Here is a 59,941-nt window from a genome sequence, read left to right as displayed (position 1 = left end):
TCCAGTCATCAAAAGGAGTAAATGTGAATATTGACCCACCTCTTCTTGGCCTGTGCATCTGGCCATCAAGAGGAGGGACATTGAAGGGACTCAAGGAGTGGGTTTTGGCATTCGGGGGATCTTGATGAGTAGTACAAGAGCCCGCCATGGGGTCTCATTCTCAGCCCCCATCTTGACTGCACTGCTCATTTGACGTCTTTGAGACTCAAGTCATGTATTTGGCGGGCTGGGACAAAAGGTTTCTGGGATCATTTTGACCATCAATCTATTGTCACATTCCCAACCGCTGTAAGACTCAAAAGTGGTAATGAAACCCTTTTGCTGAATTTCAAAGGGTATGATGGAGTTGCAAGCTCTGCCCTTCTGTTATCAGTCAACAATACCCACCAAGCTCAGCTTGGCAAGTTTTATTAAGTGATAGGTCTGGTCTGTTCCAGATGAAATCTGTTTGACTGGCAATGTGTAAGTGTTTTAATTACTTTGTTATAAGGGTTGAATTGTTCTTATAAGGGTTGATTTATTGCTATAAGGGTTTTAGGATTTGAGTGTGGATGAGTGTGGGTGAGGAACTGGGGAGCAGGCCACTGGGGATGGAGAGAGCTCCTTTTATAGACAAAAGTGGAGCCCCAGAGGGGCTTGTGGGTTAGGGTTTCAGCTAATCTAGACAACTGGGTGAGGGATTTTAGCTGGTGAGAGTAGATACAAATGATGTCATGACCCCCCAGGGGCGCATGAATGGTGTCAGAATATACAACAGAACATTCTAAACATGCCAGGGGTGCATACATGATATCAGAATATACAACAGAACATTCTAACACATGCATAATGTGACAGTAGACTGCATGAGCTGTTATACAGGGGTAATTGGAGTATACACAGGTTCTGAGGCTGCAGGAACAGTGTAGATGATGTCATACTATGTATATAAAGGAGTGTATTTAGCTAATATGTAATGAGTGTAGCCTGATGGGGAGATGTATGTTTGTATCCTATGATTTGTATATGTGTACTACTGTGAAACTTGGGTTGAAGCAGGTGACAGCTGGGTTGCTGGGGCTGGCCGTGTGATATGTTTTTGGTGGGGTCAACAGAGGTGTAACTTCTTATCCAGAGGGGTTGTAATGACCGTTCCAGTGGGGACTAGGGGTGAAATTGGCCGTAGAATCCATTTCTGGGGTCCAGTTGGTGGTATCTTGAGGCCTGTTATGAGTAATTGTGTGGCATAGAAAAAACATTTTTATTTTTCCACTTTTCCGTCTACCACACTGCTATTTGATGGGCTGGATCTGCAGGTCTGTAATATGAGTGTGCCAAAGCACACTCTGTAATACAGTGCATGTCACCACCTCTTGACTACCCTGTGCCTGCAAAAAAAAAGTTCAACTTTGAACCTTGAGTAAAACAAGCCAAGTGCCCCAGTTAACATGCAATACATAGTTTTGAGCTCTACAGCAACAGGGCTTCAAGATTCTATCATCAACAACTTGGGCGGGGCCTCAAAAAAAATTCTCATTTTTTGCATGTCAAACTTTGGAACACCATGCTCAGGCCCACCCAGGAGGGCATATTAGGGGCTGATAAAACCATAATATGTACTTAAGTGGTAGATTTATGCACTTATGATGCATCCACATGTATGTACAGTGGGCTATCTAATGTTTTTGGCTTCACATTTTTGAATGCAGAAGCTCAGGCCATAGCCTTCAAGTCATGAGATTGGCTACAGGGATGGAAAATAAGTTCCCAAGAATGATTATGAAATAAAAAAAAGTAAAAATGAAAAATGTGGAAATTTTCTAATTTCTTGCAAATTTTCAAGATGTTCATTACTGGTCAAACCAAGGAGGGAAAATTGGATAGACTTATGACTAATCAGGGATTCTCGCATGAGAGATATTTTCGTTTTGGTGATGTTTTCCTTTGAACCACCAGAACTCAACTCTGACCATCACAAACCTTCTAAGTTTTTGGTGGATGGTACACCTACATCTGCCCCTCCTTCTCATATAATAGGGGGTTTCAAAGTAGACCCGCTTGTGCATGCAGGTCACTTTGCATAACCCAGTTTTGCGGGGAGACTGCAAGTCAACATTCAACATTTGAGTTGAACACCGGCTTGCCTTGCCTTGCAAGTTGCATGCACGGGTCTACTTTGAAACCCCTTAATATCAGACTCCCTTTCCTCAATCTTCATCCCTTTTTTATTTTTTGAAAAGTCCCATTTTTGAAGAAATCAACCGGATCACACAGAAAAGGTCCAAGCGCGCTCAGCCAAAGCACTGCACTTTTATTGAATTACTAGAGGCTAAGGCGGCTGCGCCGCTGCGGGGTAAAGCCCTACTATTGTCTATCTTAGCCTCACATTCACATAATCCTTTGCACAATCCTACCCCCAGTATTAGGAGGTGGTCCATGGACATCCAAGTCTGATCATTTTCCTGGTAAGAATTGGCATAACATTATTCTTACTTTGAAATAAATCAAGGAAAAAGTTGACCAATATTATCCAAGAGTATAAAACATGATGATGAGGTAAGGAAAATGTGGAGAAGATGGCATTGGCATGTGTTAATCAATTAAACCCCATACAGCATCTCTGGTTTTTATAGGAATTCTTTTCCAAGGAGCAAAAAACAAAAACATCAAATAATACTGCAGCTCACAAATTTAAATCACCTATGTTGTGGCTAGAAACCCTTGATCCTCCATTGCTCCTCCCTGACCTCCTCTTGACTCCCGCATACTCCAAATGTGGAGTTTGCACACCTCACACTACAGCAACCAAGAACACACCCAAAGTACAAGAAACCTAAGTGCTTTCTGCCAGTTAATTTGTTAGATCTTGGAAAAGTTCAGAAAGTAGCAGGCCAATGCTGCCACTACTGCCTTTTGGCATTGCACAACATGCTTCAGTCACAATTGAGGCTGAGCAGCAGGCGGACATCAAGAGGCGCGCAGAAGAGATGTGTTGCTATGAGGCTAATCAAGAACGGCAAGAGCTCATCCACCAGGCTCACCAGGACACTATGCTTGCCTTCATCAGCTTGCTAGGGTCGCGCGGCGCCCCGTAGGTGACTCGGTTTGGACGGTTCATACTCCTTATGTATGCAGATGCGCACGCCGCGGTGATGATATCAACATACCATTATTTGTTAGTTTTCTTTAGTCTAGTTACAAGAGGTCTGTATTTGTTTGTTTTCTTTAGCCTAGTTCCAAGAGGACCGAACTCCTTGCAATAAGATTAGCATAACTCATCCCTGATCTGGTCCCTGCGTGTCCACATAGAGTTAATGTGGGGCAGGGGACCCTGATATTTGGCGGGCGCCGGGCACGGGTTCCCGCGGGAATATTGCGCCAAGGTCATTTTCCTTGGTGGTTTGGATGTCCCAGTCCTGAAGGCAGAGGGCGCCCCGGTGGTTGAGAATTGTGTAATATTGTACACGCAAAAACATTGTTGCGTGCACAAATAGGCCAAGCTGCCTGAGCCCTCAAGAGGATGCGGAACCAGTTTTTCAGCTTGCCAAAGGTTTGTTTGACTATTATTTGCGTGGAGGATTGTGTGTAGTTGAAGTCGCGGTTTTTTTGGGTTTGCAGCGACGGGTATGGCAAGAAAATTCTAACGTTCTCTGGATAGCCCGCGTCCCCGATCAGCATTGCGCCACGAGGTTGCTTGCAGAACTGTCGGGGCTGATGGAGGATGCGCTGGATGAGACTGGGGTGTTGAGCTTCTGGTTGGCTTGTGACGTACTGTGGCAGATGGTAGTTGTGTGGGGCGCAGACGCCAAAGAGAAGGGCTTCTTAAGGGGTGGTAGATACAGGCCAAGTGGGATATTGGATATATTCAATACAATACTTCCGGCCCAAACACCGGAAACTTTGTTTAAATTCCACCCCTGAAAAAAAAATTCATTGACAGGGTAAATTAAACTGCAAATTTGATTTTTTTCCGGGGTTTGTTTTTGTATTGGAAAAAATATACATGTAGGTTAATTTGTGTGGAAGAGTGTACAATGCATAATTTTAGATAGAATTATTTTTCATCACCATGTTGGGAAGATAATTTGTCACAACAAGAAGTCAAAAATCTGCCATTCTTTTCTGATTTTCTTCCTTCATCATTCTTCAACCCATTCCTTTTCCTCCTGTATCCCTTTTTTATCTCATTGAAATAAACTGCAACTTTGAATTTTTTCCATGGTTTGGTTTTGTGTTGTAAAAAAAAAATGTCTGCCCAATTTGATGTGAAACTTGCTCATGTGGTTTGTAGAGGGTATTTTATTGTTTACATGGTGCATGAATTTTTTCATAACTCTATGTTGTGTATTTGGGTTTTTCTCATGCTTTGTTGAAGTGTGTTGAGTGGGGCTCTTTCATTAGCTACAACTTCAATCATATACATGCATATCTGCGTTGAAAGGGGCTTGGAGAGCAGAGTCAGTATTGGGGAGAAAGATGACATTTGAAGCCCCCCGGAAACAAAAATGGAGAGGGGTGGGGGTTTTTTGCTGGCTACTGGCTTGCAATCGTCTAGCAACTTGACTTGGTTGGATAAGAATGATGGGGGGTTTTGTGGGGCAGGGCACAACCTGGGGCGCGGGGGGAGATGGCAAATGGGACGGGGCAGGCGACGGCGTTGGACGACGTTGATGACGACAAGGGAGGAAGAGGGAGGATCTCTGATGATACGTCGGCTAGGCAGGCAGTGTTAGGAAGGAGAGGGATGGCAGCGGCCATGGGCGCAAGGACTTCAGCGGCGAACTGTCTAGCTTGCGGATCGTCCGAAAATGGTCGCCTGCGGAGTCGGAGAGCAGGGTGTTATTGGACTTGAGGTTTTTGCACAGGGTCTGAAGCCGTTCTGAGTGTCTCGTCCCCCACAGTTGTTGATTATGGCGATGGTGGAGGACGACAGCGACGCCGAGGATCTGCTCGGGCGGGTCGATGAGCATCTAGGCCGTCAGCCAGGGGCTGGTTAACACCGAGTCTGCTAAAAGATCATAGAAGCGCGACAGCTGCTACAGCTACACCGGCAACAGCGTAGGCTCTGACTGGCCCTGAGTGTTGGGGGCACCAGTGCCCACGGAGACAAAATCAGTGGGGGGCGGGATGAGCAGCAAGCCGGCTGGCAACGGGCCGACGGAGTTGATGGTCGTCAATCGGGCAGCCGGGGGGTTATGTAGACCGAGCTGCTGCTCCAGATGGAGCGCCAGGGAACGGCCGAGTGCATCGTCAAGCGACTCGGAGCGTGCGGCGCTCAAGCCACTAGGAGCGTGCGGCGGTGGCTAGGCATCGTGTGAGGGGTCAGACAGTTGGCCAAACGCCTGCGCCACAGGCTCTGGGCCCGCGGCCATTGTTGTCGGGGCTGTTGTTGATGTGGATGTTGTTGGTGTGGTAGCAGGAGTGCTGCTCATCATCCGGTTCAGGACATGGGCCGCATGGGCACCATCGAAGTCCAGTGGCTCGCCCTGCTTCAAGTTCTGCGCCGCCGTTCTGAAGGGGTCTGTTGGTCGGTGGCTTGGCAGGTCTGCAAGCGTGGGCAAGCCGATTGAAACCCTCTCGCACGAATCCGTTCGAGGGTTGCAGGATTAGAGGAGGATAGCTGGCCAAACAGGGTTTGTGGAAGGCGGAACTACGTAACTGTTTAAAACAGAATTGTACATGCTAGTGTCAGCATGAGGAATATAAGAGCGTTGGTTGGAGGATGGAGTTGGGTTATGTACTCACTATTTATCGGCCATCCATGAACGATATGACGACGGCGAGCTTTAGCAAGGAAGATATGACGGGTCTGCTGTTGGTTTTTGGAATGGCGAGTCTGTGTCACTTCGATAAAGAAAGGGGGTTAGTTTCTGCGGGCAATGAAGGGAGATGAGAAAAAGTTTGGAGCGGGAAAAAATTCACTCCGTGACCATGGGCAAAGCGGGAGAGAACAGCTGTGCTTAAGTAGAGCTATAAGTTACATAAGCTGAACCCATGTGCTGCACACAGCAACTCGGTCAAGATAAAAGCATCGAGATTGCATTTGACATGTCCCTCAGCGCGAAGCAGCATGCATTTCTTCAACCTCAGCATTGAGAATGTCGCCGCTGTTTCCTGTATGCTGCCTTTTGCATTTACAGGTATCAGCAGTGCATCTGCACCGCCTTGGCATTTAAAGCGGCCGGGTCTGATATGTCTTGAACGGCGAGGTTGGGGGATTGCAAGATGCAGAAGCCAAGACGAAAGGCTTGTACAGGAAAGATTTGGGTATCTGAATCGTTTTCGGGGGCGTTGAGACGTGAGAACAGTAACTTGTGGGAAGCCTGGGCGTCTCAAGGGTCAATTGAAGGGCGGATCAAGTGAAATATTAGTTGACAACGCGGACTTTTGGGGAAAGGGGTTGGCAGACTTGAGTGATGTACTGATTCAGTTGGGATAGGCTCATGTATGTATTCGGCGTGGCTGAAGAGAGTTAGAAAGGCGAGGCGGGGTTGTCACGGGTTGCAATGGGAATATCCACTTGGCGGTGTTTGAGTGCGTGTCGAGTATATAAAGAGGTGAGTGGCCAGCGTGAGGGTTGATTCCCCAGCCAAGTGCTTCACTTGGCTCACACCCCTCCGCTGTCGCACTTGCGCAGTCCGAGGGGATATACATAACGGTGACCCCCCTTTTGCATAATGCCTTAACTGCGCGCGCTGGGGGTCATCCGTGTTTTGTCTTTTAAACCTGCTAGGCAGGAAGGGACAATTCACAAGTTTTTCTTATTTTTTGTGTTAAATTGTGGGTATTAAATATGTAACTATGTAATAATGTTGTGAAAAAACTTAGTGGCCCATTTTTTTTGTTTTATTGATTATTCAAAAATAGGGGGAACCCTTGATCCTGATTTCTATGTTTTGCTGTCTTTAATAAAATTGGATTATTTTCTCAATCAGATGTTTAAAAACTTTGAGTTAAGAAATAGAGAATCTGAAAAATGTGTAAAATATGAGAAAAAGCAGGCAGTGCATAAAAAGTTGGTCTTGTGAATGATGGTTGAGAATTACATGAGATACGGTGTGGTGTGCTGTGCCTGTTTCAATGCCAAAAGGAAATATGAAAAGGTCTTATGATAGTACAGTTACATACAGGTGGAACCCATTACAAGAGGAGGGGATAATCTTACACAACAGTTACAACATTTACATACATACACTCTTTGGTAGCCACAGCGGATTGGACGGAAGAATACACAACGTGGATACAAGGATGAGGGAGGAGGAAGGAAGGAGGACCAGAAAGAGGCTTTGACCCCCAAATCCTGGAAAGGAGGAGTATTTTAGTTGGGTGCAGAGTGCATGGAAGGTGGCTTGGTTACATAGCAACACATTCTGAAGGATATGGAAGGTGGCTTGGGTACATAGCAACGCATGACATCAGGCAGTGCAATATATGCAGGCAGATAAGGTGTACAAATAGTGTCACTGCAGCATAATTCCCTCATTGTTTGTGTGGCTGTGCAGTACAGGTGTACATATGCTGTGCAACTGAGATACCCTGCAGCTAAATTCCCTCAAACACATTCCCCTGGAGCTAAAATCCCTCACTCTTCAATATAAAAGGAGCTCTTCTCCCCCCATAATTTCTCTTTTTCACCATCAACCTATAGAGGTCTGGTCACATATGGTAGTTTAGCAGTAGTAGTCTTGAGTAGTGTAGAGTCAGTCAGTCAGTAGAGTGTTAGTGCAGTAGTAGAACCCACAATCAACAACCAACCAACCAACCAACAACCAACCAACAACCAACCAACCAACCAACCAACAACCCATTCTCCTTATTAGCATATCAGTAGTAGTAGTAGAAGTAGAAGTAGTAGTACAAATTATAACATCAACAACAGTAGAGGAACTTCACCATAACAAACCACGTTATCCTTAGTTATAACCGGTCTAAAAAAACACATTGAATTAGATATTTAGGTCTGATAGAGATTACTATATAAAAGTAAGAGCTATCTTGGAATCTGCCACATTTTCTTAAATATTGATTACAAGACTCTTGGTTATTTGCATAGTACTATTAGAGGGGCAGGTCTTTCAAACCACCCGTAGATTGTAATAGCCTTTCAACCTATCATACAATTTATTTCCCCCTCAAAGTAACTTTGATTACCCATCCATCCCTGTGAGTTCTACAACGGCGGATGTAACAAAATTAGGGCTGAAATATCCGGTTCTCTCACGCAAGAATTCCTGATAAGTCATAAGTCCCTCTGGCAAAGCCTCAGGCAAGAGAGGGACTTAGTTAAGTTTGCAGTAGGGCATGCAACAAGAATGATAAAAAATGAAATTTTTTGAAACCATTGCCAATGATTTTTTGGGTGGATGGGTTATCCAACAATTTCAAGTTGAACTCAGGGACTGCAGCCCAAATCACCACTAATTTGACTCAATTTATTTGATCCAATAAAAATCATTGGCAATTCAGTCCTCCCCGACCCAATGGTAAGTCTGAAGGGTACCCGCCATGACCTATGTAGCACACCGCAAGACATGGCACAGGTTTTTGGAGGAAAAAAACAAAAGGTACCCGCGAAAAGCACCACGGGTACCGTGTGAGACCCGGAGCCCGGCAGTGCTCTGAAGTTCTCCCAGTTTTCAGTATGGGAGTTTTGCTGGTGGAAAAGGCACCCCTCTCGCTTGGGGACAAGCCTCTCTGTGAGACAGAGACCCTGCGGGGCCCTCCTCCAGAGAGGCTTTGTTAAGCTCGAAATAAAAATCGGTGTGACTTGCTTGTCGGTATTCCGATTGCCCAGGGTCCCAAAGTCAACCCGCCGGCGGTTGGCCAGCAAATACATGTTGTCAGTTAGACTAAGCCTTGGCAATCGACCAGCATGCAGACCTTCGCCTTGCAGACTCGGCAACCTGATCATCAAATCTCCGAGGGTGAGGCTGCCTCTGGATAGGAAGCTCGCTGGGAGATCGGATGGAAAAGGCAGTCTGATCAAATTTTTGCCGGTGGGACCATCCGTGGTGCCTAGTTCTAGTACCTGACAAAAATGAGACTCTTTCTGGGGATAAATCATGTTGTTTTGAACATAGATTTAGTCACAAGTCTACAGCGAGTACATATAGTCTGTTATACAGTTCTGACAAAATAGGGGGCAAGACTCAAAGACGGATGAGATGGAGGAGAGTGAGGTTTGCTTGATAGTTTAGGCTTGTATTTTTTTTCTAATTTTTTTACGTGTAGATGAATGATACGCCGGTAGTTGCTTTCTGATTGTAACAGAGCTGAATGATCAAGATCTTCTGGATCAGGCCAAAGTGGCAGCAGCGCTGCCCAAGACGACCGTGTCTCTCTCCTTGCATTTGGTCACTAGCGAAAGTAGGGGCAATCAGTCACACGTGGAAAAGAGCATAGATTAACAAGCATACCAAAGATGACTTTGTTCCCCTCCTTCCACATGTGGGTTTCTATAGTCTCGCCCGGATAAACCGAGCCTACGAAGCGAACCTTGATGTCCTTGAAAGGCCCGAATTTTTCGTAGATGTGTTTGCCCGAAATACCAAAGAAACAGAGTCCGTGTAAGATCGGATTTTCGAATCCACCCACCGCAGAGAACGACGGGTCGATGTGCAGCGGATTGAAGTCGCCGCTCAAACGATACAAGGCAGCTTGCTTCGAGTCGGTCTTTTCAGCGATGACCGCGTCCGGTTTTCGGGTGGGTGGCTTGTTTGGGGCTGATGCTGCACCACGATCACTCGAGGTTTTCTTTCCTCCAAACCCACCAGATCCACGGATGAATACTGTGCTTTGATTTTCGAACAATAATTCGCCCGATTGCTTGTCATAGGTATGGGTGATAGTCACTACCGCCGCCGCTTTTCCTTTGTCAGTGGCCTCCATCAGCCGTGATTGATTCACAAATGTACCACAGGTTGGAATCGGAAACTTCTTAATCGCGAGATACTGCTCGCCATGTAGAAGCATCATTGGACTAAAGTTAGGAAGCCAGTCGACTGGGTAGGAAATAGAGCACCGATTAGCAACACGCTTCATGGTGAATTTCTACCAAAGACTCTAAGTGAGATACTAACCGGGCATTTGGCTTGAAGATGGGAATTGCGGGATCACCCCAAAGGTTGGAATAACTTGAAAGTCCTCATCGGCTTCGTAGACGTACTTCAACTGTTTCTCGTTGGCGCCGATTCCCAGATTGTATAAGATACACTCCTTTTCGGTAAAAGTATACTCCATGGTTTCCGGTACAGCTTTCTTGGCGGTTGCGACCAGTTCGGAATCTTCTGGATCAGAGTAATCTGCAGCAGAGCCACCGGATGAAGATTCCTCCGATTCTTCTTCCGCACCAAAGTTGGCCACAATCTGCTGCAAAGCTTCGGTAGTACTCGTCGGATGTGTAGCTCTCTCGTCAAATTTAACGACTTGGCTCCATTTCCCCTTAAGCTTTTCTGGGCTTACTTTACCAGCGGGGAACTGGAAAATTAGATATTAGTATGCAATATTTTTCCGCGATGCCTAGTAACCTTACTTACTGAGTATCCAAAAGATCGCTGCCATCTCACAGCTGCGCACCAGCCACCGCTGACTTCGTACAACTTCCCGGTGGTGTCTTGATTGGCTTCACTGGTCAAAAATCCTACCAACGGTGCTACGTAATCGGGTTTAAAAGCTTGAACCATCTCGTCGGGCCAGATGGTGGCTGTCATGGAAGTTCCGGCATTAGGCGCGATCGTGTTGCACAAAATATTATGCTTCCGTCCCTCAAGAGCTAAGGTCTGAGTCAACCCCAGGATTCCTGCCTTGGCCGTGCTGTAATTGGCCTGTTGAGTGAAAGTTATTACCAACTTGAGTAAGTGGCCCTTGAAACGAAGCCACTGAGAAAAGGTATATAAAATATGACAACTCACTTGTCCAAAATTACCATAGATACCTACAGCACTCGTGGTGTTGAGAATTCTACCATACTTTTGTTTCAAAAAAATCGGCCAAGCGGCATGGGAAACACTGTATGTTCCTCGCAAATGTACACGCAGAACGATATCCCACTCGGCATCGGACATACTGTGAAAGCTTTTATCGCGCAAGATACCGGCATTATTGATGACGACGTGAAGTTCTCCAAAGCTTTCCATCGCGGCATTAACGACCTTCTGGCCGTCTTCCACAGATGAGACATTGGCGACAGCCCGAGCTCCCAGTTGTTTGACTTCACTGACTACCTTCTCGCAAGCATCTTTACTCATATCATTGACGACAACGTTCGCTCCAAGTTTACCGAACATCAGCGCGTATGCACGGCCAAGCTGGAAATTTGGACCCAGGATTTCATCAATTCATACCCGGATAAGTATGCACGATGTGGTGAATTAACCTCGACTTACTCCATTTCCAGCTCCAGTGACCAAGACGGTTTTGCCACGGAATTCTACCGGCGAAGGAGACTGTTTGTTGGAAGAAAGGCTCTTGGCTTTTTCTAAGAACTCCAAGTAATTGGCATCTGTGATGTTCTCAGGGTAAGTCGGCTTGTCGAAGTCATTGATCTCATCAAATCTTGCCATAACCTGCGGAATGTATGTGGAAGGAGAATGAGTAGAAAGAGCTAAATCAGCCGCTGAACAGACTCTGGAAGTTGGGGGAAGGTGCGTACAGCAGATGGGGTAAAGCTCTCATCAGTTTTGAAGACCGCCCCACGGCATCTTTCCCTTCGAAGTTTTCCATACCATCCAGCCCCAGCTTCAAACACTTGACCGCTTTCTTGTGTATTTTCCTCAGATACCAAATATGCAACCAGAGGGACTATTGCTTCGGGTGTGAGCTCCTTCAACATTTCTGGCGGCATGATCGTAGCAGTCATTTGAGATGCTGCCACAGGTGCGATCGCATTAACGAGAATGTTATACTTCGCTCCTTCACGAGCCAGGGTTTTAGAAAAGGTGACCTGAGAGAGTTTAGCGGCCGAGTAGTTCGCTTGCCTGATTGTCCCAGATTACATGTGATTGTGTTGGTTTATCGATCAGCACTAAAGGGAACAAACAAATACGCGATGCAACTCAGGTGACTGACCCGAAATTTCCGTAGAGGCCTGCAGCCGATGCGGTCTGTGGCAGATCAGATGTTGAACTCAGTATACCCCGGTGTCTTGATAGAGATGAATCGCACATACATTGATGATTCGCCCATATTTTTGCTTTCTCATGATGGGCCAAGCGGCCTTGGTACAAGCATAGGGCCCTTGGACATGAACGGCTTGGACGAGATCCCATTCTTGATCTGACATCGACTTGAATGACTTGTCTCTCAAAATACCAGCATTGTTGATAAGAATCTGTGAAGAATGTGAGCAGCTATTAGATCGAAATAACACAGAGCAGAGGATAAAGAATGGTGCAACAGAAATAATCTGTTCGACGACTCACATGAACGGTACCAAAGTTATCAACTGCTTGTTTAACAATTTTGTGACCCTCGACCACATTGTCGTAATTCGCTAGAGCATTTCCTCTGCCTGATTTCTTGATTTCATTGACAACCTTATCGGCAGCGTCTTTGCTCATGTCATTGACCACCACATTGGCCCCACGGGAGGCAAAGAATATGGCGTAACATTTCCCTAAGCCCCCACCAGCCCCTGTGACAATTACGGTCTGATATGGCCAAAGGTCAAAATATTCATCAGCTGGGTTTCAGAGTTCCGACTTTAACCCAGGATAAGATGACAAACCTTTTGGTTGAAATCGATCGGACTCGACATGATTTCTTTTCTTTGAATACAGATGCGAAATGGAGCTTTTGATCGGAACTACGCAAGGGATGGAAGCGGGGAATAACGATAGCAAATGTTGGGCAAGCGCAGCAGGAGTTAGCTGAAGAGTTGTTGACCGACCAACTGATTATATAAAAATCAAAGCTGCTTACGTTCCACTGATGAAAGTGAGATGACTGCTATCGTTGTTTAGCGGAGATGGGGTGGGTGATCGATAGGAGTGAGGATAGATTTGAAGTTCAGGAGATGATGGTGTTGGGTGGGTGCACGGTCGGGATGGTCAGGACAGGAGGAATGTCGGGAATGCTCTCAAAACGACTGAACCGAGATCACATGCGGCTATGACGTCATGTCAGGGTTTTGTGTATGTGAAATGCGGTCTTGAAGTGTCCGCATCGCCAACATTGAGCCTGGATGGCCCTAGGTTCGATTCTCCTAAAGGTTATTCGGAGCCGCGTTGAGCGCTCTGAGCTGAGCAGTGCGCAGTTCGAGAGGGGTCTAATGACGTCATCGCAGTTCTTCTTGAGTCCTGACCACTGGGCACTGCTGGCCATCCCAGCCACCAACCATCACGAACTGGCTGGACTCCGATGGCCATCGACCACCATCCATCGATCATCGCACTCGCAACACCCACCATCCTGCTCGTCCCCATCCAGCCCATCAGCCCAGAAACATTCACCCACATCGTACAGCTCTTCAAGCAGTTCTCCACCTTCCCCCTCTCCGAACTCAGCTCAGCAACCAACCCAACCCAGTCCCCCCCGCACTCCCCCTCACTCAACCCATCCAGCCATCCTCAGCCTCAGCTGCTGCTCAACTTCAACTCCACCTACTTCTTCTCCCCCTCCTCGATCTACCACAAGTTCCTCCACACCTTTCAGCCACACCGGAAGCCATTCGGAATCATCGGAATCGTCGACTGTTCCCATTGGGGCCCATCCTCTGACCACCACCACCACCACCACCACCACCCATCATCAAACCCGCTGCCATCCACTCGTTCCAATCCGAGCTGTGGTACCCTCAACGATGCACTCAGATCCTTCGAGCTCTTGCTGGCCACTCATCATCCCAGAACGCCAGTCGGGAGATGCTTTGGTTTCTATCCAACCGACAACCAGCGCGATAACGTCGAAGGATTGGTCCTCATACCTCATGTTGGCGATCAAAAGTTTTATCTCCAACGCCTGATTACCGAATTCGCCTCCGATCTCATCCGATCTTTTGAACATCTCGTCAGTCTTACCTTCAATTTCTTACACAAAAAAAAAGAATAAATATGCTCTTTCACATATATCCATGTATATGCTCCATCAACCTGATCTTCCTTACAGCCAGACCCTTTACTTCCTGTCTACTAGTCAGCTGTTCTCCAATCGACCTCAAGTTTAGAAACTCCAAGACAATCCTATAATTCAGCTCTGTTTGATTCGATCCCAATCTTACCACCTCTGCATTTGATCCCAAATCCAGCACTACCCACTCCACCCGATCAAGCCCCAGCTGGCATGTCTCAATCCCAAGCATCATCCTCAAAATTGGCTGCCCCCAAGGCTCGTCAACCGATGGCGTACATGCTGAGCGACTTGAAGCTTTCATCTGAACCAGTTCCTGCTCGTGGTACGCGCCCAGAGGAGCCCACTCAATCTACCTCGGTCCCCCCTGCAGTCAACAATCGACTATTAAATAGCGAGAACCGGAGTCCTGCCTCATTCTCTCCTCCTCCAATCGACTCACGAGTCCGTAAAAAGCATATCGGTCGGATCAGAAAGGTAGAAGCTGATCTAGAACTTCTGGCTGCAAAACCAATCAATGCGCTCAAGATCTATAACGAAGCCATCGGTCATCTCAAATCAGCCAGCGACTATGTATGGTGGGCTGCAGCACTCGAAGGACTGGCAGTCGCCAAGATGCTTTCATTACTTGCTGGTCTGGTGATCGAAAATGGCGTACAAGAAATTCTAGACGACTTGGAACTAGCCATTGAAACGTATTCCAAAGCCCTCTCAAGATCATTTGATGGGACGTTGATCCATGGAAATCCAGAATCTGTCGAGCCTTTGGTATTCGTGGAATCAGTCATACGACTCTTGGATTTCAAACTTGAGCTGATTGAGCTACGAGAATCGCCAGTTGAACGTACAGATGGGGAGCTATTGCGAATGCTTTTGGGGAACCATCTCGCCCCGCGTCGCAAAGCCGACCATCTCAAGCCGTCCTCTCTGGAAGTCCGTTTAGACATCAACCGAATCGGATCCCTGGTGGAATTGGCCGTTGATGGATTACGCTATGCAGAGGACCGAATTCGCGCGCTAAGCAAATTAGTAGGCGTGTTTGAGACGATCGGCTTTATGAGGAAGGCAACCTGGTTCAAACGGGAATTGGTCGGTGTAGTTGTGGAACAGATCGGCAAATTTCGTGGATCAATCCCACTACCGGGTCGCCAGGAGCTGGTCAAGCTGGTTGAGGAAGTGTGCAGGTCGTTTCGGGTTCCTATCGACAAGCTGGGTCATCAACCTGTCGTGATTGATCATCGCATCGGCGGGATTGATCAAGCTCAAGCAGGATGGAAAGAGCTTCAGCTTGGAATCTTGATGGACGCAGTGATAGCTTGCAGTCAATTGGATGAAAACTTCAGCGAATTGAAGTTTCGACTGAAGCTGAACGAGTTCCTTGATCATCAGGGATTACATGACCTTGAGATCAAAGATGATGATAGAAGGATAAATTGGTTGTTCAAGTCTCTCTCCCATCCATCGCTAGACTATTGGGGGCCAAGGGAGATCATCCTGACGCTGGAGCTTGTTCCGTAAGTGGAGAACCTCATCACTGGACAAAATCATCGATATCTGCCGTGCAGCCGAATACTAAACTGTCACCAGGGTCCGAATTGCCCGCTTAGATTGTCCAATCGGCACGCACTCACGCCGTATCACAAACGCCCGCTCGTACAGACAGATTCTCACGCCGGGACAGCCCAGATACCATTGCCAACGTTTTATTACAACCACAATCGCACACCCACCGGCATGGGGAAAGACAAGGCGCTTCCTTTAAAGATGGTTCAAGATGAACCGATCAATGTCTTGGTCACTTTACAGAACCCCATGTCAATCGACCTGGAAATATTGATGATTAGTTTAAGGTATTGACCCTGAAACACTTCACGCCTCTTACCGCAGCGAAGATGCTAACAAGATTTGGTCTTGTTCAGTACGATTGGAATACCGTTTGAAGCAGTGAAAACGCAGACTGTGGTCAAGTCCCGCACGGTAAAGACGGTGGCATTGTCCGGGGTTCCGTTGTCGAGTGGGACTTTAAAGATCAAAGGATGCCATGTGCAGTTGATCGGGTGCGACGAGCCTCAAGAGTTCATACTACCGGTTGGAAAGCCGAAATGGAACAGAAAAGACGAAGACGAATTACTGAGCTGTGAAGTGGTTGACGGCTTGCCGTTTTTGAGGATCGTCAGTGGCTGCGAGGAACTGGCTGGGGGTGGTGGGGTGATGGTCTATGATGGCGAGGTGTGAGTGGTCTGTTTTGAGCTCAAAGGAGAATTCAATTAAAAGAAATTATCGTCTCAAACGGTTTACTTCAATTAGGGTAACGATCGAAATCAAGGTCATGAATAGCTCTAAAGTGAGGGCGGATTGGGTCGATGTGGCCGTGCAAGATAGTTTGAGTGACCAGATGAAGAAGTTACTAGACGACCCACAAAGTAATCACCACACAATCTATGAGCGATACCAACTGGAATATGAACTCGTGCACCGGCCAGTGCTGAGTGTCACATGGACCGAGTCGATCGATCCTCTTGAGACGGGCTGGGTCAGATTGAAGTGTTTGGGTAAGGCTGGCTGCCGGTCAGTGGGCGTGAGGATCGAGTACGATGTGGATGGTGGATTAAATCTGAAAAGACATCTCGAATGGAGTATTGGCTTGTCTGTTCAGAAATCTCTCAACATTGTTGGATTCGAAAGCTTGCCTGGTGGTATGCTTGTCATCAAAGTCCAAAATTCGGCTCAAGGCGGACAGGTGTTCGAGGTGGAAGCTAAAGGTAGTTACCGCTTCATCTTTGTTTGAAAGAAGAGGGGGCTAAGTCAAAAAAAAAAAACCATTGTAGGTGGCAAAGACGACTCCCAATCATTTATCAAAAATAGCCAGAAACAAGTTATCCAACCCGGCTCAACTCACGCGTTAGTATGGATCCACACTTTGCTGCCGCAAGGAAACCATCATGCTTAGATTTATGAAACTAACATGATGCTATGATTGTTTAGGTTTTTGATCGAGATCGAACCGGTCCAAGTCACTCAACTCGATTCTGAAAAATCGATCCCTTGCTTGATTGATCGTCAATTTGTTGTCGCCCATCACAAATACAACAAAAACGTCAATGACACTGTCGATGATGGTGGTGTGAATGGACCAGCTCATAAGGATCGCAATCATAGGCGCTTATCAAAGGAGAAGGTGGCGCATGCGGAGCTGTTAAAGTTTTGGATCAAGGATCGACTTCTGAATACTATCAAGATGGAGTGGCGCGAAGTAAGTCTTCTATAGATCTTTTCATGACCTTCGGAGTTGATAATTTTTAACATGTCATTGATGTTGTTGTTTTTTTCAATTACAAGGTTGGAACAAACAAGACGGGCGAAATCAGTTTAAGAGGAGTCCAAGTCGATCAACAGATGGTCGCCAATTTGAGGGCTCATGAGGTTTCCGTTCAATTGAGTGTTCTCAGTGAAGATCTTGGTCACAGCAATGAGGATCAGCTCGATCACCCTGCTCGATCTTCCCTGAGACCTGAAGCTTCACTCGAAACCGATCGGTTTTATTCGGTCTTTATCAAGATCAAAAACCAATCAGGTGCCCATTTCTCCCTCTCCCCTCTTCATTATCACCCCCCATCCTTTTCTACCAACTCGAATAGAGAAATTGAAGAAAAGGTGAATTTGTTTGGCTTACAGGGATGAAGAGGAAAGTCGATTGTTTGGTGAAAGTGATGCGATTAGACGGGACGATCATCGAGTCTACAAGCCATACAACAGGTGATGAAAGCGAGTCGCCGATCTATCTGATTGAGGGTGTCGCTCAGGACCAGGACCGCCACGACGATCCTCTTCCTGCTCCCCCTCCTCATCATCAGGACAACTATGGAGGGTCGAGGACAGTGATGTTGGGCGAAAATGACGCGAATGATGATGGACACCTTCTGGTCGAGATGAAGATGTGCTTCTTGACGCGCGGCGCGTTCTTGCTTCAGGCCGTGGCACTTGACGCGTTCTCTCCTGGTCATCATCGCGACTATCCTCTTGGGACCTCTGATACCATCCATTTAGTTATCTCTTAAAAGTAGATCTTTTTTCTCTTCCTTCTCCTTTTGTCTTCTTTTATCTGAGTATTCATTTCCTCTCTTGCTACATGTATTATTCACCGCACAAGCCACTTTTCTAACTGTTGGTGGTGCTACTCGAAATTGATATTCCTTACTTTGTGAATCAGAGAAAGGTAAAGCTGACACGTGGACATATTAGACCGACTTGGACAAAACTGCTTGGCTAGCTAGTTACATGTTTGTAAGCGAGAAAGCATATCAATATGAGCTTGTGGTTCAACTCGATGATCGGGTGATTTCCACGCCGGCGCCGGATGCACAACTGACCGCTTCAGGCTTCTCAACAGTGACGGTAACTTTGGAAATGAATTTCGAGGATGGATTGTTTTGGAAAGCCAAGACATGCTTTGCAATACAGTCGGCCAATGCTTCGACAGTTTGAAAGCTGCTCTCAGTGACCGCCTACGATATTATGATCCAGGAGAAAAGTTGGGTTAGTGAGGAGTTTTCAATTTCAGAGAAAGAGGTGGAGAATGCTCGCCTCATAAACCGATCGGGTTAGGCCTTGTATATCAAACGACGAGCCTGTACAGGTCGACAAGAGCAAGCTCACAAGCATGGTTTGTTTCTGGGTCCGTTCATGGGGCAGGATCCCGATGATAGAGTAAGTTTTGATCTCCTGGATGTGGATCCGGGTGAACTGAGGCGAGACGGTTGATCGAGAGACGGAGAGCCGGCTGGCGAGGCTGATGAGACTGGGGAACTCGATGGCGAGCTCAAAATCAAAGCCCGTCGGATGATTGTGGAGAGGTTGATGACCACCAGAGTCGTCTCTATTAAGCGCCAAGGGAGTATTGATGCTGTCGCAGATCAAGCTGCCGAGTTTGTAGAGCAGATGGATGGCCGACTGGTATGTCTCCTCACGCGCTGGACTAAGCGCATCGGTGATGGTTTGGGACAGCTCGAAGTAGGAAAGCGTGTCCGGGCCGAGCTGGTCGGAGGCGATCGAGCTCGAGAAGCCGGCCCGAGGAATGACCCTTAGATGGACCAAGGCAGGGTGCAGCTGGCTTGGCTGAGAAGCGACGGAAGCTTGGATCCTGGGTAAGACCGAAAGTGACCGGATGAGGATTGAGTCCCACTCGGTTGGGGCGAAGGGCTGTCCGGGACGGTCCATCAGGGGCTTCTTTGATAGCTCTGGTGATCTGCGTAGGAGTTCTGGATTGCCGATATTTCGCAGGGAAACAGTGGCAACTTCCTGTCCATTATGCCCAACCTCGGCACGCAAGTGTCGGCACCCGATGCGGCCCGGCGCCCGAGCCGGAACGTCTTTATTTACTTTGGAAAACCCGCGGACATTTCTCTAGCTTGTGACATCCAGAGCTTCACAGGCCGCAGCTCAGTATGTATCTATCTTGTGATCCCCAGAAACAGCATGAAAAAGCGAGCCCAACCTGCAATCTGCTTCAGACGTTTGATGCTCCAGGCTTGGAAGCATCAAGGATCTCTGAAAAATGGGTGGGGATGCTCATGCACGAAATATTTTTCAAATTCAACCTGAAGCCCGAGCCTCAGCTACGGTATGACACCTCTTCACGCAAGCTGTGTAGAACTGCGTGGCCAATGGGGTTTGTACGTTAACGTAGGCCGTATTCGCTGCTGTATTCCGCAGAGATGAACCCTCCCTGTCACGTGATCAAGTACCGCAGTCTCCCGACTCCTCCCCCGCAGTATTATCTATGAATACCACCCCAGACTATTTTCCAAAGCCTGATGCACAGTGCGACTGGACAAGCCGCGCATGTCAGGGTTCTACGTTGAACGTGGCTTTCCCGGAGACGAATAATTGCAAAAACATATTTAAGTACATGATAATGGAAATCTTAAATGAGTTGGACCGCGTCAAAGTTAAAGCCAGGTTTTTTTACCGATTGCTATGCAACTGCTTCAAGCGTTTGAGTGTGGAGCCTGTATTCTCCATGATCCAGGTCACATCAGCCTTGTGTTAGCGAAATAGATCTGCCAGTGTGGCCTAGGAAACAGAACAACTTGAGGGCCTGTTATTGGCGATAAAGGATTCATTCAGACTGCGGCTATCCCATTTTTCATTCACGAGAGGAACTGTGCTTGGTTTTGTGCAAGCTAACCGAAAATGAACCTTTCGTGGTTAGCAAGGTTTTGTTCCCTTGCGCAATATGCGCTGTGGGCAGACTGTCAAGGAATAGACCGAACGGGCCTGGGAGAAGGAAACACTCATGCATTCCTACCGTTGGCCAATTCTAGTGAACAGGGCTTGCCAGTTCCAGGTCCCTTTGCTGAGGATGTTGCGGGCACTAGCTCTGAAGGACAATACAGTCGCAAGCGACCGTTTGAGGCATGTCTTCCACTCTCTTCACAGCCGGAAACCAATTCAAACGACCTATCATCGATAATTGAGGATGTCGACCATTGGCGAAGTGAGTTCCTCGAAATAATCATCATCTGAGCCTGAAACTCCTTTCATTTTTGGCTGAGTTGACAGTCGAGCTGATTTTCAATGTTGCCCCTACAGCAGAATTAAGTTTGGGTGCGCACAAGAGACCCAAGATATACGGCCTGGGTTTTCATCCTGATAAAGAAGGTGCCGAATCTACTCGATATGACTTAGAATCTACAGCTTATTTCGATGTGGCGTCAAGGATGGCCCATGATGAAAGGTATTCTCAACTGAAATCTTCAAAACTGGATAGGTTTGGGTTGCCAATTCAGGTTGAACTCTTGAGTCAGGATGAAATATGGAACTCTCTTGAACAAGCAGTGACACCTAGCCGAGATGGTGCTCCATTTTTGGGTAAGTGAAACGTTCCCTCCTATTGATTTCAACATATGACCAAGTTGGTTGGTTCTGGATGACAGCAGGATTTAGCAACAACCAGCTGCCTCATCATGAGACCCAGGATGACCAGAATGTACAAGACGTTTTGAATAAGAAGCAAACTTTGGATGACTCCTTGGGTGCCAATAACCTTGAAGCGGAAGAAAAAAAATCAAAGTCAATTGCTCATCCGGAGGACCCAAAGTTGGCATTTGATTCTCTTCCTGAATCGTGCATGAATCATACTTTTCTGTCAGTTGTTTTAGAAGATTTCAGAATTCACTTAGACAAGATCTATAGAACCAATCGACTTCACAAAAATAAGAAAATTGCCAGAGTGTACAAAAATGATGGATTTCCATCAATTGAGTTGAAAGCCCCAAAAAATTGGTTTGGTGACTATTGGATATGGATTTTAGATCAAAAAACTGGCCATCCTCAAAGAGGTGGTTTTCTAAAAGAAAGATTTGTAAGCTTGATAAAATGGCTCATCTTCATTAATACAGCAGTTTTGAGGAAATACAATCACATTGAAACAAACCAATCTGAGTTGTTTTCTCACAAGAAAATGATAGATTGGCTATTCAAAGAGGCATTTGAACCAGAAAATAACTTTCCTGTTTTAGGAAGGATTCCAAATACCTTGGAATTTAAGGAAGGCCAAGAATTTGGGGAGATACAAAAGATTTTGCTTGAATACCTCTCATTGGTAGATGGCACAAGCATGCAGAAAGACTCTTTAGAAAGTGCAATTCAACTCATCAAAATTTGGTACAAATCTTTCCATCCTGATATTTGGAAAATAATTGCAACTCATGATGATGAACAAATGATAGAGAAAGAACTTTATTTGGACGTAGTAGATGCAATAAGTTCAGGCATGAAAGTATCTGAAGATACCGGTGATACTATGATTAGTCCTGAAAAACAGATTGGTTCCAAGCTTGATAAAATAGGAGAATTTGAAATCCCACAATTGGGTCAATTACCAAATATTTTGAAGCCAAAATATTTTCAAAAAAATTTAGCAAAGTTTGAGACATTAAAAATCTTGAACTGCATCTCAAAAGATGTAAGAATGAAACCAAAACACAAGATAATAATAAATGATCTTCCGGTGGCAATGGTACCACTTTCTGAGCCATCTACAGAACCAAAAAAATTGATTTACCAGATAGCTTATCTAAACAAAAATGGGGATATCATTGGTAAAAAACCATTTGCAAAGAAGTTGGATGGTTTACTTTTTCATATGAAAATATGCCACAAAGTACTGATTGAATTTTTGCAAATAAATAATCTACCACTGATAGAAAATGCACTAGATTCCTTTGATGAATGGTTTTCAAAACTTCTCACATCCAAAGAGGATGGAGGTTTGCCAATCATTGGACAAGTTGAAAAAAGCTCTGATGCAAAATTTGAAAAATCAGATTTCAAAGAAGTTCAAATTTACTTGATGAAGGATTACTTTGGTTTTGAAATGGCTCCAAGGAAACAGATACTAGTTTCTCTGGCGCTACTCCAATACTGGTATGGAACATATCATCCACATGTTTTGTCTAAGTTCATGGACTCATATTGGGAGAAGATGATTGAAGTGTTATGTCCAAAACTGAACAAGAATGGTAACTATTCTTTGAACAAATTTGACTCTGATGCAAATTTTACTGGAAAAATAATCCTCAAGTTCCTCAATTCACAGGAATGAAATAAGAGCAGTATATCACTTCTTCACAGACTCAAATTTACCTCATATGTTATCTAGATTCAGAAATCATGTATGTTTCAATCAACAAAGCAATTATTGCTTACTTCCTCCTTCTGAGTGTGAAAACTACATGTTTCAGGTTTCATGAGGTTAATATTCACAATTAAGTAAGCAGAAAAGGCTTGGTGACTCTGAATAAAAAATGTCATTTTTGGAAGAGTCACTGTGTATTGAAATTTGGCTTAAGGCTGGGGTTACACCACAAGCTTCCTCAGATTTTCTGCATGTCAACTGTGAGGAGCACCCCGCGCGGAGGCGAGGTCCCTTCGGGACCCCCGTTCGAGAGGTCAAGTTCGGGGTGGAGATTGTGTGACGTCTGCCGCATTTTTGAGCCCAAACGACCACGAACCAGCTACCATCCGACACTTCCCGATGACCCAACTCCAGCCAAACAGCACCCACGAACAGGCACAGACGGCCAGCAGCAGCCAGCCAGCCGACCTCAGCTCGATCTACCGCTCCCTCGGCGACCTGCTCAGCGGCAAGCGGGAGCAGTCCATTCCCAACCCACTCAGCCTCATCGCACTCATCACTCACTCCATCCTGATCTCCCACTCATTTGCTCCGAAAGCCACCCACTCGGACGACCACCTTCAAACCCTCCTTCTCGCCGATCACACTCACTCAACCCTCCTCGCCTACTCACACCCCCGAAGCAGCCTATCCTTCGAATTCACCCTCTCGAAAATCGGAAACCGGATCTCAATCGCTGGAATAGCAGTCGAAGTATTGCCCTCTGCCCTGCTCTCTCTTACCCATGGTAGTAACAATGGGACTTACTTTCCAACTTCTAGGATGACCGTTTGTCCACCCTGGATCTCTCGATCTCCGAGTATCTCGACCCGGCTGAATTCCCGCTCACCTTGACCAAGGAGCACCAGACCAACTCGATCGGACTCAGGTCGACGACCCATCTGCTCGATTTCCTCTCCCTCTTCGTCAACCGAATCCTCAGCCACTTGCTTCCTGATTTGATCCCACCCACCAGCCCCAACCACCGCTCACCGCCGGCCTCCTCATCAGCCACCACCACTACCCCCGCGTCTCGCCCAGTCCCGGAAAGCTTCGTGCGGCCTCAAGTAGATCGCCAAGCTCACCATCCATCCATTCTGGAAATCGGCCGCTCAGACCTCGATCCGATCGGCACGTCGAATCTGCACATCCCCTCGCTCTACAACGCCCCAACGGGGGGGCCAGACAGTCGATCAGGCATGCTTGTCGGCGGGAACCATCCGATCTTCAACCGCCAACCTCCCCTCCCGGGTCGGATCGGTGGGGGAGGCGGCCTCCCCGGCGAATTCTTGCCCCCCGGTGCTGTGCCCCCTGGTGCACGCTTCGACCCCTTCGGCCCCGGCTTTCCTGCCACCCATCCTGGCTTCGGCTCAGACCTCGATCCTATGGGCGGCCTCGGTCAAGGATTGCCCTTGCGAAACCCTCATCATGGATTCTCATCTAGTCGCCCAGACTTCAACGATTGTGTGTCTCCCATTAATCCTTCTTCTTCTCCTCCTTCATACTGACCCAAAGTCAATCCTTTTTTCCCGATCCGTTAGTTCGTCCTCCTGGTGGACATGGGTCCGGATACGATGACATGTTCATGTGATCCTTCCCTCCCACCAAGTATGTGTGTATGTAGCCCAACAATCCCCAAATATTCTTAACCCAAAAAAGGCCGGCCAAATCATCCTACCCAAAAACCAAAAGCGTGTACCATGAGCATTTTCATCCACATTCATGCACAGATTTATCTATGACTTATGCTAGCACCAAAAAATCACAATCAGTGACATCCTATTGACTTACCCAAGCTCTACTCCCCCTCCGCAAAGAAACAAAAGACATTGTGTTTTTGGTCAAGGGTACAGTGGGCCATCTAAAGTTTTTGGCACCACATTTTTCAATGCAGAAGCTCAGGCCACAGACTAAGTCATGAGATTGGCTACAGGGGTGGAAAATAAGTTCCCAAGAATGATTATGAAATCAAAAAATTAAAAATGTGAAAATGATCAAATATTCTTGCTAATTTCTCAGAATGTTCATTCCTGTTGCATGCCATACTATGCTCTCAAATTTTCCCTCCTTGGTTTGAAAAGTAATGAACATTCTGAGAATTTGGCAAGAAATTTGATGATTTTCACATTTTTCAGAATTATGCCATTGCCACCCTCCTCCCCCCCTCCCAGTAGTGCCAGTACCCATTGACAACAAAGTGCCTGTGGGGTGGCAAAATGCAAAATTCTGACAAGAATCTTTACTGAAGATTGTAGACCTTTGAAGATTTGGGCTCAACAAAAGACATGGGAAAAACTGATTCTTGGAGAGAGGATTTCTAGAAACCAAAAATTATTGTATTCCTAGCTCAGTAGAAGAATCATTATTTCTCTTAGTTGTGTTTTCCTTTAATGTGTTGATTTTGTGGCCCATTGTTTCAAATTTGAGAACCCTTAGGCCCTGTATGGAAGCATCATTTAGCGTTTACAAAGTTGGAAGTAACATTGTGATAAGAGTTGGCAGAATTCCGCTACACTACAGTTAGCATAGCTACCTTTGAATCAAGTATGATTTAAAGGTTAAAAGATAAAGATTATTGGTGGAATCAAGGATATTTCAACATGATTTAATTGAACTTGGGAATCCTGACCATATCCTAACCATCTATTCATCAATTGTGCTGTGTGCAAGGTGAATTCTTACATAAACACCAACAATTTATTGATGAGCCGTAGAAGATTTGCTCTTAGCTGGCGGTCCATGTGGCACCTGGACAGCAGACAAGCATTTTCAAATGTATTTTTCATGTAGCTTAGCACTGTCACCTCATGGACAGCGGACAAGCATTTTTAACTGTATTTTTCATGTAGCTTAGCACTGAGATATGGTAATACTTTTGTTGCTGATGGACCTTGGCTCTTGTTGGGACAATGTCTCTGGAACAGTCTGTGGGCTGTGCCGACGGGCCCTGGCTGGCTTTGTGGTGTTTTTTGTTGTGGAGAGGAGTCAGGGTTGAGGAGAAGGAAGGCATCCATTTCTGGACAAGACGGTCAAGGTTGTGTGAATAGTGCTTTTTGCGCACCCAATGTTTGGCTTGACATGTGAGAGCCAGATGTTAAAGCAGGTTGCAGGCGCAAGCCTTTTGAGTAAGAGATGTGTCTAGCTCTCAGCACCAATGGTGATCTGCAAGACAAAGGTGGGCTTCTTGCCCTGGACAATGAACTCCATGCAGCGGAGGAGCTGGGCAAGTGGGCTGCACCCAGGGGCTTTGGTGGGATGGTTGCTGAGGCCAACAAGGCCAATCCGGCGGGTCATTGAGCACACATAGATTGGTTGCAGGTGTCCCGGGAGACATATTGGGTTATTCTCAGTGGAAGGAATAGCAGGCAACAATCCACTGCTGGTGCAGAAAGTCCCAATCCGCTTGTTCACCACCTGGATCTGCTGATGGGGCAGATTGAAGCCCAGTAAGAGGAGCGCAGGCTGGTGTGATCATGAAAGGGGAGAATCAGGCTGTGGGTTTGGGTTAGACTGTCAACTGTAGGCTGCTCCAGGTTGGATTGATTCCACTCAATATAATTTATAACAGTTGTACCAATGCTCCTAGTCACAGATGGGTTTGATCCAAGGGAACTTACACCCAACAGATGATGAATGTGAGAAGTTCAAAGCCAATTTTCTGAAAAGTGATATGGTGTTTTGATGAGAACGGCAATCTTAGAAAGTGATGTGGTGATTCATCTTAGGATGAAGAGGTATGTAATTTTTGGTGAAATATTGTCTCTTCTTGAATTTATGAGGAGCATAAAAATTAAGAAGTACAGATTATAATTAGAATTTGATTAAATTAAGTAACTATACTAAAAGCATGAGATATGTTAATAATGAAAATGAATGTGAAATGTTTGTGAAAGATAGTTTTAATTAAAGATAACTATTGCAGTCTGTAGTAAATGCACAGCTAACTTGGTATGTGAATATACTAGCAGGCTGACAGAGACAGTGTGTCATGTTCAGGTGGCTGGAGAGCAGGGCCATGGCAATAGGGTGTCAGAGGCATGGTGGTGCCTAGGGGTGTAAATGGGTTGGGTCGACCCGCAACCCAATGGGTTTTGGGTGAAAATCACATGACCCAAACCCAACCCAACCCATCTAGTAAAATTGTTGGGTTGGGTTTGGGCAGCCTTTTCTCCAATTGGGTCAGCCTACAACCCAATTATGATGCCTCCAACAGGCAAGTTGGAGGTCCTTGGCACCTAATAGGCCGGGTTGACCCAAGACCCGTCGGGTCATCCCATGACCCAAAGAGGTGTGATGCTGGGTTGGGTTTGGGCAGCATATTGTCAAATCTTCCCCTACCCAACCCAACCAGGTGCTCATGTTGGGTTGAGTTTGGGCACCCTTTTCCAACCCAAACCTGACCTTTTTACATCCCTAGCGGTGCCAGTTGAGGACAACAAGCTGCTTGAATGAAAGTGGTGGGTGGCTGTGGCTAGTAGGACCTTGGAACAACAGTGTTTGGGGTTTTTGTTCCCATGCCTGTTGATGAGTATGCTTCAGCAAGAAAGGTGGGTTGCTTTCCATTCAAGAGGCTGAGGCAGTGGAGACAGTGTGTTAGAGCTAGTTTTGCCCATGGTGTTGAGTTGAGGCTTGAGCTGGTACCAACATACATAGCTGTGGAAAAAAGTGTGGCCGGATACCTACCCCATGGCAAGAGGTCAAGCAGGTATATAAGGAGGTCACCATGTCAAGCAGGAGTGCCCCCCAGGGGATCCGGTTTTGTATTCCCCCTCCCTGGAAGCCCCTTAGTTGCTTGATTAGGCCCAAGGGTGGGCATGTAAGAGTCCAACTAGGACTCTTCACTAAAGGGGTCAAAGGGGGGGGGGGGGGTGCAGGAGCTTGTCTGCGGAGTTTCAGGGCCCAAGTGTCTTGTGTTTCTGGGGACAAAAGCTAGCTTGGAGAGAATCATCTCTCTTAGTATCTACAACCTGGGGATCAAGAGAGGGTAGAAAAGAAAAGGAGAAGGAATGAGACTTACCTAGCGTGGAGAGAATGATCTCTGCCAGGCTTGGTAGGCGGTGGAGGAGTTGGGACTATATGGGTCCCGCTTTGTGTCTTGTGACATTTGTGTGACACCCTAGGAGGGGGGCTCACAGTCTCCCCTCTTATAAAAAAAAGAGAAGGAAAATGGAGAGGAAGAAGGAGACATTTTTTTTCTTCTAGGTTTAATGTGGGGAGAGAAAAAGGAGGTGTGAGAGGGAGAAGTGGAAAAAGAGGAAGACTGGAAGTATTTTGATGAGGGAAGATGGTAGGGGTGTTTGGAAGGAAGATGCCAATCACGTTGTGCTGGGATAATATATTTTGCCTGTTGGGTAGTCTTGGCAAGTGAGTGGGTGAAATCTGGGACATAACATGTGAGTGAGGTTGTTTGGTACTGAGGAGTGTAGCGGGATGGAGATCACTTGAATTGGAAAAGAGGGAAAGGAAGGAAGAGGGGCGGGGAAAAAATGGGGGAGACGATTGCTGTGAGTCAAAAAAGGTTCAATTGGCCTCTGTTTGAAGACTGCAAAAGGGTGGCGGCGTAAGCATCTGCCCTTGTGGAACTGATGGAGCTGGTGGTTGTCAAGGCAAGCATGGGGGACATACCCTCTCTGCCTGTAATTTTGCCAAGACTTGGCTCCACACCTGCGAGTACGGAATCTTTGCAGAACATTGGATTGGGTGTGACTTGGTTGTGTTCATTGATTTCTCTGTTGATTTCACGTCCTACATAGGCTGATGCCTCTACTGCCACGGTATGGGCAGCTTTGATTGTGTGCGGCTGAGAGGCTAGATGGGAGTCAATGTGCTCGTACATCTCAACAGAAGAGGCTTGCAGATCTGGGAACTGGTTTTCCTCCTCAACAGAGGCAACCCCTGCAGGGCGTGAAGTAGGGCGGCCGGCTTGAGGGGTGGTTTTTTTGTTGGAAGGGGAAGTCAATGCTCTCGGCAGAGAGTAGTTTGGCGGTTTTGATGGTGGGGTAAACAAAGGCCGGATTTCAACATGCGACTGACTTTGAAAAACCTGGCAAGCTCCGTTGATGTTGCCGCAATGTAGGTTACAGAAGTGGCACAGGCCCACTGAATCTAGATAGGCCTTGAGGCACCATAACCGGTCACCTCTGTAGTCAATATTGGATGATTGGCCAGGGGAGGCGGGGCGGAGGCTTTGAAAAAACGTAGCTAGGGATGTAAATGGGTCGGGTCAACCCGGAAAGACCCAAGACCCGAGACCCAATTAGATAATTGGGTTGGGTTTGGGCAGGGTTTTTCCCATTCAGGTTGGCCCATGAACCCAATTGCAACCCAAAATGAGGCTATCCACGCTTCAGTCTGACCAAAAATGTATGTACATCATGCTCAATCACTCGCCGAGAGGGATACGGCGAGATGAATTTGTACCAGCTCGCTGAGAGGAATACATACCTCCCAGCGAGCTGGACTTCAATCAGCTCTCCAAGAGGAATACATGCCTCTCGGCAAGACGGACTTTGTCAGCAGCTCAGCAAGAGGAATGCATACCTCCCGGAGCTAGAATTATGAGCAGCTTGCCAAGAGGGATAAATACCTCTCAGCAAGATGGATTTGTACCAGCTCGCTGAGAGGACTACATACCTCTCGGCGAGCTGGTCAAAGCTTAGCTTGCCGGGAAGAATACTCACGGCGAACTGGCCAAAGTCCAGCTTGCTGGGAGGTATGTATTTCTCTGAGCTGGACTTGGATCAATTGTCCAGGGTGTCTTGGTGTGCATGTCCCTGCACACCAAAAAAAGATGGTGTACACAGGTTTTTCAAGGATGGCGTAAAAATCTGGTGTGCATTTAGCACAACTTATGTTGTCTTGGGTCGGCCGGAGACCCAACCCGGACCCAACTCTTGATTAATGGGTTTGGGTTTGGGCAGTACATTTGCAGTTTTGTCCTGACCCAACCCGACCCGGTGCTCACGTTGGGTTGGGTTTGGGCACCATTTTCCGACCCAAACCCAACCTGTTTACATCCCTAAACGTAGCAGTGCGGCTCTCAAATTCCAAATACTTGAACTCGTTGGCTTCCATGAGTTGGAAGTTATTCACTAAGTTGACAAGGTCCTGGGGCATCCCAAAAGTAAGGTATCATGCAAGTTCTTGGTCGGATAGTGCAACAGATTCAAAGTTATAGAGGCGCTGGAGTGTTCTTGCGCGGGTGCTGAAAGAGATAAAATCCTCATTGCTTCTCATTTTGATGCAGTGGATTGAGTGAAGTATTTTGGTCCTCCATAGGCGGGGGAGTGCTGCTTTGAAGAAACAGTCTTCAAATGTTTTCCAGGGCTGGCCAACAAACGATTCTGCCTTGTTTGCATAGATTGAGAGCAGATTGGTCTTGTCAATGACCCTTCCTGTCAGGCGAATCATGTTGTCCGGGTGGGTTACCGCCTTAGAGCATCTCCAGCAGAGCGGGGATGAGACCCGCTACCTATAGCCGGCCGGGACCACCTTTCACACACCTGTCTCAGCTGTTCAACAGCAGCTCCACAGCAGACTGGCAATCACTCCGGGGGTGGATAGCTAGATTGCCATGCAGGACGACACAACTGCAATGGAATTCGATATCTCCAGCATGGATTTGGTTGATTTACTCAACTTCATTGTTATATTTTCATTTTTTCTCTCACTCACTCACAATCTATCAATTTTCAGATTTCACAGTTAAATTTTCAGAGCACAAAAAAGCGAGTGAAATGTGAGATAAATAAGCAAAAGCGAGTGAAATGTGAGATAAATAAGCTTCACAATAGACAAAAGATCACACAAGATTTTGATGAGCTTAAGAGTCGGAGGGAATCAAGCCAAGACGTTTGGCAACCTCTTCTTTTTTATTGGTGTAGAAAGAACAAGAAATAGGATCCAAATTTGAGAGATCAGCAGCAGTACGTAGCGGTAGCGTTAGCAGTTGTAGCGGTAGCAGTAGCAGTTGTAGCGGTAGCGGTAGCAGTCCCAGCAGTGGATTTTTTCGGCCTTGATGTTCTCTTTTTTGCAGGTCCGTTCCTTTCTTTGGTGAGTTGAAGCGGTTGAATTTCTGGAGAGGGTGTTCTCGGTGGCGGACTACGAGCAAGATCTTCAAGCATTAGGTCGATCATGTTTTTGGCGCGGTGCTGACGAGTGGCGAGTAGGTGATGGCGAAGTGGTGAGTAGGTGATGTGTGGTGCATAGCAGCCTCTGTCGCGGGTGGCAATGGGATGGGGAAAGTAGCCGGCCGGGGTCTGGGATGGGATGGACTTGGATCAATCAAAGGTTGTTTAGGGGGTCTGCTGGACCCCGGAAATGTTGAGCGACCTGCCAAACGAGTCCAAAACTCGCGCGGTCCAAGCTCTGCTGGAGATGCTCTTAGTCAAGAACCAAATCTTCAACCCATGGATCCATTTAAAAAACGGCTCAACTTCTTGAGCCAGGCCGCAGAAACGTGGTGCATCTGCTGTACTGATCTTCTGAAGGTTTGTGCGGCCAGGAACTGGGGTTTCTTGTTTGGCCTTCTTGAGGAATAGGAGTTCCATACGTTCCATCCGGGCCGCAGCGGCTTGATGCTGATTTTTTGACAGTTTGGCGCTGTATCATTTTTTTGAAAAATTTGTCCGTTGACGAGAAGCTTGATTTAGGGGAGTCCTCTTTCTTGGTTGAAGAACCCGCTGAGGGGTTTGGGGCAGTCGGGTCGGCCATGGGGTAAGGTTGAAGGAAGGTGGTTGGGTTTGGTTTGTTTGTCAACAAGAGTCCGGCCAGTGGCTTTGTGATGGTAGAATGGACATTGATTGGAGCCGGAAGAGGTTCTGTGGAGCCCAAGGGGATTGGGTCGGAGTTGTTGGTTGGGGAAGGAGGCAGTGGATGAAGGGAAGGGAGCCAGGTAATTGGGGTGGGGATGTGAATTGGATGCTTGGAGCGCAATAACTCCAGACGGTGTTGTCTGTGTGCAGGTTGGAGGCTCAAATAATCACCTCCGGACCACCAATAGGGATAAGATTTCCGGGGTTGGTTATCCATTGGGTGGACATGCACTTAGAAGGATAAAGGCACCGCTTTGTTCAAGGGAATGATTGTGTTGGATAAGAATAAGGCTGTGACAAAAGAATTTTGGGTTTGTTGTGTTTGGGCCAGAAAAAAAAAGTGTAAGAGTCCAACTGGGACTCTTCACTAAAGGGGTCAAAGGGGGGGCGCAGGAGCTTGTCTCCGGAGTTTCAGGGCCCAAGTGTCTTGAATTTCTGAGGACAAAAGCTAGTGTGGAGAGAATGATCTCTCTTAGTATCTACATCCTGGGGATCAAGAGAGGGGAGAAAAGAAAAGGAGAAGGAATGAGACTTACCTAGCGTGGAGAGAATGATCTCTGCCAGGCTAGGTAGGCGGTGGAGGAGTTGGGACTATATGGGTCCTGCTTTGTGTCTTGTGACATTTGTGTGACACCCTAGGAGAGGGGCTCACAGGGCATGTTATGGTACATTACAGAGGGCCAATTGGATACCACAAATTTTCTTAGTTATCCAAATTAGCCATTTGGATAACGTAACATTTTTTTGAGTAACATAACATAAAGCAACTTTTTTTATTTTTGAGTTTTGGAGGTTTTGGATAACATAAATTTTTTTGGGATGAAAACATTTGTTGAATAGATTCCAATTTTTTTTTTTTTGGATGATTAATTTAGCTTACACCACCCGCAAACAGGTGTGGTTTTCCCGCGGAACTCGTGCAGCCCCCTGAAAAGTTGTGCGGCTGTCAGCCACTGAGAGAATTGTCCATGTGCCTACAATGATAATTCCATCTCATGTAACCCAATGGCTAAAGGCTACCTTAAGGTTGATCTTGATCTTGTGTAAGATCCTGTGTTCAACCCCTCCTGTTGTCTTATAATAATACTTTTACTGCAATCATCACTTTATATGTACTAAACTGTATGATTTCACACTTATTATGTATTTACCTTGATTGAGAATAATAATGTACTAATGGAGTATATCTCTCTATGGATTTACCATACATAGAGAGATTACATAATTATTCATGTAATTCCTCCTCTGAATTCCGTGGACCTCTTTTCCCTCCTTGGAGTTAAGGATCCCTCTGGGGCCTTGACTCAAAGGAGGAACAGGTCCCTGTAATATAAAAGGGGGGGATCTTTCCTCTGGTGAGATCTTTCCCCCCAAGATTATTACCATACAAACCTGTGCACCTTACTAGAAATATAGTGAGTGGGGTTTTTACAATAATCAACAAACCTTTCTTCTTTTACAGCCTCAGTCCTCTTTGTGTATTTTCCTAGGTACAGGTGGGTGTTATAACACCTGTAACCTAGAAGATAAGAAGCTCATTCCTTATAAGCTACGGCGCCTGGCTCGAGTTATTGCCGCGTCCCCTTACATTTGTAAGGGAGCTAGCCCCGAGGTGTGGTTTCTTCCCATTGGCCTTTAAGGTTATAGTGTGGCCCATCCTTCCTCTGGCCGCTACTCAGCCACTACAGTGCGCATAAAAACCCATCAACTCCGTGTCACATAAGAGACCGGAGCTGACAGCGGCCCCTGGACCCCCTAGCTGCATGTCATTCGGGGTGCTTGTGGGGCCGACCGGTCATCAAGGCATACTATGTACCTCAATGACCAGCCAGCTGGCTGGTCATCGAGGTTTACACGGCAGTTGCAGTGCGCCGCCAAAGCGCCAAAAGTTTGGCCGTCAATTTGACGGTCCTCCCCCAGCCAGCGTTGACCGTTCGCATGCCGGCCTCCCGTCAACCGTCAAGCGGACTGCCGAACTTGGCGGCACCCCCGCCAATGCGCAAGCGGACAACCCGCTGGCAAAAGTAAGGGCACATTGACTCGTCCGGCAACACACCGTCCAACCCAATTCCCCCTACAAAAGCGGTCAGGGCCGCTTGCCTACCGTTTGACCACCATTCAACCACACACCACCGCACCACCGGCCATTTGCCAGCCAATCACATCACCCGCATCCCAAAACAATGCTTTTCCAATTGTTCTGGACACTCACTCTCAGGACAGCTCCCGGGAACTTTTGGTTTTGGTTTAATGGCCACCAGGGCACTTTTTTTGTGTTTTATTGCATTTTAATTTTAATTTTTTTTGTTTTTTTATTGTTGTTTTTGTTTTTTGATCTTTTATTGATTTTTTTTATCTTTTCTTCTTCTGAGTACATGCTAGGAAGGGAAAGAGAGAGAAATTGCGCGCAGAATACAATTGAGAGAGAGACTGGTAAAAAGAAAATGGCCGCACTACTGCTCATGGGTAAGGTCAACTTCTGTTTGGAGAAGAGCCGCCATGTCTGCGTCAGATGGATTGTCTCCATACAGCACATATGATAGATAAAGTGATCAGGCACTCAGTGGGAACTATGCATGAATATTTGAAAATCATTATTTCGAGGTGGATGGGAGGCTCTTCAATGAGGAAGACTGCACAATGACTAACCTCGGAAACAACGGTACTTGACCTGAAATCTTGATGCTGAACTCTTGACGACCTTGACAAATGGCATATAGAATGACAGGGCAAAGTTGGACAATTGTTTTGTGAGTTGAGAGGTTGAGTGAGGATGCCAAGGATGGCTTATGGTATAGGGTTGTGCTTACCTTGAGGGAGAAAAACGATGGACGTGATGGGGGAAGACTGACCTGGCGATGGAGGATTGGTGACAACGCCTGCCCATATCAATCCAACCGGTGGCCACTGCAAGCATCACCACGTTAGGGTTCTCCCACCCACGAGGTGGGTACCGGGTCTGGCGGCGGGGGCTCCTTTGATCCACCCCTCGCGGAACCCCTGCTGATCTCCGGAGTAAAGCTGTCCCCAACTGATGGAGTGCCATTGGGGGGTTGAGGAAGCAGCACCCAATAGAAAAACTTACGACTACTGGCCAGTAAGGAAATGTGCTTGTAAATGCTTCATTGGGGCAGATTCCCAAGTGGTGGGGAGGAGGAGGGTCTTGAAGCGGAAGCGATCAGAGATTCTCGGCCGGCTCCAATGGCTTGGTTGGCATAATGTGGGAGGGTTGTGTGGAGGATTGTGATTTGAGGTGGTGAGGCGAGATGAGGATGTGGGAGGGTCAGGTGGGTGGATGGTGAGTGGTGAGTCAATGAGGTGGTGAGGTGAGATGAGTTGAGGGGAAGATGATTTTGGTTGCCCGTCCTTGCCAATGTGCTGACCAATAGTGGTTCTTGACTGCATATTGCCGCTGTGCCCAACAGCGGATATGTAGTCATCTTTATTTGCCCGCTGTTCGACCCAGGTAAGATATGTTAACTTGCCTGAAGTCGTGTGAAGTGAATTGTCGGCGGGTGCGCTGTCAGTTTGCTGGCAATTTGACGGCGCACAGGTCAAATTGCCAATTGTTTGTCTTGCGCGGCAATTTGCCAAGCAAAACCTTAATCCGCGCAACTGCTGTGTATATATACCTTGATGACCGTTCAGATGGTCATTGAGGTACCTTTATAACCTCAATGATCAGCCAGCTTGCCGGTCATCAAGATGTATGCGGATGACCGGTCGGCCCCATAAGGACCTCGAATGATATGCAGCTAGGGGGTCCGGGGGCCGCTGTGGTGGCCCCTCTTGTGGCCAGCTAGTCAGGAGCATCTTCGCCGCCAGCAACATCAAGATCCTCAAGACTCTCAAGGCTCTCAGCTCTCCCCCATCTCTCCTCATCTTCCAACCTCCTTTAAGATCTTTCCCCCTTTTTCCTTCTTTCCACCTTTCCTTCTCCTCTTCCCTTCTCATTCCCCTTCTGTTTCTTGGTCCTAACACAGCACCTGCTGTGGGTTTACTCACTTGTTTGTTTCTGGTTTTTCTCCTTTTCTGTGTGTTTTGCCTATCTCTTCTTTTCTTTCTTCCTTTCCTCTCTGTGGCTCTTTTCTTTCTGTCTCCTCATGCTGTGTTTTCTTTTAGTTGCCTCTGTGTTGTTTCTCTTCTCTGCTTCTTTGTTTGTTTCTTTTCTGCTGTTTTGTGTGTGTGCGCGTGTAGCGCGCGGAGGATATGATGAAATGTATGTGACATGTGGCTCTCCCGGAGTCCAAGTTCGCCGAACTTGGATGATGGGGGAGGCATGGCATTCTGATCCCCAGAAGACGGTCCATCAAGGGTTTATAGATCCCATCTTCAGAGTTCCAACCTTCGAGCTCCGCTCGCCGATCCTCCTTCATCCAAAGTTCCGAGATCCCTTTCTTTCCCTTCCCTAAGATCACATATCCTTTCCCCTCAAAACAAAACAACCGCCGCCGAGGATCCAAAACCCCGGCGAACATCTCAAAACCACCCCACAACCACAAAAGCTATCACCGATCCCATCCGCACTCATCTTCACGGACCATCACCCCGAGGGCAGCCTAAACAGCACCCATCCCCTCACACGACTGCCGCCGCTTAGCACGGACAGGAGTCCCTCACCGCATGAGTTTTTGGGGGGCCGTGCGAGTTCCGCAGGAAAAACACTGGGTGTGGCTGCGGAGAAAACCACACCTGTTTGCGGGTGGTGTTAATGGTTAGTGCCTGCCTCATGTACATATGTTTTGCAACATGCAGGATGAGGGTTCAATCCACACTGCACACCTGTTTTGACCTGACACCATGGGCAGACACTGGCAACAGTGCTTTACATAAACTTGAGCCCAATATGTACTCATGTTGAACCAAACAGCCGCAAATAGTCATCCCCCTTGGGTAGCTACAGCTAAGTTACCCAAAATTGGGCAAATCTGTAACGTAAACCATTTTGTTGGAAACATCTGTGTAATTTAACTAGAAAAAAGAGCCCTTTTTCTGTGGCAGATATCATAACTAAAATTAAGATATCTGTAACTACCAGACATCGTAACTTTAAAAGTTACCTTACAGTTACATTCCCAATTACGGGTAACATAATGGCCCACCCTTGTTAGGCCCCTCCTTGAAAGCTCTTTCACAGAATCTTTCTCAAACAGCCATTTTTTGATTTTTGCTCTGGCACAGCTGGAGGGTCTATTGAACTACTCCAGCAACCTAGTAACTGCAAGATGAGGACAGTTTGAGTCAGATTATTGGTCACGTGAAAACCCTAAACCTAGATGTAGATTCTGTATACACCACTTCCGTTGTAAGACTCAAAAGTGATTGTGAAATCCTTTTGCTGAATGGAGAAGGGGATGATGGAGGTGCAAAACTCTGCCCTTCTATACTATCAGATAACAAGACCCACCAAGGTAAGCTTGGCAAGTTTTAATCAAGTGATAGGTCTGGTCTGTTACAGATGAAGCTTGTTTGATGACAGGGATGTGAAAGTAGAGAGTGAGGTGATGAGAGTTGACTGGTTGTCTCCGGTGAGGATTGAACCCAGGTCCTTGGGGTGGGGGTACAAAAGGTTGAGAAGAGCGACTAGGTTGAGCAGGGCAAATGTCCCAAGCAGGAGTTGAACCAGGAGCTAGGCAACTTGTGACAGGCACGTGAAATGTCAACCAAGTGATATGAGGGTATGAGAGTGAGTTCAGTTGTTATTGCAGATATGTAAGGGTTGTTATATGGGTTGTTATAATGGGTAAGGGTACTAATAATTGTGGTTGTTGTGTCTGTATAACTGGTGGGTACTGAACTGAGGGAAAAACAACTGGGGGAGAGAGCTCCTTATATAGAAAAATGTGAGGGATTTTAGCTCCAGGGCAGCCCCTGGGTGAGGGATTTTAGCTGGTGAGAACAGAAGATTGAGGGAATTTAGCTAGTGGGGCTGTGCACAAGTGGTGTCAGAAGATGCTAAATACAGGTAAAAGTGGGGTGAGAAATGAAGAATGAGGTGATACTAATGCAAGGAGTGCATAAATGAGGTGGAGAAATGTCAAATACAGGGGTCTTTCATGCAAGGGGTGCATGAGTGGTGTCAGAATAATGTAAAGAATGCAGGAATGGGGTCAGAAGAATGCATGCAGCTGCAAGGGGTACATAAATGAAGCGGGACCATGTCAAATACAGGGGAAATGGGGTGCAACCCCTGCATATGCAGTGGATATAAGTGGGTCTAAAAGAGAGTATGTGTTTGGATGGGCTGGGTTAATGTATACTTGGGAAAGGTGGCTTGAGGCTTGTGACAGGTTGATAACTGGGGCTGGCCGTGTGATAGGTGTCCATGAGGGTGTAACTTCCAATCCAGAGGGGTTCCAGTGATGCTTCCAGTGAGGGCTAGGGGTAAAATTGGCCGTAGAATCCATTCCTGGTGTCCATTTGGTGCTATCTTGAGGCCTAGTATGAGTAAATCTGTAGACAAGAAAAAACTTTTGATTTTTCACTTTTCCGTCTACCACACCGTTACTGTATCCACTTCTTCATTTCACTCATTGTTTTCATACACTCAATTCAATTCACCTCAACACCTTTGTCTCCAGGTATGCCTGAAGTATTTCATTGAATTTCAGTTCCACATCACTTATGTTTTCCTCAGGTGTGCTTGCTCTTAAGTCAACTAGACTTACTTGTCTGTGTGTGCTAATAAAGTCCTGTTATTATCAAATGTTTTACTTGGCTTCCTCACCCATTAGGGTCATCAATACACATCTAACATTTACAACAGATGGTTTTTTCAATCCTCCATATAAAGATGTTCAAGATGTATGCAAATTTGCCTTTCTTTTATTTGTTTCCACAGTTTCTGAAAATGGCCAATTGGCTACTACCTCTGATGATTATGATCTTTCCTATGGAACTTTCTTATTTCCAGATTAAAAATTTGGTATTAAATTTGATGGTCAACATGGCATAGCTAGAATGATCAGGCAAAAAAACAAGTACAAGCATTGCAGCATGCCATCTAATATTAGTTCTTGCTTTGACCCTCTTGGAATGTCTGTTCAAATCAATTTGAGCCTTTCTCATGAATGTGTTATATGTATAAAAATTGTGCATAAAAAAGTGCTGCTAATTATTTTGGAGATGATTTGTGGTATTTGGTTTGTAGCTTAGTTCATTTTACTATAATTCTTTACTCACTTTCATGTTGTTAGTTAGTTTGATTCAGATACTGATTAATTTCTAAATATTCTTTTTGGTAATCTAAATTTCAACTAGAGGCCAAGGCGGCTTCGCCGCTGCAAATCCCAGGTTTAAATCTCCAAGCCCCTTGTATGAACTGCTTCAAAGAGTCTAGGCCCAATTTTTCAGTAATGGATTGGGGGGGGGGGGGGGGGGGGATGAATCCAGCCTAAACAATTCTCCTTTGGGTACATCTCCATGGTTATCACATCAAAAAAAAGAAGATGTACGTACATACTTATAGATTACCTACGTATTATGTGCAGCTTCTGGCACCCGGCACCTGCTTGCCAAGATCCAGGAATCATTCCAGGAGGGCGAGCAGGTTACACCCACTTTCTGGGGAGGCTTTCCAAACGGGTGTGCCTTTGTACTCGGCGGAGATGAATGCTCTTCAGATCCTCCAACCTACAACCTGCTTGGAGACTAAGATTTCTTGGCAAGCAGGTGCAAGGTGTTTGCGCCGGAGGAATCCTCCGGACAAGTGCAGACCTTGGAGCTTCTTTGCTTGACGGGGTTGATTCCGGAATCCAAGCAAGAGTCAAAACTGAAATGCCTCCTTGTTGGCAGTCTCATTTTGCGTTCTTGCCAATGAGAATACTCAACCAAATGGTTCTTTCTATGTACCTGCCCGGTGGGATAGCATCTCTTTGGCTTGCCTGGAAATATTCCTCTGGGACAAGTATACCTGCTTGCTGAGGTCCTCAGCAAGCAGTCTTACCTTGTACCTGCTAGCTAAGAACCTCGGCAAGCAGGTACAACATCAAGGTACTTGCCAGGGAGGAATCATCTCCGGCGTGTGGGTGCATGTACCTATGTATTCATACTTGGAGCTTCTTCCGCTTGCCGGGCGGTGATTCTGGGCAAGACTCCTGCGAGAGGTTGAACTGTGTGCCCGCTTCCCGGGCAAGCCGGAGGCCATGCCTTGTCAGCATGCCTGTGATAAATCCCGGCGCATGCTTGCTTGGCTATGAAAGGGGATGTGGTTATGTAATTGCTCATCCATGGTTGTGTTTTTTTAGTTGTACATAATTCTTGACAACCATTTTCATTTATGATTGTTTAGGCTACATTCAGGTACACATGTATTGGGACCTGACTCATTGCACTGCAGTTGACATTTATTTGAAGAAAATTATGATATTATTTCTAAGTTAAAAAGTGCTACAATTGATTGACTCTATAGCAGAATTTGTGTGTCAAGTCAAGGGAGTACAATTCCCAAAAGACAGTGAATCCACAGGCATGGCTGACAATACTTCCACCTTTGTCAGATATGTAGAAAGCAACACCAAAAGTAACAACTTCCCTTTTCTATTAATCTCATCTATTTAAATCTCAATCTTGTCTCAATTCAATAGAGCAGCTACTCTTGCTCTTAGGCACATATATGATAAGTTTGTATCATTATTTTGCACTCTCATCAAATTATCTTTGTTTTAGTCAAATGTTGGTCTTCTCAAATTTCTCAGTTTTGAACAGGCCTGTCATTTGATCCATACATTTTCCATTTGTTTTCCTCTCAGGATTCCTGATGATTTTCTTTCCTTTTGAACTTTGTGTTTTCTTATCTGCAACTATATGCAGCTTTTTGGGAATGGCTGTACACTTGATCAGGTAGTCACATTTCTTACCCTTACAGAATTCCAATTGCCACAATCACAAGCATGGCATACTTCTGATGTATTTATGTAGATAAATATTTTTTTGTTTTAATACAATCACTTGTTAATGCTTATATTCAAAAGTTAAAGACCTACCACAAAAACAACTGGTAAACCAAACATTCATTCCTTTCATGACCTTGGAACTGTTGGTGTGGAAACGGATTTGTTTGCCAGTGATTTTGGTAGGGTGGACCAAACCCTCCAAAATCTTTTCATGAACTTCTTTCATAGTACCTGATCATGCGCACTGTTGCTTTTGACGGGTGCCTACCGCTGGTAGGCTTACGCATCATTTGGCCCTGGCCAATGATTAAGACAACATGGCGATCGGAGAATTTCGTTTCCAGTTCCCGGGTCAGTCTGCAAGCAAGAGGGCAACAAGTAAGCCTTGATTGATATATTTAGATCACTGGGGATGAAGATTAATTCATCAGCCTTGGCCTTTGTCCTTGCGTCCACTCTTGATCTCACCTCGCAAGCAGCGCTGATTTGGAGGGGACGAAGTTTGGTGGTGAGATCGGGGATGTTAGTCTCAAGATCGAGGATAGCTTGGGCTACCATAAGGTCGGTCTCATTGGGGGTTGTGGGGGGCTCAGATTGAAGAGAGCAAAGGGACAAAAACAGCAACCAATATCAGTAATGGTAAACTGGTGCAGTGTCAAGGAGATGTGGGCCCGGGCATTTGACTCACGTTAGCCATTTGGAAGATCTTTGTCTGAGCTGACATTCTAGCCGGTCGAGTTCTCGGCCCGAAAGACAGGGCCGATCTCGTAGACGCGCTCGAAGTCGGCGGCGATGGCCATCTGCTTGATCAGCTGGGGCGACTGGGCCAGGAAGGCGGTCTGCTCAAAGTAGCCCAGCTTGAAGACGCTCGCGCCGGACTCTGTCGCCACGCCCTGGATATTGGGCGTGTGGGTCTCGATGAACCCCTCGTCGTCTAGGAAGCGGCGGAACAGGTTACATACGCGCGATTGCACCCTGAAGATCGCTCGGTTGACCGGTGTCTGGGGCACCATTTTGGTCAGCTCAGTCGTGTTTTTTTTTTGGCTTATAACTTACTCGGAGGTCCAGGACTCTGTTATCCAAGCGGGTATTGGTGCCGACGGTAACGAACTGTTCGCCCTCCTTGGGGAGCAGGTCGACGGGCCGGCTGGCGTCTTCAAGCAGGAAGGGCAGCTTAGCGGGGGCCTCGGCGAGCAAGAAGATCTGCTCGAGCTTGATCTCGAGCTTGGACTGCGAGCAGGTCTTGACGTCCTCGACGGGCGCCTGGAGGTGGCCCTCAACGACGACGATTGACTCGAGCGGGATGCCGATGGTCCACTTGATCATCTGCTTGGACACGCTGGTCTCTGTCATGGCCAGGATTGCTTGGAGGGTCGCTGTCTGTTGGGTTGGAATTGGTCCACCTGGAGTCAAGGCCAGGGCGTAACATGGTGCAACGGTGGGTAGGGAGCTGGGTGTGTCGTACGGCGTGGCGGCATTGGCAAAGCAACAGTTCGAAGGTGAGTGGCGAGTCCGTTGTGATGGGTGGGATGGAGCTTCACCAGACGATTGCCTATAAATAGGGGGACTCTGGCATCCATGTTTCCCCAGGCGACTCTCAAGCTGTAATTCCAGCCCGGGGTCGCCTCACCCCCGTCCGCTGCTGCATTTGCGCAGTCCGGCGGGGGATACTTGTGGACCCCCCTGTGCTTACGGGCTGGGGGTCTTCCTCTCACCACTTTTTAAACCTGCTAGACAGGGATGGGTGGTGGGCCATGATACATCAGCTTGCTGATGTTAGGTGGCAGGGTGTGGGCTTGTTTCATCGTGTTGTATTCTAGTCTTTTTTTTTTATTTTGTAAAAGGGGAAACCTTTGATTTTTTTTTGTATTTTGGTCATTTGTAGGGGAAACCCTTGAATTTTTTTTCCACAAAACTGAGGCTTTAATATACTTGGATATTAAGATATAAATAAATAAAATCACAAGTGTGAAGTGGATGCTTTGGGTTGTTCTACATCTGTTGCACCCACCACAATCTGGTTTTCTTCTTTGCTTTATTTTCAATGCATTATCTTCATGTGAGTTGCAACTTTTCTCTTTGAAATGGAATTGGTGCCTATCCCTCAGTTTGGCTTGGTGCAGCACTTCTTACTGGTACCCAAAAAGTCACCTTAGATCAGAGCTTGACAGTGTTTTTTTGAAGAAGCTTCAATAGCTTTTGCGGTCTTGGTGCAACCTTTCTTGTTTTTTTAGTTTTGCCATGTAATTGATGAATCTTTCAATGTGCTCAGGGATGTGTATGCCATCAGTAAGTTTTTGGGGGTGGATCATCATCTAGCTCACTCTCTTCTTCATATGCTGGCAGGTCTTGCATAGATAATTGAGGGTCACCCCATGCATTGCTCTGTTCTTTCTTGAACCATTCAACTGCATTGGCACTGTCTAACTTGAAGGCTGGGTTGCAGTTGTATCTTTTGCAATCTTCATTCACTTTTTCTGGTGCCTGGAATTCAGGAGGGTGTTCTGTTTTCTTGGGAACCTTTGGGGTGCCTTGCTGATATGACTTGGGGGCATGCTCAAATCTAGAAAAAAGGTGGTCAAATTCAGGGCAGCCAATGTATTCCTTGGTAGTGCCAAGGATGGTTCATTTGGCCTTGTCCAAGAGGGCATGTGCAGCAAGTTTAAGGCCAGGTTTTTCAATCACTTTTAACTTTGAAATATCTCTTACACATCTTCAGTGGTTGTTGTTTGTAACTGGCAAGCAGAGAAAGCCTGCCAAATCTGCAGCTTTGTGCATGGTGTCTTCAGTCTGTGAAGCCAATGCTGAGGTACCATTGGACCAAGGATGAGACCAGTGTTTCATTTCTCAGTCTGACAGGAGGCTGTTTTCTCTGGTTAGTTCAAAATAACACAAACCCTGCAAGACTTGCAAAGCTCATTGAACAGATCTGTGGTGTTTTTGGCTGCCATCCAATTGGTTTGAATGGCAAAAGAGACAACATAGGAGGCTGTAGTCAAAAATTAGAGAGCTGGGGTTGTAAGGCTAGTGTATGAAAAGTAGCTGATAGCTCTGATTCAACAAGCACCAGTCTTGTTGTCTTTGACAGTGTAATGCACTTCAAGCTTTGAGACTCCTTGGTTTAGTCATTCAATCCGCTGTCTTCCCCCATGGTGCTGGATAACTTTATCACCTCATTGTGGGACTGATTGTTCTTCTCAAGCAGACTCTGTAATAGGAGTTTGCCAAAGCACACCCTGTCATAGGAGTGTGCCAATGCACACTCTGTCATGGGAGTGTGCCAATGCACATTCTGTCATGGCCTCCCGAATTTGTTTGATTGAGGGGAGGTTTTTAGAATAAACGGCTTCACAAATTACACACCCTGTCATAGGAGTGTGTCAAAGCACACCCCTTCATAGGAGTGTGCCAAAACACACTCCGTCATAAGAGTGTGCCAAAGCACACTCTGTCATAGGAGTGTCACACTCCGTCATAGGAGTGTGCCAAAGCACACTCTGTAATAGGAGTGTGCCAAAGCACACTCTGTAATAGCAAAGCAAACTCCATCATAGGATTGTGCCAAAGCACACTCTGTAATGGGAGTGTGCCAAAGTCCGTCATAGGAGTGTGCCAAAGTCCGTCATAGGAGTGTGCCAAAGCACACTCCGTCATAGGAGTGTGCCAAAGCACACTCCGTCATAGGAGTGTGCCAAAGCACACTCCGTCATAGGAGTGTGCCAAAGCACACTCCGTCATAGGAGTGTGCCAAAGCACACTCCGTCATAGGAGTGTGCCAAAGCACACTCCGTCATAGGAGTGTGCCAAAGCACACTCCGTCATAGGAGTGTGCCAAAGCACACTCCGTCATAGGAGTGTGCCAAAGCACACTCCACCATAGGAGTGTGCCAAAGCACACTCCATCATAGGAGTGTGCCAAAGCACACTCCATCATAGGAGTGTGCCAAAGCACACTCTGTAATAGGATTGTTCCAAAGCACACTCTGTAATAGGAGTGTGCCAAAGCACACTCTGTCATAGGAGTGTGCCAAAGCACACTCCATCATAGGAGTGTGCCAAAGCACACTCCATCATAGGAGTGTGCCAAAGCACACTCCATCATAGGAGTGTGCCAAAGCACACTCCATCATAGGAGTGTGCCAAAGCACACTCCATCATAGGAGTGTGCCAAAGCACACTCCGTCATAGGAGTGTGCCAAAGCACACTCCGTCATAGGAGTGTGCCAAAGCACACTCTGTAATAGCAAAGCACACTCCGTCATAGGATTGTGTCAAAGCACACTCTGTAATGGGAGTGTGCCAAAGTCCGTCATAGGAGTGTGCCAAAGCACACTCCGTCATAGGAGTGTGCCAAAGCACACTCCGTAATAAGAGTGTGCCAAAGCACACTCCGTAATAGGAGTGTGCCAAAGCACACTCCGTCATAGGAGTGTGCCAAAGCACACCCCGTCATAGGAGTGTGCCAAAGCACACCCCGTCATAGGAGTGTGCCAAAGCACACCCCGTCATAGGAGTGTGCCAAAGCACACTCCGTCATAGGAGTGTGCCACAGCACACTCCATCATAGGAGTGTGCCAAAGCACACTCCATCATAGGAGTGTGCCAAAGCACACTCCATCATAGGAGTGTGCCAAAGCACACTCCATCATAGGAGTGTGCCAAAGCACACTCCATCATAGGAGTGTGCCAAAGCACACTCCATCATACACCACCCCAAAAAGGGAGGCAACATGTGCATGTTGCCATGCTTGAAACATTGATATTATACAGAAATTACTCATATAATAGCCTTGAGTTACAATTGTATTACTCACTTTCAATCCTGGTGTTACATTTAGTGTAATTCAAACGTACCATCCACAGATGTGTTTTACTCAAATCCAGTAGTTTTATTTTATGCTTATTTAGTAGACAGTACTCATTTTTAAAGTCACCTTTTTTCCCTGTTGTTATTCTGTTGACTGTAGAATCATTAAATTTGTAAGGAAGGCTGACAGCTTAGGATGAAACACCCCATTAAGATGTGTTTGCAAATTGTATCTGAAATATAAGAAATATAAGAATACTAAAAGAAATAATTTTGCCATCCAAAGAGACAATATGTCAAGGTGACAAAGCATGATGCCTAGAATGCCGCCTGACATTTGATCTTCAAGAAATTTTTCACAGTATGTTGTATTTTGATCAAGATGAATTGCATGCCAGGATTGCTGAGCTGGTCCTGTTTTTCTGTGTGCTAACAAGTGCAGGCAGTTCTGTGTTCCAGTTCAAAGTTCTAAGATGGTGTAGCAAGCAACATATTATATATGTTACCTCTCAAAGAAGCAAAATGTATCACTTAAAAAGTTTATAACTTAATCCAAATTTCAAAGTTATTGGGAGATTGCAATGAGCGCCTAGATTGGGTGATCATTCCTTATGAGTGTGTACTGGTTTTGAAGCCATGTGTATTTATCACAACCACGACATTCATAGTCTTACAATTTGATTTTTGCTATGGGACGTTAGTTGCATGGTTGCCGAGTTTACTGTCAGCTTACACATTGGGTTTGATATCAACTTCAATCAACAAAATCTGAGCAGCAAATTTTGGGACCTATTGACAAGCTTTTGACCAAAAGTTTGTGTAGGCACTCAGTCAACCCCACACTTGACCAAAGCTTACCACATAGGTCACCCGCAATGACCGGGATCACTAGATATGTATTTCATCTGTTATTCCTCTCTCCTACTATCTATCTATCAACTATTATTGCTAAACTGCCTGTTTGATTTCTTCTAAATAAAAATGAACCCACCCCCAGAGAAAAGTACCCAAAGCGAAAACCGAAAGAACCTCGAATGCCTTGGAACAGTCTCCGCTAACTGTGTAATGGTTGCTGGCCTTCGAGGATCAATCAAATACCCAAGCCAAACGCGCGCGCTCCTTCAAAAAGGACCTGAGAGCATCAATGTCTTTACCTGGCCAGGGGCGCAAGCCGGGCATGTCTCCGAGCCCCTCTCTGGTGTTTTGCAAAAGTTGCTTGTGGGGCCCATTGGCACGGTGTCAACGGAGCTCGATACATTTTTGAATCGCAAGCCACATGATTGAAGCTCGCCCAAGACGTCATTCCCAACCGTTGTGGTAAGCCAATCCTGATCTACCCAGAAAACCAGCAACCATCAATCACAATGCTGTCACACCTCAAGAATAAATCCCATACCTCTGGCCCCCTTGTCAGCAAAGCCCAAGCCCCTCAACATCCCCACTCAATGGACATACCCTGGATAATAGTATTCCCTCTTCCCACACTCTCCCTCTCTTGGATAAACCCTCTTCCTAGTCTCAAACATCTACCCAGATCACATTTTACCCCCTTCTTCTAGTGTTTCCTTAGAACCATGTGCTCAAAGATGTATAAGCACCCTTGAAACCCTTCACCCTCCAAACCCAACATGATACACATTATGCTAGACATAGCCCCGAACCCCACCTAGATTATTACTTCCTGAAACACTTCATAAAACACCTGACTCCTCCTATCTTAGATCCTTGGATTACTTCTTCCTGAAACACTTCCTGAAACTCATAACTCCTCCTATCTTAGATCATAGAATATTCTACCCCTATTATGTCTCACATATCCCCTCCTCCAACTAGGAAGATTGCACCATAGCCCCCAGAAGATGGCATCATCCCCACCCACTATTACACCATCATGTGACTCCTTGAACCACTACTCTGACCACATGGCTGTTTCATCCTATAGAAGTAGAATGTTCTATGCTTCCCTGCAGGTTATCCTTGTTTCCTCATGGCTCCTCTTTCTTGTGTATATAAACTGGGTTGTTTTCCTCTTCATTTATTCCCCATCAGATCCTGTCAAAGTAATTCAGATCACTGGTCACCATTCACTAGCCTAGCTTATGCCATTAAATCAGAGTGGACAAGCTTGATAAGTCTATGCCAAATATATCAGGTTGGACAGACTTTACATTACCTTTAACTTGCTATTAGATTAGTAGAAAGTAAACCCTTAGACAAACCTCAAGAATCCTCTATAGCCACACCTTTCCATCAGAGTCCACACTCTTATATTCTTTTTCTTGTTCCCAGAGAGGCAGCCCATTAAAGCACCATTCCCTCTCCAGCTCTATTCATCCCAAGAGTAGTTCCACACCGTTATTATGGATGCCACCCTTGTCGCTTCCCCCACACCAACACCTACTCTCACGGTAGTCTTAATGCTGTTTGTCGCTTCTTCACACTCTGCCAAGGTAATTCAAATATTTCGCGAAAGCGGTCTGCAAGTTGAGAGGATCAAACGCTACCATCCGGAAAACTGCTGGGGGATTCCCCATTCGTTGCATCTCAAGGTCGGGCAATGGTTGCCAGCTGCAAGACCAATTCATGGCTGCAAAACGAAGATCTTGACGCACCAGCAACAAGCCTTGGACTTCATTTTGAACTTAGAATCCCCAGAATCAAGCACACTTTCCGCCTTTTGGAATTCATCGAGCTGCGCGTGGCTGAAGCAATTCTTTGAACACTCAGCAAGTACTGGCAGAACCAAGGAGCATATTAATCATAATAATCAAGGGTCAATCTTGGCCGACAATATGGGTCTTGGAAAGACTTTAACGTCCCTAGCGCTAATTGTCAGTCCAAAGGATGCGGCTGAATTGTTTGCCAACACAAACAAGCAAAACACGAAGGCAACATTAGTGATATGCCCATTATCGAAGTTGGCCAATTGGGAGGCGGAAATCCATAAGCACCTCAACCAGAGCCTTACCAAGTACGCTGTGTATCACGGAGAAGAACGCAAACAGTGGACAGCACAAATGCTTTGGGACAATGATATCGTTCTTGTCACTTATGATACGGTAGCGAATCTATATGAGTCCAGATGTGATGCTTTATTTGAAGCAACCTGGTTTCGTACCATATTGGATGAAGGCCAGTGAGTTCATTCTGGCCTGTATAATGTGCTTAAAGGATGCACTGCTGACTGTTATTTTTTTCACTAGCCTGATTAGTGACTCAGCGAAAAAGCGAAGCCGGGCAATTCTAGCGTTGGAGACCCAACGGAAACTATGCTTGACAGGAACCCCGTTGCAGAATAACTTAAGCGACCTTTACACGTTGATCAGATTTATAAAGGTGGACCCGTGGATGAGAGAAGAGGTTTGGCAGACGTTCATCAAACCAAACATACGACGAAAATCCAAGAAAGCAATTGAATTGCTTCAACAACTTCTGGCAACTGTTTTGATAAGGAGACTGAAAACAGATGTGCTCCGTTTACCACCGAAAGTAGAACAAAAAGTAGGCTTACAGATGCCAGAACCTTGGGCGGAAGACTACCGCCAGCGATATCACATTTTTGCCGACAAGTATGGACTCGACCAAGAAAATGAAAGCTGGGATTCAGCAGAATTTTTTCAACAATTGACTATGCTCCGACTTTATTGCGATCACCCACGATTGGCTGGTGGGAGCCACTATGATCTACCACGGCAGGAAACTACATGGCACGATAGTCCAAAAATTGCGCATTTGGTAGAAGATCTGAAGACGCACTTAACTTCGGAGCAAGGTGGTAATATTCCCAAGGCGGTGGTTTTTTCTCAGTGGACCTCCTTCCTGGAAATGTGAGCTCCGACTTAGATTTTTTTACCTGGAATCTATAATCCGCTGATGAAATTGTGATCCAGTGTGGGTGTAGCACTTCTCAAAAATCAGATAGCCTTTGAAACACTAGACGGCTCCTGCTCACTACAGCAGAGGGAAAAAAGTTTGGCTAGGATTAGACAGGAACCTAATGTCCAAGTCCTTTTGGCAACGATTGGAGCAGGTGGCGTGGGGATTGACCTGACCTGTACACAAAAGGTCTACTTGATGGTGAGTTCAGTGTGTATTAACACTGTTGCGCCTTGGACTGACAAAAAATGCTTCAAGGAACCTTGTTGGAATCCAAGTGTAGAAAGCCAGGCAACAGATCGCGCCTATCGGCTGGGCCAGAGCTGCACCACTCGCATCATTCGTTACTTCATAGAAGGGAGCATTGAGGTGAATATGATAGAGGTAAGCTCTACCTGATAATGTAGCTCTAAAAGAGGCTAATGAAAATCCGTATATAATAAATTTTAGATACAAAACAGGAAGAAGGAATTGGCACAGTAAGCAATTTTTATTTACATATTTCAAAGAAGAATTCACGCCAAACAATAGTGATTGCACAGTTTAGCATTGGATCAGCCGGGCGATAACATGAAGGAAGTGGTACGGATGATGATCGAATCAATTAATCTCAAACGCCAGCAAGAGGATCAGATGGAAGGAAATTCGAAGGGTTCATCCTGAATATCCAAGACTTCCTGGGCTACTTTTGGTCTGGATTGGAGAAATGCGGGATCGTAGCAGCTGCGAGGCAATCCGATGGGGACCGCCGAATCTGGAGATGTGTTGATAGGGTTGCGACGTCGTAATTCAAGTAATTTAGTTCTCTGTACAACCCTAGGAACTTTTTCTTTGCGCAAGCGTTCAACCGTGGCTTTGTCCAATTTGTGAGCAAACTCAGTGAGTTCATGGGAGCGCCAAGGTAAGTGAATTCGAGAGAGGTCCCCTGCTCCGTCTTCTTCTGTGTCAGAGGTGCAAGCGGGATCCATGAAAATGTGAATTACACTTGTAGGGAGAGACAAGGCCACACAGGTATCCACACGACGATTGCTCAACTGCAGATATGCATGATTCAAAGCAAATCAGAGGGTGAAAGTCAGAGACATTTTAGCTTCTGTGAGCAACAAGAAAACACACCTGTTTTCGCCTTTTGCTTCGAGTTTCACGGGCAGACTTTGACTGACGCCAAGTGGGGTTGCGAGAAGATTGTTGGAGATCGGCATGGCGCCCATGTACCCAACAAAATAGGACCTTTTGACCGTTAGAAAATGTATCGTCGGTGGGTGAGATGGCGAATTTGTGCAAAAGACCGTTATTTTTGGCAAAAGTCCAATGCTTCCAGATCATACTTGCAAACCACTCGTTGTAAGGAGATCCTGGGGATTCATACCATGCAAAACTAATATGCTGGATATTCACGGCGGCAAGATCTTCAATGAAAAATTGTCGGCAGATGATCGGAATACATTTGATTCTCCCCGCAACCTCAAGGTCTGAAAGATTGTGTTCGGTGAGGTACAAGCGGAAGCAGGCAAGAATTGCATCGTTAGTGTATGCCTCGTTTGCCTTCTGCTTGAACGTGGAAAGCTGTGATTGGGGTGGCGAAGGCGGGAGGTCGCTCTTGGCAGCGTCGATTCCAAGCAAAACCCTCGTGAAGTCGTAGAGGGATTGTGCGAATGCAGAGTTAGCAGATGGAATACCACTCGCAACAAGCTGTGAGTGGAGGTTAGTGACAGTGGTTTGCATAAGTCCGTTCTTGAGGCTGGGATGATGGGTCTTCATCTTGGTGATCGGAAGAGGTTGATCTGATAGTGTGACGATCAAAGGAGTGAGGGAGAAAGTGGAAATGGTGGTGTGGTTGGCAAAAAAATCAACACCCGGTGGCCAAGCACCCAGACATTGGGGATCTGTTGTACATGGTTGATTTGGCCGCAGAAAATCCCCTTTCATTGATGTAGCCGCCCAAGATGAACCGGTCCCTTGTGGCGGAGGGATGAAGGGCTCATGGGTGGAAATTTCAAGCCCATGGTGTCCAATGAACGATTGGACATTTGGACGATTGTCCAAGTTGTCCTGAGGGGGTGAAATTTTGAGAGGCAAAGATGGTCATGAGTTTTTGCAAAAAAAATGCATTGCAGAGTATGTATTTAGATTCTGAAGCGAGGTGGTTTATGTTTTGGAAATGACTTGGACGATGTGGTAAGCCAATCCTGATCTACCCAGAAAACCAGCAACTATCAAAGCCCAAGGCCCTCAACATCCCCACTCAATGGTCATACCCTGGATAATAGTATTCCCTCTTCCCACACTCCCCCTCTCTTGGATAAACCTTCTCCCTAGTCTCAAACATCTACCCAGATCACATGTTACCCCCTTCTTCTAGTGTTTTCCTTAGAACCATGTGCTCAAAGATGTATAAGCACCCTTGAAACCCTTCACCCTCCAAACCCAACATGATACACATTATACTAGACACAGACCCAAACCTCACCTAGATTATTACTTCCTGAAACACTTCCTGAAACACCTGACTCCTCCTATCTTAGATCCCTAGATTATTACTTCCTGAAACACTTCCTGAAACACCTAAATCCTCCTATCTTAGATCCCTAGATTATTACTTCCTGAAACGCTTCCTGAAACACCTAACTCCTCCTATCTTCAATCCCTAGATGACTTCTTCCTGAAACACTTCCTGAAACGCCTAACTACTCCAATCTTAGATCATAGAATATTCTACCCCTGTTATGTCTCACATATCCCCTCCTCTAACTAGGAAGATTGAACCATAGCCCCCAGAAGATGGCATCATCCCCACCCACTATTACACCATCATGTGACTCCTTGACCCACTACTCTGACCACATGGCTGTTTCATCCTATAGAAGTAGAATGTTCTATGCTTCCCTTCAGGTTATCCTTGTTTCCTCATGGCTCCTCTTTCTTGTGTATATAAACTGGGTTGTTTTCCTCTTCATTTGTTCCCCATCAGATCCTGTCAAAGTAATTCAGATCACTGGTCACCTATCATTAGCCTTGCTTATGCCAATAAATCAGATTGGACAAGCTTGTTATCTGTGTACAAAATATTAGATTAGTAGAAAAGTAACCCTCAAGACATACCTCAAGAATCCTCTATAGCCACACCTTTCCATAAGAGTCCACACTCTTATATCTTTTTCTTGTTCCCAGAGAGGCAGCCCATGCTAGCACCATTCCCTCTCCAGCTCTATTCATCCCAAAGAGTAGTTCCACAACGATCGTCCAAGTTGTTAAAGACCTTGGACCATCGTTCAAGTCAAACTCTGGCAATAAAATTGACTGCCATGGCTATCATTCTCTTAGACAATGTGCCTAAGAAGAAGGCGGTGCGGTAATTTGAAAAAGGAACAACTTGGACGATCGTCCAAAGCGTCCGGAAATGCTAGCAATGATAATCGCTTGGTTGGATGTTTAACCCCCAGCATATGTAGTACATGGCGAGTGGATCATGGCCCGTTGAGCTCCTTGAATTCACAGGGATTCAAGGATATCAGCCGGACGCTTGTGCCACTGCGCCAGCGGGATGGCAAACATGTACAAACATGTGTGTGTGTACATATGTAAATTTTGGGCGCCCAGGAGCTGTTGCACATACGTAGAAAATGCACCCAAACCTTGCATTCATGCCAGTGCTGGTGTTTGCCGACAACCAGGAATTCATTCAACCTTCCAAACATCCCTCTTGTCGGTCAGCATAATCACCCTCAACCACATACTCCAACACCATCTGTGAGTACCTCCTTGTCCTTTCCTCGCCTCAACAGCATGTAGCAATGATGGTAACGGTATGCATCTCAGGTTATGCGCGTTTGTAGCTGCGAGGAATTTAGTTGTGGGCAAAAGGTTTACCGTGACAGCAATGGAATTGAGCGGATGGGTGTTCCGTTGTCAGATGTGAGTTTTCGAAGACACGAAAGGTTGGCTAATTTGACCGGTATACTGGGAAGTAGACGGCTCAATAATCAAGAAACTACCCCCCATCCGCGGCCCCTCTCCACGGCCTCCAGAATACAAGCCGCTGAATCTCAAATCCCAATCCCGGACGCCGTCAACCAGGACAACCGCCCAGAAGGCCCAAGCAGCAACTCGGCCGTATTCGTTGCAAGATCCCAATCAGACACTGAAAATCCCAGGCGCGATCCCAACGACACACATAGCGTTCCACAGACGCAGGAAAACCACCATCTAGACCCAGGGCTGTGATTCATAGATCCACATTCCCTCCATGTGTTACTTCAAGCCGCTCGCTTCCACTTTGAGGATTATATGAGTGAAGAGGCGTGTGAGCGGTTCCTGGCTGACGAGAAAAAAAAGTTATCTCGCTTGGGTACCAGATTCGGCTTTGAAACATTGATCATGTTGAAAAACATCCCAGCTTCGATGAGTACTGTAACATTGCATCTTGGGTTGGACTGTTTTTTTCAGGAGCAGGCGACTTGTCCAAAATGTTGGACGCTCTATGAAGCCATTCCAGATTCTGCTAGTTGGGCGAAGCAAAGACTTCACGCTACATTGACAACTCGCTGTACGGCCAAATTCTTCACATCCGCCAGGAGCCTCTCTGCGTCAAATGAACAAGAGCCTCGGAAGTGCGAAGAGCCAGTTTTCAAGGAATTCGTAGCCTCCGGGAAACCAGCCTGGCGACCAATTAAAAGTTTCTGCTATCAGAGGCTGAGATACTGGCTGAAGAGGAAGCTTCTCCTTCAGGACTTTGAGGACCTGATCGAAGCACCTTTGAAGTATACGAGTCAAGACGGTGTCATGCGGGATATATGGGACGGTACCGTATGGAAGACTTTCAAACATCCCAGCACAGCCTCGGAGCCTTACACACGCACTTCTGGAAACCTGGTATTTAGCCTCTACGTCGACTGGTTCAATCCTCATGGGAATAAGATAGGTGGAAAGTGTTTGGAGGCTGGCGCTGTAACCTTAGTCTGTCTTAACTTGCCTCCAGGAGACCGCTATCTAGAGCAAAATATTTTCCTGTTTGGAATCACTCCGGGCCAGCCCTCAGCCAATCACATACACAATGTCTTTCAACCGCTGGTGACGGAGTTCTTGGAATTTGCTGATGGAGTTGCATTCGAACAAACGTCACGCTTTCCCGGTGGAAGAACGATCCGCGCAGTTCTACTCCCATTGATAGCCGATCTCCCAGCACTGAGAAAGGTGGCCGGATTTGCGTCTCATTCAGCCACTCTGTTCTGTTCTTTGTGTAAGCTTACTCGCCCGCAGATCAATGTTTATGATCCGTCAAAATTTCCTCCCCGGAATCATGAAGATCACATTGAGTGGGCTAGGAAATGGCTCGATAGCCCTGATAGTACGCGCAGGAATGCCATCGTCAAAGACAAAGGTGTCCGCTATAGCCCGTTGAACAAATTACCATACTGGAGGCCCCTGGAATACTCTAGTATTGATGTTATGCATGCTTTAATGCTGGGCGTGCTCAAAGACCATTCTCTCTCGTACTTTGGGTTGGCAGCTACTGGGAAGAAGCTCGAGGCCGATCTGAAGAAGATGCGAAAAATTCAACGGAGCAAACAAGAGGCCGTGTTCGAGGTATTACTTGAAAGGAGAACTCAGAGCAAAAAACGTCCCGCCGAAGACGACGAACATCCAGCAAAACGCCGCTTAACAACAGAAAATGTTCTAGCTTTGGCCGCAACAAGTGCAGACAACCTTCCAGCAACACGCCCACAAGGAAATTCTTCCCGAGGAACACAAGCTTCCGGCGCCACAGTTCATCAGTACAGCCTACGAGCGCGCCTCACCAGCCAAAAAGGAAGTGTTTCAAGCCAAGCAACCATAAATCCGCGCAAGGAATCTGCCCAAGCATCACGTCATTCTCTTGGGGGAAGCTTGGCGAGCGAAGCGGACACTCACGACGAGGAGGAAAGCACGCCGGAGAGGCAGTTAGACGATCAGATGCCGCGCTTGCTCCCTGAAGAACTCGAGTGTGTTCGGCGGGCTATTGAGCAAACTTGCCTACCGTTGTGGGTTGACCGCCTGCCTCTCAAATTAGGCGCCGCAAGTGCAGGTTCACTGAAAGCAGCCAAATGGGGAATCTTGTACACTGTGTTTTACCCTCTCGTCTTATTGCCTCTATGGGACCTTTGTGAGGAAAACAATCATTGTAAAGTGTTAGCCAAAAGCTTGGTGAAAATCGTTCACATCATCCATCTGTTGAACCATTGGATGATCACCAGTGCACAGTTAAACTCCATCCGCAAGGCAATCGAGCAGTACAGGAAGCACACGCTTGAGAGCTTGCCGACAGTTAAATCAAAGCCAAACATCCATATTCTCCAACATTTCCCGGAAGTAATCAAACACTTTGGGCCACCAGCTTTGTATGCCGCATGGGCCCAGGAGCGCTTGAACGGACTCCTTGGGAAAGCCAAAACCAATAATCATTCCGGTCAGCAATTCACTTGGTTCTGATTCTGAATGTGTGGCAATTGACTAACATATTGTGATCCGGATCCAGGTGTTTTGAGCAAGACATTGTTTCGCCAATGGATGCAGCGGAGTAACGCTTGAGTGAGCTTACTGATAGGAACGTTTGTGGCGTCAGTGCGGGGACAAGGCCAACGGTTTCTCGAACAGTGCTCCCAGGTGAAATATATGCCAACTGGCGAGATCATCTGAACGAATACCCTCCATACTCATTGTCCCAATGGATTCGCGAAGCATTGGAAAGGAATTCGAACACGTCCACAATTTTAAATCCTTTGGTGACCTTGCAGCCAAGCTTTAAGGATGCACAAAAGAAGAATTACACTGTTGAAAAGGACCATAAAGGCAACTCCTACATTCACTTTAGGTTGGGAGGAAAGAACCAGTTTGGAAGTATCCAAACAATCTTCACCTCTGAGCAGTTTCCTAACGCCACATGGGTACATGTGGCCCTCTTTGCGGAACTGGAAAAGAAGGACTCGCATATCAATCCGTACTGAGAGGTTTCGAGGCTCCACTACCAACTTCTTGTCCAATCTAACACTCCTCAAACACTTGTGTTACCCACCAAGGATATCATAGGACATGTGGCAGTAATGACGAATCCTTCAGGGGTCTTTGGCGTGAACATTGAAACCATTTCAGTGGCCTTAGTCCATCATTGGGTGAGTGAACCCCTGGTATCATGCCGTTGTATCCCCCTCATTCTCATCGGCGTCCACTGATGCATAAGCTTTAACCTCAGGGCGTGACAAGGGATTGACAACATCCAACGGTTTCTTCGCTGGACGTATTGCGGAACTTGACACACAACCCTTGGCCCCTGGGACTTGGACGATTGTCCAAACCACCATTCCTCCCCAGTTGGATGATTGTCCAAGTTTCCAAACCTTCCCACTTGGACGATCATCCAAGTTTCCGGCCAATGGCCATTTGGATGCTCGTCCAAATCTCCCTCAGCCTCCCTCTTTTGCCATACGTGTCGCCGGCAACTTGTTCCACAGCCTCCAACCCTTTCCAAACATTTCCAACTTTCAAAACCCCCCTACATGTTTCTTTCTCTCAGCTTCTCCGCCCCACTCCCCCTCTGACGCAGTCCCTCTCTACAACCAATCTGTAGAAATGCTACCTACCACAAGATGTACGCCCATTTCTATTCCTCCCCCGTTTTGTTCCATTTCTACATCTTCCGCGGCGTGGTTCTCAAACTACAGCAATGTTGTAATTTCAATATATCTACCACCCCCTCCGATCCTCCCTAAGACTTTGGATATAGATTTACCTTTTGACAATCTCACTGCATGATAAGATGTGTCTGGCACAGCCCATCCTCTACTCTGAAGAGCATCTCCACATGTTTCAGTAGACCCTGTGCGGTGTTTGGTCTTCAGACTGCCATCTGCCAGCCAGCAGGCTTTCGAAAATAAATAAGAGCTCCCCCAGCCTTAATGGATATCTCTTGTGCCTGCCCCCATTCAAGCCTCCCGCAAGATTTCCCAACTGATACCCCTGCGAGCTTCTCAATGTGTTCCCACCCGGAGTCTTCCAAAAAAAGAGATTTGGATGGTTCTTGGTCCAATCACCTGACTCAATCCCAAAAGCAATGGATTTACGGCGTAATTGATTCCATGAAATCCTTGGTCAATACCAATTTTGAACCAGACAACGACCCCAGGACCCTGTGAAGCCCCCCTCGACATCGGGGCTCCACACGAAGAGTCATGGGATAACGTAACCCCCCGCGCATCGTATACTTAGCCTGAGCTGCTGCTTCCCTAGTCCGGCAGAGAGTCTCTCCTCTCTCCCGGCTAGGTAAGCATTGTTTTCATTCTTCTCTTCTCTTTTCCTTCTCGTTGCCTGTTGGTGTATTTAGACTAATAGAGAGAGTCTCTCCTCTCTCCCAGCTAGCCTCTGCAATCAATCCCCCGACAGTTTGGACCTAGACATCCTTAGACGGCCTACCAGCCGATCTCTGTGCCTTTTCATCCATCTCATCAGTGAGGGTCCATTGGACCCTTACACTTTTTTTTTCTTGATCCAAACGAACCGATCACTCCCCGTCTTGGTCGAAACTATTGACCTTGTCATCGCCTTCTGACCTCGTTCTTGCTCGCCTGCTGACCTCGTTCTCGCTCGTCTAAGCCCTCAGAAACATCGACCTCTGCCCTGCCTTCTGCTCTCGATCCGCTGCCCGTATCGACCTTGTATCGGTGTGATCGTTCACACCAAACTCCACTTTTTTTTCATCCAATCGACCTCCTTCCTTTTTCCCTCATCTTCACACCACGTCACTCCCCGAGACGAGCACGGTTCATGACCACAAGAAACACCAACACGGACCCTCTGCTTCCGATCTCCGACCCCGAAGAAATTCTCCGTACCGCCCGTCGACGCGCTCGCCTGGACGCCCTCGCAGCATTGAACAACGCCGCGATCGCCCAAACGCTATCGTCTGACCACCCGAACTACGACCCCAACTTCCCTGCTCCCTCAACCAAGCAAAGCATGAACCCAACTTCCAGTTCGACCGGTTACCAGCCGGAAGACGCAGAGCAGGAGCTTTCCTTAAGCGACTGCCTCAAGGCAGTCCTCACCATCCAAAAGAACACGGCGGTCCAATTCCAGGCGGCACAGCAACAAGCCGAGGAACAACGCCGAATTGATGCAGAACAATGGAAAGCCGATGCGGATCGTTTTGCTGAACAGCGCAAGATCGATCGAGAACGCATCAAAGCCCTTGAGAAAGCTGCGTTAGCTGGCGGAATCAAACAAGAAGTGTCCCCGGCTCCACAGTCTGATCGAGTGGACTTGAAAAAGTTCCGAACATCCGACGGGCCCAAATTTAACGGACCTCTCCAAGACGCCGAAGTCTTTCTGACGTGGATCCAAGCCGTCACCATCTTCTTTTTGACGAAGGCGGTTACTCATGCGGACGACAAGCGTCTCATCATCGGCTCCCTGATTGCTGACACTAACTTGACCGCGTTCTACCGGGTCAAAAGTCCAAAGTTCGCCGGGAAGTCATGGGAGGAGTTCCGTGATCGACTTTTTGAATTCTGTCTCCCAGAAGACTGGCGAGCAGACCTCCGACGATCGATAGTTCGCCTTGAGATGTCCAATGCCGAATCGTTCATCCAGTACAGCAGCCGAGCCCGCACTCTCCAGTCCCTCGTCAACTTCGAGAAAGATGTATTTGATGACCTCGACCTTGCTGAATTCGTCGTCTTAGGACTACCTCAAGCGCTTCAGAGCAAAGTGCGCGACTTCCAATTACTCGCTCAGAAGCCGTTCAAGTATGGCACCTTTGAGAACCGCGTTAATGGATTCTACGCCGACTTCGCTAAGAATCGCCAATCCTCCTACCGTTCTGTCGCCACCGGCGCCAACGCGACCCCACTCGGCTCCAATCGTCTCGAGCCCGAGTTGTACCTCTGGAAGATGCATTCTTACCTCGATTCGGTAGGGAAATGCCATTTCTGTAAAAAGCATTGCGGAAACCCTGCTGGAGCTTGTCCCGGTCCACCAGACAGATCAAGGCTCTACATCCCACCGACTTTCCAGATCCCGCCGAAACCACCGAATTACGTGGCCCCACGGGCTTGGTCAAGTCCGACTCAGAAACAAACTGGACCTGCAGGCAGACCCACAGGCAAACCGGCAGGAGTAGCAGGCATGGACGAAGCCCCACCGGTTGAACACTCTCAGGTGTCGTTGATCTCGGCTATCGAAGGCCAACTTGAAGCAACGACTTTAGCGTATGGCGATCAACCGCTCGATGAAATCGAAAGAGAGGCTGAACTTGCCCCAAAATCGGACAACGCTTCGTACTCACTCCCAGAAGAACCCACTGACACCTCTGACCTCATTGACGTACACGCGGTTGATGAGCGAGTGGAGTCAGTCCTCGATAGGTGGTTCCCCGTGGACGATGACGGGACCACGGAGTATGTGCCCATTTCCAATGCTCCCCCCATTCCACATCCTGTCCGTTCCCCCGACCGAGTGCTTCATGAATTCCATGCTGGGCGACGCTTACGCGTCCTTACCCCCACAGCTTGCCCACAATTGAAGATCCACCGACCGACGTCATCAGCGTTTCCACCGCCAGTCCAGACGCCTGACCTACGCTGCCTCGTGTTACACTCATCAGTTCCAACTTACCTGTTGTGCCCGATTCTCCCAACCCCAGTCCAACCGTTTTCGTCCAACTCAGAGCTAGAACTTCCAACAGAGACACACATTACTCATTCTAGTCGACCTCATTCACGCAGGCCACCAGCCCAGCCGACGAAAATTCCCCGCCACGTTTCTCGTACCCTGTCTGACCGCCCCTTCCGTCGTCACCCCT

The 59,941-nt window shown here is 46.8% G+C and overlaps 8 protein-coding genes across 8 annotated transcripts; 2 read left to right on the top strand and 6 right to left on the bottom strand.

Moving 5' to 3' along the window:
• Window positions 1-4,530: 4,530 nt before the first annotated feature.
• Window positions 4,531-6,424, bottom strand: PtA15_5A304 (uncharacterized protein; the record flags this gene model as incomplete). Its single annotated transcript, XM_053169051.1, has 6 exons — window positions 4,531-4,694; window positions 4,763-4,949; window positions 5,028-5,282; window positions 5,427-5,555; window positions 6,141-6,302; window positions 6,365-6,424. The coding sequence occupies 6 exons, from the start codon at window positions 6,422-6,424 to the stop codon at window positions 4,531-4,533; spliced, it is 957 nt and encodes a 318-aa protein (XP_053020286.1).
• A 2,850-nt stretch (window positions 6,425-9,274) lies between these two features.
• On the bottom strand, window positions 9,275-12,733 carry PtA15_5A303 (uncharacterized protein; the record flags this gene model as incomplete). The annotated part of the gene is made up of 11 exons (XM_053169050.1): window positions 9,275-9,336; window positions 9,396-9,980; window positions 10,059-10,455; window positions 10,515-10,802; window positions 10,890-11,285; window positions 11,364-11,543; window positions 11,630-11,954; window positions 12,046-12,080; window positions 12,146-12,307; window positions 12,399-12,626; window positions 12,704-12,733. 11 exons carry the CDS (start codon window positions 12,731-12,733, stop codon window positions 9,275-9,277), a joined length of 2,688 nt encoding a protein of 895 aa, XP_053020285.1.
• A 361-nt stretch (window positions 12,734-13,094) lies between these two features.
• On the top strand, window positions 13,095-18,101 carry PtA15_5A302 (uncharacterized protein; the record flags this gene model as incomplete). Its single annotated transcript, XM_053169049.1, has 11 exons — window positions 13,095-13,109; window positions 13,441-13,662; window positions 13,798-13,983; window positions 14,110-15,557; window positions 15,651-15,893; window positions 15,963-16,274; window positions 16,351-16,805; window positions 16,872-16,944; window positions 17,029-17,296; window positions 17,383-17,617; window positions 17,719-18,101. 11 exons carry the CDS (start codon window positions 13,095-13,097, stop codon window positions 18,099-18,101), a joined length of 3,840 nt encoding a protein of 1,279 aa, XP_053020284.1.
• A 261-nt stretch (window positions 18,102-18,362) lies between these two features.
• Window positions 18,363-19,260, bottom strand: PtA15_5A301 (uncharacterized protein; the record flags this gene model as incomplete). The annotated part of the gene is made up of 2 exons (XM_053169048.1): window positions 18,363-18,548; window positions 18,628-19,260. The coding sequence occupies 2 exons, from the start codon at window positions 19,258-19,260 to the stop codon at window positions 18,363-18,365; spliced, it is 819 nt and encodes a 272-aa protein (XP_053020283.1).
• Window positions 19,261-20,235: 975 nt separating this feature from the next.
• Window positions 20,236-24,311, top strand: PtA15_5A300 (uncharacterized protein; the record flags this gene model as incomplete). Its single annotated transcript, XM_053169047.1, has 6 exons — window positions 20,236-20,539; window positions 20,635-20,913; window positions 20,979-21,189; window positions 23,365-23,434; window positions 23,503-24,184; window positions 24,262-24,311. The coding sequence occupies 6 exons, from the start codon at window positions 20,236-20,238 to the stop codon at window positions 24,309-24,311; spliced, it is 1,596 nt and encodes a 531-aa protein (XP_053020282.1).
• A 6,839-nt stretch (window positions 24,312-31,150) lies between these two features.
• Window positions 31,151-31,432, bottom strand: PtA15_5A299 (uncharacterized protein; the record flags this gene model as incomplete). Its single annotated transcript, XM_053169044.1, has 1 exon — window positions 31,151-31,432. One exon carries the CDS (start codon window positions 31,430-31,432, stop codon window positions 31,151-31,153), a length of 282 nt encoding a protein of 93 aa, XP_053020281.1.
• Window positions 31,433-40,706: 9,274 nt separating this feature from the next.
• Window positions 40,707-41,124, bottom strand: PtA15_5A298 (uncharacterized protein; the record flags this gene model as incomplete). Its single annotated transcript, XM_053169043.1, has 3 exons — window positions 40,707-40,784; window positions 40,896-41,015; window positions 41,116-41,124. The coding sequence occupies 3 exons, from the start codon at window positions 41,122-41,124 to the stop codon at window positions 40,707-40,709; spliced, it is 207 nt and encodes a 68-aa protein (XP_053020280.1).
• A 28-nt stretch (window positions 41,125-41,152) lies between these two features.
• Window positions 41,153-41,440, bottom strand: PtA15_5A297 (uncharacterized protein; the record flags this gene model as incomplete). Its single annotated transcript, XM_053169042.1, has 1 exon — window positions 41,153-41,440. The coding sequence occupies one exon, from the start codon at window positions 41,438-41,440 to the stop codon at window positions 41,153-41,155; it is 288 nt and encodes a 95-aa protein (XP_053020279.1).
• Window positions 41,441-59,941: the final 18,501 nt, after the last annotated feature.

This window comes from Puccinia triticina, chromosome 5A, assembly GCF_026914185.1.
Source record: "Puccinia triticina chromosome 5A, complete sequence".
Lineage (NCBI taxonomy): Eukaryota > Fungi > Basidiomycota > Pucciniomycetes > Pucciniales > Pucciniaceae > Puccinia > Puccinia triticina.
This window is presented reverse-complemented; position numbering and strand designations above follow the sequence as displayed.